Source organism: Gadus chalcogrammus, chromosome 23 (genome assembly GCF_026213295.1).
Source record: "Gadus chalcogrammus isolate NIFS_2021 chromosome 23, NIFS_Gcha_1.0, whole genome shotgun sequence".
Classification (NCBI taxonomy): domain Eukaryota; kingdom Metazoa; phylum Chordata; class Actinopteri; order Gadiformes; family Gadidae; genus Gadus; species Gadus chalcogrammus.
This window is the reverse complement of record NC_079434.1, coordinates 16,188,880-16,260,968: the sequence shown is the minus strand read 5'-3', so window position 1 is coordinate 16,260,968 and position 72,089 is coordinate 16,188,880. Positions and strand designations below refer to the sequence as shown.

Here is a 72,089-nt window from a genome sequence, read left to right as displayed (position 1 = left end):
CAGGGGGCGGGTGGGGGGGGTTGACACACCCTAACAACCCTTAGGCCTTACCTGAAGTGTGTGGTTGATCAAACTAACAATGATGAGGCTATGGGACTAGAATCCTAGTTTCTATGTTGACCTCAATTACCCTAAACACAAGGAAAATGTTTTAATTAAAAGTTAAACATGAACTTAACTAATCGCTAAACTAATAGTTAATCATATGCTAATATTTCATTTGTATAAATGTAATACATTTCTTTCATAGCTAATGTTCAAATTGATTTATGTAATCAAAATGATAAATGTACAACTCATGTCTTGTCCTCTCGGTTAAGTATCACCAAACAAAAATCTAATTACAAGCCACAATCAAAAAAAATAGAGCTTTCCATTATCTATTTTGAAATGATCCATAAAGACATTTTTATGCCTAACAAGTAATGCTACCAATGATGATAGAGGAGGCAGATGGTGGCAGCATAAAATAATACAAGGCGTATGATTGTCACACTTCTCCATATTTTAGCTCATTTCCAACATCATGCAGGCGAATCTTCGCTTCTGCAAACAGAAACTGTGTGGCCCGTTAACACCAGCATCAGACGGGAGCGTTTGGGAAGGGGCAGATTGTAAAAGCGCAAAATGTGAAGGCTTAACAGCATCTCTTAGCAGAGCTTTGCTCAGTGATCTTATCACAGAGCGTCGTGGCCCTGTTGCTCTCAGAGTGTCCCTGGAGATTGCATCGGTGCAGAGCGCTGAAACAGACATAGATCACCCTGCCAGTGGGGACATTGCTCCAGACAGGACAACAGCGCCATGCAGCAAGATAAGCTTTTCTCTGTTCTCCCTTCTCCTGAAAACGTGTTGTCCCATCAATCTGTTCAGCCAGATCCAGGGGAACACAGCAACGGGTTAACAGAGTGGTATGCTGTGGTTCCTGCTACAGCAGAGTCTATGGTACTCCGACGGAGGCTTTCACGCACATGAAGAGAAGCAGCAGCAGAAGAGAGCGAGCAGGCCCATCCCCATCACCGGCCACCCTGCTGCAGCTTGGGTCCCATGTGGGGACACTGAGCGAGGCAGAGAAGGGTTGATGGGCCTCATCTCATGCGTTGTGTCAGCCATGCGTAGTGTCGGCCTCATCTTGGGTGGCTGTACTCTGCAGACGGGGCACATCGCTGCTTGTGTGAATGAGATCAGATTAAATGGGTTCTTTATTGCTTGTGCAAATTGAAAAGTGAGAGAGCCCTTCAGTGTAGATGAATTATATTTAAATAATGCAAATGCTTGTTCATAGTGGTGACATTTTTTCGACATGTAACCATGCCTTTTTCAACCCCAGTTAGGCCAGTAATGATGGCTAACAAAAATCAACAAGGTGGACATCCCAGCAATCCCAGTTGTCTGTTTCAGTACATCACGCTGGGTCTCTGTGGGACACAAAGCCTGCTTTTGATTGGCTAAATTCCTTCCATCTCTGACAGCGCTACACATCCTTAGGGGAGCTCTGGACTTTACACAACTAATCAAGAGCAGCAATAAGGCCTCTTCCTCCTGGGAATTGTACATCTCGCCAAGGGTGGGCAGGGCAGTAATGTATAAAGCTTATTCCAACAATGTACGATTTTCTGTTCCTAAGACAGTAATTTCTTCTTGCCAAAAGTTTGGCCCAGATGGTGGGATATTTATTTGACATGTCCCAAAAGTAAAGAGCCAGATTTGGATCATTTCCTTAAATGAATGAGACCCAAGCCGATAGTATTGCTGTGAGCTACATGAGCTGAGCTGATATGCATTCATATCTGGGGAGCCCACAACATGCATGTGGGTCAAAGTCTGAGTGGACACCTCACCTCACCGTATTATTAGCAGCCATTACCAATCTCTTGTGTGACTATTTGAGGTTGACCCCATCGGGATGTGCTCTTGCTTTGATTGGGCCGATTGGTCTTGACACCATTTGATGGCCGGAACAAGCATGAAGATGGACCAATGAACTGATTCCAGACAGAGGTTAAGGGGCCTTAACCGCTCAAAGCAAGTCAGACGATAGTCACTTAATCCTGACTATAGTCACGAGCATTGTACGTACCAAAACAGGCAACATTATCGTTGTATATTAGTACTCTCTTGGCTCATCGTTCTCCAGGTGCTTCCCCTTAATCATGGCCGGTGGACATCGGGTCAGTGGGCATGCAGATGTTTTGGTTCTGCATTTAGCCTGGCATGAAAAAGAGGGTCAGACGCTTTTGTTGGAGAGACAATGAGAGACTCTTTGGCTCTACATATTGCATAGCTTTCCCATTCAGCCACTATAGCTCATTAGCCTAGTTAACCCCACAAGTAAATTGTTTAAGATCCGGGCTGATCTATTATGGAAATCAGCCATGGATCCGAGACATCCATTACTTTCAAGCATGGAGTCTGCTCTGCAATTCATTAAAAATGATTGTTCATAGAGAACAAAGAAAAGCTCATTTATTTTTGATTTACATGTCCTAACGATTCCATGCTTGCATGAGTCACGTGAGTTGATAAAAAAATCTTCAGAATTAATTACCCTCTCAGGGCCCAGAACACCGTTCCTTGTTCTTTTCATGTCCATGGCCAGGCTCGCACATCTTCCAAAATATCTTCTTTAGAGAAGGTCTACTCAAATAAAGGATTACCAATAATAGGTATTGGTATCATATCACAAATACGTTAAAACGGCCTGCTCTGTATGCTAAAGGAGAAGGAAACCAAGAAATTACTTTTTCTTTTAGGAGAACATGTTTCTCTTTGGGTCTCTAGGTGCTGGGGACGTTCCAACGTCTTTAAATGGGGAAGAGGAAGTAAACACGGGTTATGCTACTTTCAGAGAGGGAAGGGTTATCTGGCTGTGCACAAGGCTAAAGAGCATGCTCTATAGTGATCTAGGTAGTACTCTAGAATAACTGGAGTATGCTAGGCCTGCCTTTAGATCTGCTCACATAATACTACACGTGATATTATTCATGCATGAACATCGCTTCCTAATGAGGAATTTACTACTGCTTCTCTTGTGCTTCAAGTTGCAGTTATTCTGAATTGCTACTCTCATTTTCTCTAACTAACAAATGCATTAATAATATATTATTTGATAGGAGCTTTATGTTTTTTCATTAGAGATTAAGGAAAAGCTACATCAATATACTGGCTTCTCATAATGCCACAGCCAGTGTTGAAGATGTCATGTTATGATTCATAGAGTGATTAACATGGATCAGGGCTCATGTAATGATTCATAGTGATTGACGAAGGTCAGGGCTCATGTTATGATTCAAACAGTGAATACCCAACCCAGTCTCACGGAAATACGTGACACTGTCACGTCATTTAATCTATTCATTCGTGATCTGGTACACGCAATTTCAGTTTTTTCGTGCCAAAAGCAGCTTTTGGCCACCCGTTTCTACTTTCACCTTTGATTCTGAGAAATTGTGACAATTCACAGATATATTTAATGCAGGTGCGCTGCTCTGTATGCAAACCGCGACGAAAAAAAAGGTAGCTGCTTTATCTCGATATATCTTCGATATATATATCTTCTTTTTCGAATGAGCACGAAAAAAATGAAATTACGTGTCCCAGATCACGAATGTCTAGATTAAATGACGTGACGTGAAAGTGTCACATATTTCCGTGAGACTGGGTTGGAATACCATATGATCACAGCTCATGTTATGATTCACTTTTCTTAGAGTTCCCTGGGTTGCCAGATATGAAACAAATAGGCACGCAAACAGTTTGCTGCAGCCTTGGAAGCAAGCAAAGTGGATCAACTAAGATTGTTCTAAATTCTCCCCGATCTAAAATACCTCTTCCTCCTTCATAAAATGTCCTTCAGTTGGAAATGCATTTCAAAGATGGAGTCAGCTTAAAGCCCTGCAGGATTTCAAGACAGATGTTGTCAAATATGGTGGTCTATAATTTGCAATAATAAATAAATTGCAAACAGAACAACAGATGAATCTAAATTTTAAAGCATTGTCGAAATAGAATAACTGTGCTTCTCTCATCTTGCGCTTGTGTTCATTCAGTGTTCTCAACCTGGCAACCCGCCTGAGTTCAGTATCATCAACCTGGCAACCTGCCTGAGTTCAGTATCATCAACCTGGCAACCCACCTGAGTTCAGTATCATCAACCTGGCAACCCACCTGAGTTCATTCTCCACAACCTGGCAACCCGCCTGAGTTCAGTATCATCAACCTGGCAACCCACCTGAGTTCATTCTCCACAACCTGGCAACCCGCCTGAGTTCAGTATCATCAACCTGGCAACCCACCTGAGTTCAGTATCATAAACCTGGCAACCCACCTGAGTTCAATCTCCACAACCTGGCAACCCGCCTGAGTTCAGTATCATCGGGGTCACAGAATATATAGTACTTTTTTATAGTGACATGGTTCCTCAATATGATTGTTTCATTGATATGATGGTTGTTGTGGTTTGCATTGAGCTGTTGTATTGTGCTCCTCCTGATAGCTTCCAATTGCTGAGGACTTTCTGTTTGTTGATGCTCCAGGCATCGGCCCAAATGGGTTTTCTATCTATTGATCTCTGGAGTGATTTATTGTTAAATGCATACTTCGGGTGGGTGGGAGTGGAAGATTTCTTGAGGTGTGTGTGTATGCGCGCGCGTGTGCGTGTGCGTGTGTGTGTGTGTGTGTGTGTGTGTGTCCACTGACTCTTTAACAGTAGTGTAACTCAATATGGTGTGTGTATTTCTGTTTACAAACTGTAGGCTGGGGCCAGCATGTCAGAATATTCAAAGTAACAGAGGGATTGCCACAGAGGACTAGGCAGACACAGAATCTCTTTCACTCTCTACCTCACCCTACTCTCCCTCGACCTCACCCTACTCTCCCTCTACCTCACCCCACTCTCCCTCTACTCTACCTCACCCTACTCTCCCTCGACCTCACCCTACTCTCCCTCTACCTCACCCTACTCTCCCTCCTCTACCTCACCCCACTCTCCCTCCACTCTACCTCACCCTGCTGTCCCTCTACCTCACCTTACTGTCTCTCTACCTCACCGTGCTGTCACTCTACCTCACCCTGCTGTCACTCTACCTCACCCTGCTGTCACTCTACCTCACCCTGCTGTCACTCTACCTCACCCTGCTGTCACTCTACCTCACCCTGCTGTCACTCTACCTCACCCTACTGTCACTCTCACTGTGCTGTCACTCTACCTCACCCTGCTGTCCCTCTACCTCACCCTGCTGTCACTCTACCTCACCCTGCTGTCACTCCACCTCACCCTGCTGTCACTCACACCCTGCTGTCACTCTCACCCTCCTGCTACTTATTGTCACTCTCCCTCACCCTGCTGTCAATCTTCCTCACCCTACTCTTCCTCACCCTACTCTACCTCACCCTACTCTTCCTCACCCTACTCTCCCTCACCCTACACTACCTCACTCTACTCCCCCATTACCTAAGCCTGCCTGTGGATGAGAATGCTAAATAAAAGTCAGCCCCAATAACAATAACTGGTGAACACACCTATTTTTCCGCATACAGTACTACTGGAGTGCTTAACTAACTTTTCAAAAGTAGAGCAATTGAAATATTTTAGGCGGAGAGGTTGCTCACACTCATTAGGTCACCAACCAGCGGTCCGCAACATCAAGCTGGACGTCGCGTGGCTGTCACGGCTTTGGTTTGATGGACATGTAAGACCCACCCTAATGTAAGAGTCCCTCAAACAAGTTTATGTTTCATAGCCTTTGTTTTGTTGCTCACGTTCTGCATTCACCCAAGCATTGGAGATGAACATATGCACTTAACACGCATATCAACGCAGACAGAGTGGCCCACCAAACAACACATTCTTAAAAGATGAAATTATGATCATATCTTGGAATATTCGAACAGCAATAAATGGTCTGTCAGGACACAAGCCAATCTCGTCCTCAGACCTATCTCTTGGTGGTTCCCCGGATATTGCTTGCTTGCCTGTTTTTCCAGCGACCTTTTCAAAGTGATCCATACTAAATTAGATTCTTCCCTTTCGGAATTTAACATTGGCATTGACCTGTTACTTGGAATTTATTGTGACAGCACATTAAACGTAGCATTAGGGTTCTATTGAGACACTTGGTTTTGTTGTGGTTTAGTTAATTCCTCTCATATTTGGTCAGAATGTCCCAGACAGGTTGCTACGTGCCTTCAGCATAGCGCCAGTACATCAATCACGTTTCCCAATTAGAGGCTCACATTTGGCTAGGAGGTAATGGATGGAGGGGATTTACTTAATTATCTGATGCACAGTGCACCTGGCAACACCTGAAGTCAATAACCGAGCAGCTTATTAACCAGCTAATGAAATGGCTGTTAAGGTCCGTCTCTCTAGACTGCATCGGACTGCTGGACTGCTGGGAGTGGTTTGGAGTGAGAATGCAGACGATGGGATGCGGACACTACAGACAGGAACATCTCTCTCCTCTCACTTCCAAGACGGCTCAGAGACCTGCTGGGAGGGGGGGGGAGGCCTCCGTTGAGTTCTCTCCTCAACAGGGTTGCTCGGTGGTTCAGAGGGTTTGACTCCCAGAGGAGGGGTCTGAGTTCAAAGCCCAATGCGGTCCAACTAAATGGTGAGGGTAAGGCCGCCCAGTCACCTTTATATGAACACCAACGGAGGGCACTGGGACTGCAGGGCTCTCAGACGTCTGGGAGGTGAGATGCAGAGCTGGGTTTGACATTAGGATGCCAAGTGGACGCCGGCCAGTTTCACTCTTCTGAGCCTAGCTCTCTAATAAAAAATGTATTCATCCTATCTCCATTCCACCAGCCTACGTCCACCCATTAAATGTGTGCAACGAAAAGGAATTAATTTCTATACGAGTGTTACTGCTTCAATAGGCTGTTAGAACAGCTCAGATGGCTCCATGTTTTGGCTCGAAGGCCAAATACCTTGTTCGGTGGCGTGTTCTTGCTCGTGCTGTGGTTTATGCAACGTCGGCCCGGGATGTGAAGCGGACTGCTCGGTCGTGTTTCGGCTGCGTCGTTTGTTCACTGAAAACAGAGAACCCAAATGAATTAAAGAAAACCAAAAGGGCAAACAAGCGTTCAAATAGTCCACTAAAATGTGTGTGTGTGTGTGTGTGTGTGTGTGTGTGTGTGTGTGTCTCGAAAGGATTTCTGGGGTCTATTTAAAAAGGACTCGAGACATTGTCCCTCAATCAAAGGATGATGATTTATCACTCTGCAAACTCTTTATCCTTGCTTTCATGTTTTTAATGTATCCATTTCTGACCTTTTGAATAATCTAGATATTTCTTACACAGAAGAGCCATGTGTTGCGTCAAACATTACATGTGAAGGTTTCCATTATAAAGGAATGGTGCATCATCAATGTTAAACCAAGCAGAAGGTTTGTCATCATGAAAGCCTAGGCGGTGTGGTTACAGAAACAGACACCTGCGATGTGAACCCATACTCCAAACTCCAAGAAGAGGAGAAGGGGTGGGGAGGCCCAGGGTGGGGGGGGGGGGGGGTTGGGGTGGGGAGGCATATTCTGGAAGGCATTTCAGACCAGTAACCTGTTAAGAGAATTAGAACAAACCTGATCGCTTTGAAGTCTATTCTCCCAAAAATCAATAAAAGTTATCAATCACAGCTGCTTCTTTACATTAACACAATAGCAGGTCTCAACATTGAATGAAATAAAATAAAATATGTTAGTTAGTTGTTAGCTTATTAGTTGTCCCCTTAGGGAAATTATTTTATGTTTCCTTCCGCAATTTTTAATCTTTATTTTTCACTGCTATATACATGTAATAAGAGTCAGAATGTTCCAGCAATTAATAGTGATTGAAATAAATGATGGCCAAAACAAATATTCAGCAAGCAGGGGTTTATATGCTGCTGATGGCTCTTCATCACATTGTGGGCCTCCCTCTGTTCCGCTCGCCCCCTGGGGTACGACACGTGTCTTCTCGAGGAAAGTATGTTGTTTTCTGTAGATTATATATATATATATATATATATATATATATTGTGCATTCAGCATGTCTTCTTCATCTACTTGTGTTCTCTGCATTCTGCTTATTATATATATATATATATATATATATATATATATATATATATATATATATATATATATATATATATATATTCACCATATTCTGCTTATTATATATATATATATATATATATATATATATATATATACTGTATATTCTGCATTCAGCGTGTCTTTCAGTGATGTTCTCTGCATTCTGATAATTATATACAGTATATATATATATATATACACCGCATTCAATATATCTTCTGTAGGATCTTTTGAACTCTGCATTCTGCTCATATATATATATACAGTATATATATTCTTCATTCAGTGTGTCTTTTGTAGGAACTTGTGAACTCTGCATTCTGCTTATATATATATATATATTCTGCATTCAGCCTGTCTTCACTGATGTTCTCTGCATTCTGCCCAGCGCCGCTCTGCCGGCCCACGTACTGTGGTGTGTGTTTCCTTTTAATGAGTTACTCTGAGTAACTTCTTTGTTGGAGATACGATACTCTATTTGAGATGCAATATTTATTTTATCTATCCCCAGGGACATTATTGTACAGCAGTTGCAGTACAAAGTTGAACAGGAGCAAATATAGAGAGTGCAAAAATGCAAATAAACTAAACAGGTGCAAAAATAATGCATAAGCAATAAGGTGCAATGACTGAATGTATAGCAAGCAATGTAATGGCTAGCGATAGGTATCATAAATGCAATGTCAATTAATGGTTTTGAAGATCTGCCTTATCCACGCAAGACCCTGTGCAGAGTGGACAGCTGAATGATATCAATTGAGCTGTTTCTAAGGATTTTGATACTTGGACTCATTTCAACAAGCTTTGGTATGTCCACAGTTTAGTCGTGGAGCTCCAATGTTGGTATTTGGGTTAATGTTTTGGGTGTTTGGGTTTTGTTCTGTTTGGGATGTCTTGGCTGGTACTCTGGTTCTTCTTTGGAATGTTTTCTAAAGTCTGTTCATCTATTTGTATTGTCTTTGGTGTTGATGATGAGCATAGCGTTGGTTTCGCTACTGGTGATCACCAGGCCAGCTTGCTGCAAGTTGGAGTTTCTCTTTTTTTACTTTCAAGTGAGCTGGGTGGATTCTGTACTCGAGGTTCCCTGACTTGACTCCAACGCTGGCATGTGCACTTCAAGAAGAAATCTCTGGTAAACTCGCACTGGCTGAGACGATCCCTTGCGTAAAGAGAGGAGTTTGTAGGTTATAGTAGCTATTTCTCTCTCTTACATAAAGCTCACAAAAACAATCAAGCTTTCCTTGCATAAAATACTTCCAAAATGTGAGCCAACGGCAATCCTATTGTTCAATGTATAGATGAAATCCCCTTGCAAGCAGTGAAAGGAAATATGCAGCTTCTCCCTTGAGTTGTCTTCAAGCAGCCATGATGACTCAAATTTGGGGATTATGGTTTGTTGGAAACCTCAAGTGCTATAGATCCTGAGAACTGGCCCCTCTCTCATCCCTACTTGTTGGTTATATACAATTCCCCGCTACACTCGTCAAACAAATGATCGCCACACAGAGTAATTTAGATCAAAGTCCTCAAGCCAAGAAGGCCTTTTCCCAATGCCAATTAGACAAGCCAAAGTATGGATAAAATAATATTTTAAAATATACACAAAATATTGATTGCTCAAAATTAAATTCACGATCTGAGGCGACCCTGCAGGTTGGGTACGCCCACATTACTAATTTACATACGTATATATATTTATTTTATTATAATGATTTATTTTATTTTATATATATATATATATATATATATATATATATATATATATATATAGACATACATTTACATACGCATGCATGCATGCATACAAATAAATTAAGATAATTCAATAAATATAGTATATGAATACAGGCAGGCAGGCAGACAGACAGACAGACAGACAGACAGACAGACAGACAGACAGACAGACAGACAGACAGACAGACAGACAGACAGACAGACAGACAGACAGACAGACAGACAGACAGACAGACAGACAGACAGACAGACAGACAGACAGACAGACAGACAGACATTAAATGTTTTGTTATGCCAGGTGAATTCAGCATATGCCGCAACATCTGTTGTGTTAAAGTTGTTTAATATTCCGGATTGGTGCGTGCATCAACATTCAACTCATTTGCTGATACTTGAGGCAGAGAAGAGTTATGCTTTGCCTGTCTGAGTCAAAGGTTCACGAAATGGCTTAGAGTTTGGAATATGGTGTGTTAATTAAAATGGTAATTAGATGATCCTTGTGGCCAGACCGTGAGGGGGAAGGATTACTTTAACGTTCCTTCAGTTGTACCTGTCCTGAATATGCAAATGTACTTATACATTGACATTGTTTATGTTGAAAGGTTTGTCATATGTTTACACACACACACACACACACACACACACACACACACACACACACACACACACACACACACACACACACACACACACACACACACACACACACACACACACACACACACACACACACACACACACACACGTAATGACCATTTGAAAGGCTAACCGTTTCCAAGAATTTGCTGAATATCATTTTCAGGACATGGACTTTTTGTATATAAAGAATCAGTTTTCAAAATGATTTAGCCATTTGGACATAACACCCAATCAAACATGACTTCTACACATGTGCTGTGCTCCAATATCCATACTATATACTACGTAGGGCGTTCCAATTCAGATCGGGCGAAAATAAGTGTACGACATCGTGTCCGCAAAGACACGATGTCTTTGCGGACTTTGCGGCTTTTCCCACTCCATTGCTTCCACCGCCGCGGTCGTCCCCAGGGAGGATGGCCAATCTATTCGGCGAAATCATGGTCTCGCCCCCATGTCGGATGACATGCAGGGCGAGTGCTTTCGCACCCTGTCTTCCTCCCGGTGCCCCCTGTTCCCACCCGTTCAGCATTTCTTCACCGCTGCGGGTGTAGACCCTTCTACCCTGAAGGTCCCGGTGAAAGCCTTCACTGACTTCTTCAACGTGGAGGGATGGGCGAGGGGGATCCCTCGCCTGGAGCCTCCCCTGGCAGCCCTTCTCTGTCCGGACGCCGGATGGCGTCATAACGAGAAGCCGCTGCCCACCGACTGCCTCCAGAAGCAGATTATTGGCCTGACGGACAGAGTGTTCGTCTGTGCCTCAAAATCTGCGCCGGCGGTCAAAAACCTCGCCCTGCTCTCCTCTGCGCCCATAAGCTCCATTAGTTCTCGGAGGCGCTTGCTGGCGGGCTCCTCCCACCAGCAGGCCGGAAAGAAGCAGGGTCGAGCCCGGTCACAACGCTCCAAGGGGCCGCCTCCAACCTAGATGCCGCCACCGCCGCAAACGCAGCCGCAGCAGCAGCCGCAGCAGCCGCAGCAGCCGCAGCCGGGGAGAGCAGCACAGCGGAGCTAGAAGCACCACAAGCTTGCTCCCAGTTTTTTTAACTGGGAGCAGTATGTACTACCAAACGGTAGTACATACCACCTGTTTTTCAGGTAGTAAGAGCGATATTCCTTAGGCCAACTGCATCCTACGCTTGTTGTGCATTCCTCTAGGCTGCCTCTTTCCCGCCCTCAGTTTGGTGGCTGTAAGGTGGCGGTTGGACAGCTTGTTTACATAACCTCTGCTTCACCTGCTTGAAATAAGCGGCGTCACTTTGAGCTTCGTGGGTGGACTGGAGACTCATTACACGAGCCCGTAGATACGGACGCTTGTACCAGTCTCCTAGTTCCCCACATTATCCCCTCTACCTCCCTCCTACAGTCTGTGGAAGGAGAGAAGACGGGTCTGCACGCTGTGGTTACAGCTAGCGGACAACGCGGCGAAACTAGCCCGGCGGCTAGACAACTCGTTGCACGTTCAGCGGACACGAGTGCGGCGTCTAGACAGCTCACTGTTTGTACAGCGACTGACTTTGTAACGTCTACCAAGCTCGCTGAGCCCCCTCCCTTTCATGGGATTCCCCCCTTGGTTCACACACAGTGTGGAGGCGGTATTGATAGAGTGTTTGATTGGTTGGATGAGAATAGAAACATATACCATTCTGACACCCTTTTGGTTTAGACGCGATCCATGGCACCTGCGCATGACCAGAGCCCGTCTACATTCTCTGACATGACATAAATCGCGCCACATTCCAGCTACGAAATAGCAGACGTAGATGAGTGAAATGTCCCAACCAAGCACCAGTGAGGAGGTTGGTAGCCAAGAAGACTAGCCAACCTTCTACATCCCTGGCCGTACCTGGAAGAATTTTTTGAAATGGTTGGATGCAAAAACAAGGCAGTCCTTACTCATTACATCTTAAATTCCTGCAGCTAAGCTTGGATACATTTACATTTCCAATAAAGGCTTTTGATAACATGCCTCTGAAGTTTGAATTTTTTGCACCATTCCAATACTTACATTATTGGAACTAGTCATCATATCTTCCGCTCCATGAAACACATGTTAATGCTCAGTAGTACACATATATGGTTCTTTAATGTATTTTTATTGTACTAATATGCGTTCATTTACAGTGGGCATAAATATGTCTGAAACAGGTGCATCCCAATTTTTTCAACATTAATATTATAGTCATCAGATGGCCTTTAGAAAAAAAAAAATTTGGGGGAAGTGGGGCAGTGTCCTATAGAGGTGTGCTGTGTGTGTCAGTAATTCACATATGGGATAAATGCAGAGACCAAATTCCTTGTATTTGTGAGCATACTTTGCAAAAAAGCTGATTGTAATTCTATAGGCCCCTGTGGCTAGCCTAGACGGCTATGCCTACAATCATGGAACTAGAGTTATAATATCATAACTATCGTTTTTGAAAGACGGTGAAATTGGTTTTGCAAAAATTAACAGTGTGAGAATAATAATGTGTATTTCCAACAAACAGACAGTTAACCAATTTCTAGTAGTAAACCCCAAATGCTAATTTTATCCCTAAAAAAGCAAGTTATGGGATCTTTAAGTCAAACTCACCATCAGTCGTGGGTTTAATCTCCTCCCAGCTGCAGCATTGTAGCCTATGATTGTAGCTGTTGGTCCGCCGAGATCAAACCTCTGACTCCTCCCACATCTGCGCCATCTTTCAAATGTCTTCTTCGTGTCCCACGGTCTGTGTCCTCCGACCTATGCTGCACTGCCGCTACGGCCCCTGCTGGTCGAGCTGCGGTACTGCAGCGCGGCGCCCCGGTCCGTCCCCCGTTGGTCGTGTTGCGTTGCCGCAGCAATGTGCCCCAGTCCGTCTCATCCTTATACCATGTTGAGCATGTTTAAATAATAGTGACCTATTAGTGACCTATTTATTTATGAAGCATTAGATGCATAGTTATTAGTCAGCTATTCATAATCACAAATAAATCATAAATTCGATAATTAGATGATGATTCATAGGTTATTTTATAAAGCAAACAATATTTTTGCAATGTCTTAATAATGCTTTGATAACACTTAATAATGCTTGAATTCACTCTATGAATGGTGAACTATGAATTCACTATGTACTTGTTGTCCTAAACAGTAAGAGTCCATGCAGCGCATTAGGCTGAGCTCCCTTCTGTAGACCTAATAAAGATCTGTATGTCACTGTCACTTACAATTGATTGCATTTAATGAGCTTGAATAAATAATGCAGACCTTCCTGTGTGCCTATCCAGACAAGACACACAAACACACTCAGCAATGGTTTGATACCCTTCAATTGGGATGTCTTCATTCAACTATATTTTGAGTGAATGTCTTGCTAGCATTTGCATTATGAAACTTACTTCCATAGCTGAACGGACCCATAGATAGACCACGTCTAGTGCATTGAGTCCTGCATATCGAAGTGCTGCAGGCCCAGGTTTATGCTTTCAACCAGAGACAAGCACAGGATAGCTGTTGTCAATTAATGGATCTTTTTTTAAGAAACAACATTGCAGATACATAAGGTTTGTTAGGCAATTCATGTTAGAAGCATATTTGGGCATTTTTAAGGACATTCTCTTTAAATGGCAACAGCGATCAATAAATCATATGCTCTGACAAACGAAAAAATCCATTATCTGTGACTGTCGCAGCCTGCAGTAAAGCCTTCCAATCATTTAATTTGGCCTTAGTGAAATTATAGGATTGCCTTCCTGTCAGCTACCTGTCTGTCTACCAGTCTGTCTCTCTACCTACCTGTCTGTCTATCTACCTTTCTGTCTACCTACCCGCCTAATGAGGGCACTCTGCCCATGGATTCATTGCTCATAACCGGAGTCTTCCTCAAGGCTAGCAGACCTGTTGCTAAAGCTAGCGAGCTAGTACCACATGACTGGAGTCTTCCTCAAGGCTAGCAGATCTGCTGCTAAAGCTAGCAAACTAATAACACATGACTGGAGTCTTCCTCAAGGCTAGCAGACCTGTTGCTAAAGCCAGCGAGCTAGTCATATGTTTTGGGGGAGTGGCATTTGAGGTCTGGCTGGTTTCACCTACCCCAGCTTTAAGGCCGTTCACACACAGAAGCTTGAGGCTATAGAAGAAGCACAACTTTCTGATGACCTCTTCCTTATTCCATATTTAACCCCAGAGGGACTCAGCGATGAGGCTTCGGACAGTGACACTGTAACATTATCATAGGTCAGGTGAAATACACTGGGTCAATATACCAGGCTGAAGCATTAGCTTAGTGAAAGATGTACTTAAACCCAGTCATTTAATTATTCTTGTTAAGAGTTTTGCAATGTGTACTATCAAACAAATTTAACACAGAGCTTGCACATCTTTAGATAATTAGGGGTTAGTGGCCTAGCCGGTCTCTGTCTCTGTTCAGAGCTGGAATTCATCCAAATACACCAGAAACACATCTACTACTTAGTACTAACTATTTAAAGCTGCACCATCTAAGTTTTCCAACTCACAAAAGTGGCTCAGTCGGTTACACTTTTATATGTAAACTGTATTGCTACACAGGCCTACAATATCAGACATGTTAGCAAAGAACAAATTGTTGACAACTAGTGTTGTCATGTACTTGTAGTTTAAGGTGAGCGTCGGTGTGTGTTTTTTGTGTCACAGTACAGCGCAGAATGTCGTCACATCTCTCATCTCATCTCCATCTCATCGTTATCCGCTTATCCGGGGTCGGGTCGCGGGGGGAGCAGCTCAAGCAGGGGGCCCCAGACTTCTCTTTCCCGGGGCCACATTGACTTCACATCGCATTATGTTCAAACTTCATCTGTGAAAATGTTTCTTTTATTTGGATATTGCTCTGGCCGTATCACAATCTATCGAAATGTTGCAGTACAGAAGCCTCACACAGTATGTAGAAAACAATGACAAGTGTAATTGTTTGGCATATGAACAAACTGAGGACACTGACACCGATACATCTATTACTGTTTGGCAGAAGATCTAACAGCATATGAAGCAGAACAGAACAGAAGCCTTGTGACACTTCTCACTTCTTACCCTTTGAGTTGGAGCAGAAAGTCACATTGAACTCATTATAGTAAACTATAAGCACCAATTATAGCCATCCATCACGAATAAGTCTCTGTTTCTTGTATCAAATCAAAGCGGGAGAGATCGCTAAATGACTCTCCAGTGCCCACTTCCTGGCGGCCGGCGGCCATTACAGAGACATGCGAGGACTGCATACGCAGACAAGATACATTATTTAGAAATGAGGCTCAGGTTTTTAAATAACAAACTGCTTTGTTGCTTTTTACATAACACGATGAAACTCATACACATATCAAATCGTATCAGTGGCCTCTGTATTTTGAAGGTGTATTGGAAAATGTTCACATCACGCTAACATTATTTACATGCTTTACAAAAGCATTTTCTTCTCCTTTAAAAAACCAAGGCAAGAATCTTTCCTTAATTGTAATTTTTGTGATGTGCTTCAAACAAATGATTCAACCAGATTTCCAAATCCCGTTTTTGGGGATCTCAGCATAAACCTTTCTTCCCACTGAATCCAATCTGTTAGATTGGGTTGTTTCAAACCATAGCAGTCCCATTTAGTCACACAAACATTGTGCAGATGAACCAACACAAACTTAAATGACTGCAGCAACTCCGGCTTGCAGGGCCACTAGAATTAAGAACGGAGCCCATATTTAGAATCATAGCCACCTGCATCACTTTAGGATTATAACCCAGTTATTACCTTGGATTATTAAAATGAAGCCCTTTTGACTAATCGAAGCAGAATACATTACATAAACAGCTTGGTTTATTTGTCATCATTTATTGACAATGCAGGTATTATTTTTCAATTCTAGTCAATGTGATCTTAGAAACTCTTCTGCATGTCAAACTTTGCACTTTTTTGAAAACAAATTCAAATACAAATGAACAGCTTGACATGTTTGTTGTCATTATTCACGTCTTCTTTAATTCTAAAGAACATTCATTCAAGACAGCAGAGCAATCTTTTTTTAATTATCTTTATTCAGCAAAATAACATTGATTTTATAAATTTCTGCTCAAACTTACCATCATTTAACCCCTGTACACACCCCTTATCCCTGTCCCTACCATCACCTCACCCCTGTACACACCCCTTACCCCTGTCCCTACCATCACCTAACCCCTGTACACACCCCTTACCATCACCTAACCCCTGTACACACCCCTTACCATCACCTCACCCCTGTACACACCCCTTACCCCGGTCCCTACCATCACCTAACCCCTGTACACACCCCTTATCCCAGTGATTTAGATTCCTTTTCCTTTATTCACAGGGAAATTTAGATCAGCTTCTACATAACATTGGTTTCTTGAAAAGAAAACTGGTGAGAAGATTCAAGACAACAAATAGCATTCTCAAATAAAGAGAATTGATTATATATTTGATCCACACACACAATAAACTATTTGGAACAACAATGACTTTGCCATTGACTGTAAACATGCTTTTAAAACAGGTTTTGAGAAAATGTAGATGACAGAACGATGACTTACATATGCAAGAGTTGTGAAAATCCACTTGTGATCAATGTGTTATATAGGTATGTGTGTTTTAATGCGCGCGTTTATGTTTGCAAGTTTTGGCATTAAGATAAAGTAAACAAGTCATTAGCAATAAGCTAATATCCGGGGTCACCTCTCCTCATCTTAGTGTATTCCCCTTCGTCATCAGAACAAACACAAGACGAGAGGCACAGCAGCCAAAGCTATGTGTGTTGTTACCGTGGGTCAGGTGAAGACAGCGTGGTTCACTGGTAGAATTATTAGCATTTCATCTGATGGTCCCATAAACATTAGATTGGGTTTTATTGAATCAATTTGGGATAAAATGCAAATTAAAAAAACATAGGCATTTTTTTCCACATCAAACGTAATGTATTACAAATAGAATAGACAGTTACAAGAAGGTAAACATCAGAGGTATACTTGTGATGTAGCACATAAAATAGCATGGTACATTCTTTTTACAAAAGACTAAGTATGTATAGAGATCATTTAATAAAGGAGAGGTTGTGTATTTTTGTGTTGAAATTATGAATAAAGATAAATTACTCTAAATTAAACTAAATTAGGAATCTCAGCAATACTTTCTTTTCTTAAACTCACAATTCTTGGATAAAACTGTAGACCTACTGTTTGATATGTAATGACTTGGTTTAGCGAGTGTAAGCTATGGTTAACTGACAAATTGTATTGCCAGTTTTAGTTTTTTTTATGAAATACGTATTTATATATTTATATATCTATAATGTAATTACATACTACACAAATATAGACTCTTTTTTTTCTTTGTAATATCTGAATACTGGACAAATGATCTCAAACAAATTAACAAAGTGAATAAACAATGACAATGTTAGTATTTAATAAGAGGTGGTCAATGAGAGACAGTGTCCATATTTCACTTGAAAGATTGAAGTACAGATGTGCAGTAGAAATCCGTTGGATGAGGAAATCCAACCTCAGTAAAGGTGACTGATGTTGACAGTAGCTCAGAACAATGTGGGGTAGGAGGCTAGTGGCTAGTGGCTAGGAGAGGAGGGACCAACTTGGCGGAAGTAAGAGGCTTTTCTTTCACTTCAATCAGGAGAGTGCATTGGGATGCAAATTATGGTAGCCCTCGAAACGGTAATAAGGCTTCCCTCGCCAAACCACACCCCAGAAGAAGAAGAAGAAGAAGAGTGGGTCCAACGCCTGAGGAGGTTCTGGTACCTGTAGGAACAATGCACACATGGTGAAGACGCTCTCTAGTCGTCCATTCCTCCACCAAACCCTCCCGCTGTGTACAAGACAACCCAACAGCTCAATGCATGACGCTCTATTTAAGGAGTTGTGATTATCAGCGCTGGATATCAGGCATGTCCTATCCGTGATAGAGTTTGTCTCTCACTTCTACTGCACTCGCCTGACCAGTGATCTGGAAATTAAATTGACTGCAATTATATAGCGCTTTTTTGTTACCAGTGGCCATCCAAACCTTACATTCACACATTCATGCACACATTCACGCATTCACGAACCGACGGCGACGTCAGCCATGCAAAGCGACAGCCAGCTTGTTCGGGAGCAGTGAGGGTTAGGTGCCTTGCTCAGGGATACCTCGACACTCCGCTAGGAGGAGCTGGGGATCGAACTAGCAATCTTGCGGTTAGCAATCAACCCGCTCTACCTCCTGAGCTGCTGCCGCCCAAATTAGACTCGAAATGTACACTACTCGACTGAGGCAAGCTTGATTTACAGCCCGACAACAGAGAGTGGATAAAGAAAACAGTTCGGGGGCGTTTGGGGGAGGACATTGTATTGTAAAATAATAGACTGATTTACCATAAGCTGATGCTCCTTAACGCTATGCTGAGGGCTACAAAGATGTCAGGGAAACCCCTGTAAACCACCGCAATGTTCCCGCTTTACAATCTACCTCAGGAGCATTGTGTGGGTTCGGGTTTGGGTTGTCCGATACTGATGCGGTTTGAGATCTGATCTGAGGTCTGACCATCTCCTCACATGTACAGCGTACGTACAACCTTTGGGAGTATGGATCAAATGTTCATTAAAATTTCAGGACATAGCCTTTACCAAGTAGACTTGATGACCGCCCCCCCCCCCCCCCCCCCTCAGAATAACATGTGGTCATGGTACTCTGAGAATCCCTCTCAAGTTAGAGGTTCTGACTGAGCATGTCGTCATGTTACTCTGAGAATCCCTCTCCTTCTAGAGGTTCGGACTTGACTCTCAACAGATGCCGTTATTGCTTGGATAGTTTGCTGACCCACGGAGTACCTGGTTGGCTGATCAGTTGGTTGATCATCTCAACGACTGGCTGAGCAACAGATGTATAATGCATAACCCATAGTGGAAGAAAATAGTGACATCACATGTCAACAGCTAAAAACTTCAGTCCCATCGGGCCCGGTTCCTGCCCGCTCAGTGTAGCACACCACTTCCTCCACTGTCACAAACTGTAGCTCTGTACTTTGTTCATCTCCTGTACTGAGTACAGGAGATGCACTGATTACTGGACTGAGTGCAGGAGATGTCCAAAGCACAGGGCTACAGTATGTACGTGGGCTACATACAGTGCATCTAAAGAAAGCCAACAAAATGTATTGTGTAGTTCCTGCAATAGCTCCCCCCACCAAGAGAGACTTTTCCTCTAGAGACATCACTTGTAAACCAGCTGTGTGGGGAAAATCAACCAAGAAGAGCTCCCATTGACCACACAGGAGGCATCTCATCTGTTTTGTCAAATCTGCTAAAATAAGATACAATACAAGAGGAACAATGTTGAATAGGAATAATGAGATTGATACCCTGCAACAAAACGGAACATGAAGGCTTTGAACACCAGGCCATCTAATTGGATGAGAGCCGCTCACTCAATGGGGTAGTAAAATGTCAACGTGATAACAGCCAACTATAAAAATGACGACCTGCCTGATTGGTCTATAGACAGGCTCTATTGTTTATGTTGAAATGAAGTATGATGTAATATTCAGCTCCATCCACAGCTCTGCAGCTTGAACACAGAGGTACTACACTCACTAGTTTCTGGAAGAGAGTTACTACACTCACTAGTTTCTGGTATAGAGTTACTACACTCACTAGCTTCTGGTAGAGACTTACGACACTGACTAGTTTCTGGTAGAGGGTTAACTACACACACGCATTTCTTCGGGAGAAGATTGCCAACAATCACAGTTTCTAGCTTAGAAATATGTTTTCTGATAATCTATGCATCCGTCTGAACACATTCAATTTCCATTTTGAGGAAAGCCTCTGTGATTCAATGTTTTCTCAGAGTGTTTAAGATGTATTTTGAGCGTTGCCCAAAGGAGACGATGTTTAAACGAAGCCTCTCCTCCTGGATGCGTGAACAACAACGATGTCAGGAAGGATGGATGTCGAGTTGGGATTTAACAACAGCTGACACACAGTCAAGCAGTAGCAGTGCAGAGCAGCTTCCTCCCTAATGTGACGCCGTCCCCCAGCCCTCTCCCCTCACCACTCACCCTCTCCCCCCAGCTGGCGCGGGCCTTGTTGTTTACAGATGCAGCAATGCGGAAAAGGGGAAATTTGGAGCACTAGTTCAAATTCAATTTAATCACAGTGCATTTGCCTTTTATTGCCCACCTGCCTCAAACCTCCTATCCGATTGAAAGAACTCTGTTGCCCTCATTCTGTGGCTTGATTCACACTGGGCCAGACTAGTTGCACAGCTACAAGCAGGCACTTATGGTGTGAGACGCAGGAGACACAAGATCCTACAACACAGTTGTCAGCATAATCCCGGCCTAATAAAGACCCGCTCTGTAGCCCAGGGGAATATTCAACTCTTCACCTCCACTCAGCAGCCGGTAATATCTCCATGCCTCTTTGTTGTGCTTTAGGGTGAATACGACTCTCCCAGCATAATGGACTTTCTGTTTCAACTAGCTAACCAGCAGGGAAATAATTGGCAGTTAAGATGAGAAGTGCCCCAAAATGATAGCATATCAGTAGTAAAAAGGCAATGCAGTTAAAAAAATCCCATTTTGTCCCGAGGCCGGTTTGAAGAGTAGAATGATAATGTGAACCTTTAAGGCATGCTGTATTCTTTGTGTGTCGCTGCTTCCAATAAGCAGCTCCTTTGTTATGAGATGCATCTTCCCTCTAGTTTGGTTTGGGAGGGCAACAATGTGTACACAAAGGACTGTATGTTGTAATTGAATATAAAAGCTTTTTGGGGAACTGAATAGCATCTAAAAAGGGAAAAGTTGTAACCTCTTCCGCTGCGTGGATGTATAATAATTACAGTTGCTGCAATCTTCTAAATGTTAGACCGATGCACACAGAATGAGCACATTCAGTTTGACCTGAATACTGTGGAGGAATTGATAGAGGGAGTAGAAGCATGCGTGGTGCATGTCACTCCAACGCCCTGCCTCCAGATATCCTCAAGAGAGGCCGCTTTGAAGGTTAGGGGACATGTTCACCAGTCAGGTTCCATTTGAGAGACGCATCAGATGAGCATGCCAACCTACTCACTGTTAGCACGTACTGTATTTGTTGTAAGCCATAGTTTGTAAGTCGAGTCCTGTTCTCTGAAACACGTTCGGTTTGCTTGCAAGCCGTGACCACATCCTCTATCTGGCCTGTCTCCGCATGCTGTCCTCCAGGTTCACAAAGGCTCAACCCAACTGAGCAGGGAAGGAAATGCTCCGGGGTGCTGAACAAACTAAAGAACTGTGTTCCAGTTCTTAGACTAAATCTAATCGCTCCTGCTGTTCTGACCTCAAACTTATGTTTCAAGCGCAATTACTTTTACCTGAGCTATGGATGCGTTTGTTTGACTGGGATCTGTTACCTGAACTGGGGATGTGTTTGTTTGACTGGGATCTCTTACCTGAGCTGGGGATGTGCGTGCTAGACTGGGATCTGTTACCTGAGCTGGAGATTTATTTGGATCTCTTACCTGAGATGGGAATGTGTTTGGATCTGTTACCTGAGCTGGGGATGTCTTTTGAGGACTGGGATCTGTTACCTGAGTTTGGGATGTGTGTGGATCTCTTACCTGAGCTGGGGATGTGTTTGGCCGACTTGGAAGGCTCCCGGGAGCTGGACGTTGAGCCGGCCATCTGGTCGCCGCTCATGGTGTCTGGCCCCAGAGGAGAGCTGGGCTTGCGCGGCTTCTTGTCGGTGAGATGCAGGGGGGAGGACTTCTTGACGGGCAGCGTGGGCCGCTGGGGCCGCAGGGTGCTGTTGACCTTCAGCCACGCCTGGGCTTTGTGCTCCAGGAGCTCCCCGTAGTTCGCCAGAGTGACCCGGCACTCGTAGAGCCCCTCGTCGTTCTTGCTGACCCTGGAGATCTGGAGCTTGTGCGAGATGTCGTTGCCCTGGACTTTTACCGTCTTCATCACACAAAGGGTACAAAATGGTTTCATCAGTGTTTTTCATGAATATGAATATGTCATGGTACATGTGATAAAATTCATTTTCACTTGATGGAAAAAAGTGTGAACTAAACTTACACTTATTTTATTCCCATCCATGTCAGGGTCCACCTCTACTGGGGTTTCCATCTGCAAACACAAACAGAATAAACCAGGTCACTAAAATACGAGTTTATAGGGTTAGTATGTATAACGGTTGGTAGCGTTACCCTAATATGGGTGATAGTAGTAAAGCAGCCATCTTCTGAAATGTCTCAAGTATCACACTGACACAAAATAAGATCTTTGACTCAATTAATAGTTACAAACAACTGAAGAATGACGCATTTGAAAACCAGTCATCCTCTTCAACAACAGCAATATTCACCTCAATGGTCCGAACCACAATCCGACACCAGGAATATTCTCAACACTCCCCATTGCGGGCCACTGTTTAAATATCAAAGGTGGACGTTATGTCGTCTGTGTATTTGTCTGTGCTTGAAATTGATCAAATTGGAAACATGTATGTACTCTGGCAGACGGTCAGCACAGAATAAATGACTTGGTGGAGCTACTTTTGAGCGTTACAACAGAAAGAAACAGAGTAGCTGTTCCTCAATGCAATGCGAACAATCAGTCATCAATCTATCATCCTATCGTGGTAATTTGTTCAAAACGATTTTCTCTCAATGACTATTGACTGTTCAATTGGATGAGCCATTTTCAGGAGTTTCAGGAGCTCCAAGATCCATGAGGACCAACAAGGTATCAACGAGGTAACCGAAGAGGATGTGGAGATGAAGTATGAGGAGCCCAGGATCTCGCAGAGGCGCCGCAGTGTTCCGGATGACCAGGTGTTGAAGTGTTAGCCTCCTACCAGCTAACTGCTGGGAGAGCACTTCAACGTCAGGGTACACTGGCTGCACAATAATGAGGACTTGCTTTCCGAGGAAGCGTAAACCCCTCTTGAATATGCATAAGGACACTGCTAGGCTAGGCTAATGCGACTGAGACTAGAGCAGCCAGTGCATCTCCCCAGTGCTGGGGAGGTAAACCAAACAAGCTGAGCTAGAAGCAGCTGAATCGTTTAGAGATGTAATGCACCACGAGGGACAATCCCGTTCCCTAAGCTCCTCCCACCTCCTCCATGATAAACAGAGACAATTAAGTCCCCCCATCAGGCATGTCCCCCAGGTCCAACAGAGAGCACTTTGGAGCTGTATCAACCCACAGCCATAAGGCGCATGTTCAATTGGGTGTCCCAGTATTATGGCTCTTTGTTCATTGCTTATCAAATAAACCCAAAAAACATATCCTTCACGCATGCTTTCTGATCACATGAACCGATGGGAACATTTCTATCAGTACGGCTATGACATGAGGCATCTCCTCATGTGTTCTTTCAAAATTCTTACTTTGTTCCTTTCTTGACACTAAAATAAGCAAACAGACATGACAGAGGCAACTTGACGTGTGTATTTATTTATCTTGTTGAAGAGAATTCAAAATATGATTTTGTTCCACAAGATTCTGTGGAAATAAACACTTTTGATGGAGACACATATTATGAACGCTACATTTGACAGTCTAATTATTAGTTTGGCATCTTTAGATAATTGGTTTCCTGGATGCGTGTTTCAGCCTCTACCTCCCCCTGCCTCCCCACAGACACAAGATGACCTCACCTCATCAACTCTTCCAGAACACGATTGCTCCCTATTTCTACTGCACCACATATTTTAAGGTGTTTGTTTTAATAATGAATGTGTCAGAGGAAGGGCTGATGGAAAATGTGTAATTCATGCAATCATTTTGTTATTCAAATGTATTCGATAATAGGAAGGGTTCTTCAAAGCCCTGAAATGTCAACAAAGCGCGTTGCTGCTTGATGTAGAATGGCTTTACTCCTCCTAAGTGTCCCAGGTGAAGCTGCCTGCCTCTGTTATATGATCACAAGCCTTTGAATCTCAATGCAACAAATCTCTTTTAGGAAATAAGCTGTCAGACGTAGAGAAAGAGAAGATGTCCCTTCAGGCCGTGGAGCCATACGGACGCTGATGTTTGGATTCGTGCTTCAGAGGGGAATTAAATAGTCATCACAAATGTAACCACTTTGAGGGGGTGGGGGGGGGTTGGTGGTGGTGGTGGTGGGGGGGGGGGGGGGGGTGGTGGTGGTGGGGGGGTCTAAAGTGGTCCTTTAAGTCACCTCTTAAACTACATAGGCGTATCTGTATAACCCACAGACTACTCTCTCCAGGTATTTCAGAAGCAATGCTCAAAGCATTCTTTGAATTGTATTCATGTTTAGACTGGTCGATTGAAAATAAGAATATACCAACCTTTACCTCATAATGCTACGCATCCATTATGACCAGCAGGATATCCATATTTTTATTTTAACTATGTTTTTATTTTCTCTCCTAAAACATTTCTGAAAAAAATCCTCCTCTGAATTTCCACAATTTAAATAAAAACTGACTGTGAGCCAATGAAGTATCCAGAGCATTATCTACCGAGCGTCTGACCCCAGGGTCAGCCGGCTCAGTCTCATCCTGTTTACGGCTGTACAATGGTTCTGATATAATGATGAGGACAGCAAAGTCCATGTGGAAACGAGGCAACAATACATGCAAGCATGCATGCAGATTGCAGCATGCACTAAATAAGGGTAAAATGATGTCACTAAAGACACAGCAAACATAATCCCAAAAAAAGAGTGGCAATGAACGCACAAAATAATACACACTAAGAAGCGTGTGTGTGGCAAGACAGAAGAGGAACTGTTCACCGGTCACCGCCACGAAGAATTCAAACCATCAGGATATCAATGCAACCTCTATCGATAACTCATTTCCACCCATTATTCATAAACCAATAGAATATAAATATGCATGAAGTACAAAAGGAATTAAAATAGATTTAACGCCATGAAGACCTCAGGTTAAAGTGAAGCTGGCTGAATAACCAAGATTCAGCGTGATTTCCAAGGTGATGATGGGTAGAACGCACGAGCAACACGGTTAGTTAACCAACGCCAACGTCAGAACTAGAAGAACGATTAACAATTCACTGCATAGTGCTTCTCATGTGTGTGTGGGGTGTGATAACTCATCCAAGACCAGAGTGCAGCACTCACTGGCTGATGCACGGCTGGATCCCCCCTGGGTGATGCATGGCTGGCTGGACCCCCCCCCCCCCCCCCCTGTGCTGGGAAGCCCCCCCATGGTGATGCAGGGAAGCCATTATGAGCCAGAACGTCCATCACACACACTGGCCGTCAAAGGGGATTTCTATAAGTTCTAAATCTTTTCTTCAGGCCTATTGTGATGAAACACCAATCGCAATTCCACTGACCAATCAATACATTTGTGTCCTAATAGCAAATCCATGAGACACGAGGCATTTATGTCCGGGGGAAGTCATTAGGTTAACAAAAGGCGATTCAAAAGACCAAAGTGAATCAGCTCTGGGATTGTTTACTGATTTCTCATCTTTCTCTTTCTCATCAGACACAAACACATAGGAGTACATGTGGATCTTAATCCGAGCATTTATGCATATAAATGATATAGAATAAAAGAGGATGCCAAATCCATCTTCTGTGTGGCTAGGCGAACATAGCATATATCTTCTTTGATAGCATCTCGTAATTCATGTCCTGATTTACGACATGCTGTCACAACACTGGTTCTGTTGCGTCATGATGTGAAGCATAATTAGCTTTAGGGGCCACCATGATAAAACACTTGGCATTAGTGCCAAAAACCCACAACAGGAGTTTTTTCTCTGAACCTTTTAATCCAAAAGACAAACCACATGTGTAGCAGCAGTATTGGTTTACAAAGTGGACTAATAATGTGAAAGGCATTTTAGAATACATCAAATTTACGAGGATTTACAAGTAAAACAGGTAAACATTATTGCATACAAAAAATAGAAGAAACATGGAGGTTTCCATAGTCTGTGACAAACATCATCTAACAAATATATTAGGATACAAGTCATTAGTTTAGACATCCAACAAGCCACTGAAGATCACTGTACCGAAGTGATTCGGTAGGTTATCAGAAACATGTCCAACCGGCTGGTGGAATCCTCTACTGAACGGAGAAGACCCTTAACAATAGCTTAGGTACCCCTGGGTAGTCTGAACAACATTACCGAAGAACCTGAATCTGCTGGGCCCAGTCTGAACCACATTACCCAACAACCTGAATCTGCCCACCGGCTAACCCATAAAGAGAATCAGCTATGCTAGAACAGATAAATAGTGACAGAAAATGTGATAATGTTAAGCAACGAAACAGAAAAACATTCCAGTAATATTAAAGTGCAACCATAGCTAACTAAACATCAGCTTCTCAATTTCAAATGGAAAGCAACTGTTGCTTTGATTTATATCACATGACTCATAGATTAACGTCTCCCACACAATGTCTATATCTTTGAATATATCATTGAGGGAACATGAGAACAGGAGATAGAGATAAGATAAAGAACGGGCCGGCCACAAACATTTGCGAAGTACAATACATGATCTAACCTGGAAATCGAGCCTGGCTCAGTGAGTTACGAGGGCCATGGAGGCAGTAATCATTGGCTGTTGGCCTCCGTTGATAAAAGGATTATTGCCACCAACTGAACATGAGTACGTATCAGCGTCTGATCAGCGCCGCAGCCGTTTTACTGCAACAATACATTAAATGTAATATCCTCTGACTTCTCTTCTGCCTCTGCAGGCCTGAAGCAATTAAAGAAGAATCAATGTGTTCAGACGGAAACCTCTGACAGCTCCATTATCCCGGCAATACGAGGAGCTTAGGGGGCTCATACTTCTATGGCTTGGTACTCATTTTGGGCCTTAACTCTCTGTCCACTCCTTAAGCAAACTCATCTTCTCAACGTTTATCATAACCAACTAAACCCTTCAGATTGTGTCTATTTAGTTTGGGGTTATTTTTCCAAATGTGTTGCCTTCTGTTTTCATCTTTCCTCTCATTGCACATCTCTCCGATCATCCAGGCTGTGTACACCTCCCTGTTTCTGATTGGTGGAGGCGGTTGACGTGGTTCAGCGTCCCCCCGGGCGGCAGGATGATAGCTTTAACTGTGTTAAAGAACTTATTACTAATGGTTATTTTATTCATTATTTCTGATCGTTTAAAGTCGAATAATCCATTATGAAAGACTATCAAACAACATTGCACGAATACAAATACGGACATTAAAAGTAATGATTTAGTTGAAGATTCAATTTAATTGATTGCTTCAATGTGTTAAGGATATTATATTGCCGCAAAAAGTATGTTCCAACTAAATCAGACCAGATACACTTTCTTGACCAATACAAATCCAGGATGGCAGGGTTCAACATGTTTAATTTCCTGAGTGACTTATTTAAGGCAATTTGTTGCATCACTGCTTATCTGATGAGTTTGGATCAAAAGGGCATGGGGGAGAACTGGAAGAAGAAAACGCGTTTAGACTGCGGCCGAGGTGCTGGAAGAGACTCTGATGCACACGTCCTGAGGACCTTCGTCCCTGACCGTCGACACACACTGGTACACACGGCAATGCGATGCAACACACCACTGCACACTTCTGTGCAATGCAACACACCACTACACACTGCTACACACCACTACACACGGCTACACACTGCCAGACACACAGGCCGTGCTCTCACGTCCCTTAGGTCCATGTCTCCAAAGTCCAAAAGACGGAAGTAACGTAACATACATATAATTATTATAAGCAACAGTAGCACGGTTTGTATTCTGTGCATAATGCGTATGTATGCATGCAAACGTGTGTAATTGGATCTGTGTTCACAGCACCTTACACATTATTAGGTCAGAGAAGAACCATCCTAATTCCCTCTGAGACCAATAAACCGCGGTTCCCTATGCTGAAACCAAGGCAGCGACCAGGAATATACACTGTAATTTATACTGTACAGGACGCTTTCAATCATGCAATCGGAAGTTTAAAAGCCCATTGCAGGCCCTCTTGGTAAATCAGAGTCATAAAACTAAAAGGAGCCAGCAGGCACTTGTTATTGTAGCTGAAAGGTGGCCGAGAGGAGAGCTTTAATAACAGGGATGCCAAGGTAGGGGCTCCGAGTGGGCCGTGAACCCCTCCTGCTACATGGAGCTCGGTCCGACCAGACTCCCCAGCTCACGAGGTTTGGAGAGGGGGTCGTCTGCAGCGAATGACAAGAGGTGTAGTCAGTGAAGCCTACTTTGCACCTGATTGGATCAGTTTGAATCAATCAGATTCCGCAACAACCAATCTGATTCTGCGACACCCAATCAGATTGTGCAACACCCATGACGAGAATTGTCCTTCGAGGGAAAGCCCTCGAGGCCTTTCTAGTTCATCTTACGTCGGAGTACTGGCCTGGAGATCAGATTAAGCTACGTCAACAGCAGCATCGATGCTAACTCCTTCACCAGCAGCCAGTCCAAACACAGCCTTTTCTCCGATTTCTCGTTCTCCATTCCTCTATTTGTGCACTATATGGATTACGTCAACAGAAAAACGATAGATGCAATCTCTTGTGTAGGGTCTTATTATTTTCTTCTATTTGCTGCACCTTGTCCACCCCTGCCCCCCCCCCCCCCCCCCCATCCAATAAGGTCCTCAGTCACATCATCCTGGGACGTCCTGCCGTATCCATGGGGTCTATCTGCCCCTCCTGCACAGGACTGTCTGGGTCGATGCTCTCAGCTCTCCTCCAGGCTGCAATTGTGTAGTGATGTTGGCTGTAGATGGATGGAATCCACGACAGACTTCCTACAGAAGCAGCTCAATCCTCAATAATAGATTGTATTACTTAAGACCGCTGTGGGCTCAGTGTATCTTTGATGGAGAGTCCCTCAGACGGAGTGTACTCTGACAAACTGTTCTCCTATAGAATCTGTCCTTCACACTTAGAATAGTTTAACTTTGGTCAGCAGGGGAAGGTCATCTAAGGCTTCAGCTGTTGGAATTTCTCCACCTGGCATATTGTGGAATAGCAAAGCTCTTGATGGTGCCTCCAAATCCATCACCAATATCCAGCTCCTGGATGATCCCAGTTCACAGCATTCCGATCTGAACTGGAACGTTGTGGTGAAGTTCCGGTTGTTCCTTGACGTTGCCTCATGAGCCAAACCCTGACGGGGCAGTATGTTCTCCTCAATTCTAGTCGGCACATTGCTAGCCAATAGTTGAGCACCTGCACACTCATCAAACCGCAATGTTTAATTTAATACAACAACTATTGTACTCATCAAGTAGCCTTGATGAAATAAACGAAGCATGATTCTTTGTCAAAAATGCAGGTGCTTTAACCAAGGAAGACATAACTACTTGGGGACAATATTCTAGAGATTTCCATTTTTTATTGTTTTATTTGTAGAAATACTCTATATCATTTTATTATCCTTTGAGTTAAATCAGTGTTATTTAGGCGTCTCGGGGAAGAACCGCTACTTTCTAATATAGAAATAAGTAATTAGGATCAATTAGGAATCTTATTTAGTATTGACTTCTTTACTTCAACAGATCACAATATAATCTAAGTCTGATCACTCAGCAGTTTGACTAAATCATTTGCTGGGGGTCCGCATAAGCATTATAAGTACAAACAGAATCACTATGACAACCAATTATTTGATATCTCTCCTGTATGACGTCATTATGCGAAATAAGGAAACAATAATATTGCATAATAATAATATAGGTCCATCCCACCACAATCTCAGTTTAGTTCAGTAACTTTTTTCCAACGTCTCTTTGTTCGCTCCCTTTGAACACATCTTAAAACACAGGCACTTTAAAACAACCATGAAAGATGCATTTAATGAAAGGAGCACATTCACCGCTCTCTGAATCTTAATGTATTCATATATATCTGATCACCAGTGGTACTTTCCTCACCAAATCATTCCAGATAATCCTTCATGCAAGACAGGAGACGTTACGAGTCCAAGCTCCGGATCGATAGGCCGATGCAGGCAACATCTGCTCGCCTCCCCGGATCAGAAGCCAGATGAAATGCGGTGACGCAAGCGTGCCGACAACAATAGCCTAATGATCACGGCTTGTTCTAGTGACATGAACGTCTCAGAGCCCACACATGTGCGTCATATCTGTTACCGATGTACACCGTGTACCCTCGCAGTGAAGAAGGGGCAGGGCTGGATGTCTGAGCACATCAGGCACCACCACTCGAAACCCAGAGACACACGTCTCAGAGTGTTAGAGAAATATCAGAGACATCCTCAATGTTCTCAACCCTGTCAGATGTTCTTGTCTACACCGGTATGATCCACAAGACATCTATACAACTAAAGGAAAACAGGCCAAACCACATATGTACCATTGTAGACTTTGGATTTCAAATGAAGGCCTTAACCTGTGTTACTTTAAGGCTGATTGAAGTCAGGGTTTCAGGGGTCATGGAGATCTTTCCCTTATCGATGATCTATGACAAACTAACGTTAACTATTACCAACCCTATACTTACCTACCCATTGCCATTTTTCTGTTAGGCTGTAAATGTGTCGTCATTTTGTAGATGTGTTGTTTTAGACAATATGAATAACAATATAGTTAAGATTAATTTCTTTATAGTATCGTTGCTCGTACAAAAGTATGGTTTTGGAAAGCTGAGAATAGCCAAGGGAAGGTTTCAACAACAGAACGATGTAGCATGACACTGAGCCTGGAGGGAGCACTGTTTTCTGTGTTTACAGCATCATCAGGTGTCTAACACAGACCACTGCAACAGAAGGAGAATGCATTGTGACACTTGCCTTGGAAATGGAGCTTAGTAGTGAAGTAGAAGGTTTTTTTCAATATAACAATATAGCTCATATTGCTTATACAACTCACTAAAAAGAAAAAGGAAATTCCAGCAATACCTCTTCTGCATGAACGTCCTCACTGCTGTCTGAGGGAACAGGCTCTCTGAAGAACCACCACTCGATCTCCAGATACACAGACGCCGTCCCACTCTGAAAAGCACATGCCATCTCGATGTTCTGTCCTTCTAAGGCTGTGGTGTTGGAAGGAAGATCTGTGAACTGTCCTGGAGGGGGGAGGAAGAGGGAGACATGAGGGCGATGAAGGAGGTGGCCTTGGTCATCAGTGAACACACACTCCCGAATGTGGGAATGTGATTAGTATGTGAGATGGAAGTGGACCATGGAAGTTCTTTATTAATTATTTTAAGTCACTCTCTCTACGTCGGGTATTCTCTTGTTTTTGAAACCGCTGCGTCACATTTGAGTATGTTGTGTATATATTGTGTTCAGTCTTAACAACGTTTATAGCTAGGCTAATTAAAAGTAATCAAAAAAATGATTCCTTAAAAAAAAAATGTTTTGATGGAAAACGTCTCAACATGCCTTGACACAAGGCTAGTCAAATCAATGCATTAATCCAGAGATAGACGTACAAATAAACGTTCAGCCTCCACCTATTCTTTAGTCTGGAATGCAGGAGATTTGCTGCATGAAGCAGAGAGGCTGCGGAGCCTCCCCTCCCGCAGCCTCTCTGCCGTCCTCTCCATGGAACCCCTCGGTGGTCTGCTCTAACACCAACCCCACTTTCCACTCACAGTAAGAATCTTTGAAACAAATGTCTTCAGAGATTCATGTCCAGGCCATTTGCAATCACGATGGTCGAAGTCCGGCAGCCCTAATGGGCTTCATGTGTTCTGAGCCGAACCTCTCCGAGTTCATTTCTAACACCAGTTGCGTTTTGTTACCATAAATGACAAATGGGCAAAGGGTTTATCTTAACGTGTATTGAAGGTCTCCATTTGAAGGCATATCCTTCGTTATCGGCTCGGTTTCAAACGCGTAATTTTTCAGATTGTCTGCACTTGTTACATCTCGTCCGCTCTTCTGACGATCAGACATTCTGTTCACTTCTTACCTTCGAACGAGAATCCCATCTGGAAACAGAGCCCGGCTAAGACCGCAAATCCAACAGAGTCGTGCGAGTTCCACATCATTCCAACGAGCAGGTCGATGATCAGCAGAAAGGGACGAAATCAGATCCTCAACGCAGAAAAAAAAAACAGCAGCGATGTCAGATAGAGTCCGGTGTGACCGGGGACCGGAGCGCAGACGACCGGAGGACCGGGGACATGCTGCTCCACGAAGATCGGGAGCTCTTCACTACTGCTGCTCCTCGATGTGGCACCACGACGCTGTGCGGGAGACGGGCTGCTGCGAGGGTGGTGCTGTGAGGGTGGTGCTGAGGGGACGTCAGGGTACTGGCCCCCTGTGGTGCTGTAAGGGTGGTGCTGAGGAGACGTTAGGGTACTCGCCCCTTGTGGTGCTGTGAGGTGGTGCCTCTGCTGCTGCTGCTGTGAGGTTGGTGTTGGGAGAAGACGTCAGGGTACTCGCCCCCTGTGGTGCTGGAAGGGTGGTGCTCTGAGGAGACGTCAGGGTACTCGCCCCCTGTGGTGCTGGAAGGGTGGTGCTCTGAGGAGACGTCAGGGTACTCGCCCCCTGTGGGGCTGTAAGGGTGGTGCTCTGAGGAGACGTCAGGGTACTCGCCCCCTGTGGGGCTGTAAGGGTGGTGCTCTGAGGAGACGTCAGGGTACTCGCCCCCTGTGGGGCTGTAAGGGTGGTGCTCTGAGGAGACGTCAGGGTACTCGCCCCCTGTGGTGCTGCAGTGAGGGTGGTGCTGTGAGGGTGGTGCAGGGAGGGTGGTGCTCTGAGGAGACGTCAGGGTTCTCGCCCCCTGGTGCTGCTGTGAGGGTGGTGCTGTGAGGGTGGTGCTGTGAGGTAGTGTTGCTGTGAGGGTGGTGCTCTGAGGAGACGTCAGTGGGAGGGCCCCCTGTGGTGCAGGGCCCAGTGGTGACCGGACGGGATGGGGCCCCTGGCACCGGACGGACGGGAGGGGGCCCCTGGCTCCGGACGGGATGGGGCCCCTGGCTCCGGACGGGAGGGGGCCCCTGGCTCCAGACGGGAGGGGGCCCCTGGCTCCGGACGGACGGGAGGGGGCCCCTGGCTCCGGACGGGATGGGGCCCCTGGCTCCGGACGGGAGGGGGCCCCTGGCTCCGGACGGGAGGGGGCCCCTGGCTCCAGACGGGAGGGGGCCCCTGGCTCCGGACGGACGGGAGGGGGCCCCTGGCTCCGGACGGGATGGGGCCCCTGGCTCCGGACGGGAGGGGGCCCCTGGCTCCGGACGGGAGGGGGCCCCTGGCTCCAGACGGGAGGGGGCCCCTGGCTCCGGACGGACGGGGGGCCCCTGGCTCCGGACAGACGGGGGGCCCCTGGCTCCAGACGGGAGGGGGCCCCTGGCTCCAGACAGGAAGAACCTCTGGCTCCAGACGGGGTTGTGTGTGTGTGTGTGTGTGTGTGTGTGTGTGTGTGTGTGTGTGTGTGTGTGTGTGTGTGTGTGTGTGTGTGTGTGGAGGGGTGGGGGGGCGGGGGGGGCAGTTGATGAGCAGATTGGATCTGGATTGATCTATTGATTAAGAAGCTGATCAATTGATCAATACATTAAGAACGTGTATTGAATTGAGATATACCGCTGCGAACCGACCACATCAACTACATTCCCTAATGAATGCATGGACCTCAATATACAGTATGTATTAAATTACCCATAAGGACACGGGCCGAGGTAAAACTATGTCCACTGATCTCAGGGCAATGCCCTTTAGAAAAAACCTCTTCAGAAACTGACAACTGACAAACACCCTCTTTGAACAATACAGTTCCCACCTGTCAATCAATGCCTGAATCTTTCGTAGGGAGACATTAGGATAGGACATTTTGATATGGTATTGTGACATGATTTTATAATATTTTGATATTAGTTTAACGATGAATTCCTTTCCCCCTCACTAATTGCCTGCTGTGAGCCGACCTGTTAGCAGGCCTTTCAAACATGCATTGTCTGTTCTATGCTGCCCTCTTGGCCATGTCTCTCTTGAAAAAGGGATTTTAAACTCAATGAGACGTTTACCTAGTTAAATAAAAGTTAAATACAATTAAATAAACAGGCCTTTCCAGAAACAGGTCAGTGTTAGAAGTCCGGATACTGACGCCTCAGACTCTGAACAATACTAGCAGGAATGTTCTACTGGTCAAGCTGCAGCCTCTTCTAACCAGAGTCAGAGTGATGTCAGTGGGCTGGGACCTGCCTCTGTAACAGATGGGGCAGCAGGGTCTGGTGACGGATCGCCTGTCCGTGGTGCTGCTGGCCCCCCGCCCAGCAGGGCACCTTAGCAGCGCCTCCAGGACACTCTCATGGGGGGGCCACAGGGGGCCAGGAAGAATGTGAGGGACGTTTTGAGATTGATACCACACACAGTGGGAAGAGTGATGGAGGAAGAGGGAAAGTACAATATGTTGCGCCCTCGAACCCAATAGGGCTGCAGAACGGTGTCCAGACAGAGGAACACGTGTTAGTTCATTAGGGCATTTGGCAAAATCACTCACTTCTCTTTGCTGTCAGGGAAAGAAAGCACCTCACAGAATACATTTCCTCCTCTATTCCAGGGTGAACACTGTTCACTGATTATTTGGCATGCCGCTGTACCGTTTATATTTTCTTAATGTCATGTAAAAATAATTGAGTGATGTAGTAATGTGTAATGTGAGTAACCTAATAGTTCTGTTTTGAGGTGGCCAGGACTACCGATGTTACCCTCTTGGCTAACTCGCATTCGCACTGAAGTGGAGTCCCTGCAGATTACATTTGGAATACGTTTAAATCCTCTGCGGTTCCCGTGTGGATATCGGATTAAAACATCCCTGTGAGAACAGCAGGGAGAAGTCCAACTGCTTTGCATTTTATTCAATTTGATTTATTTTGAATATACATGTTTATTGGACATTCAATAACACAGAAACATTTCATAGTTTACAGCATAATACAATAAAGAACAACCCCCTCTCTGCCTATCTACTTAACGATAGCAGTGTTGTTTATGAGATGCATAAGGAGGAGTCCGGCGGGGCGAGGGGGGCCATTGGACTGGCCGGTCAATCTATGGTGGTTGCCCCTTGGAGGCGCCCCTGGACACCGTCCTTACCTCCTCCTGGCCTCCTCTAGACCTCCAGATCTCCTCTAAACCTGTAGACCTCCAGATCTCCTCTAAACCTCTAGACCTCCTCTCCTCTAAACCTCTAGACCTCCTCTCCTCTAAACCTCTAGACCTCCTCTTAACCTCTAGACGTCCTCTCCTCTAAACCTCTGGACGTCCTCTCCTCTAAACCTCTAGACCTCCTTTCCTCTAAACCTCTAGACCTCCTCGCCTCTAAACCTCTAGACCTCCTCTCCTCTAAACCTCTAGACCTCCTCTTAACCTCTAGACCTCCTTTCCTCTAAACCTCTAGACCTCCTCGCCTCTAAACCTCTAGACCTCCTCTCCTCTAAACCTCTAGACCTCCTCTCCTCTAAACCTCTAGACCTCCTCTTAACCTCTAGACCTCCTCTCCTCTAAACCTCCTGGCCTCCTCTCCTCTAAACCTCTAGACCTCCTCTCCTCTAAACCTCTAGACCTCCTCTAAACCTCTAGACCTCTAGACCTCCTCTAAACCTCTAGACCTCCTCTCCTCTAAACCTCCTGGCCTCCTTTCCTCTAAACCTCTAGACCTCCTCTCCCCTAAACCTCCTGGCCACCAGACCTCCACTTAACCTCTGGACCTCCTCTCCTCTAAACCTCCTGGCCTCCTCTCCTCTTAACCTCTAGACCTCCTCTCCTCTAAACCTCTATAACCCTAATAACACTGAGCATCATTGTGTCACTCTGAGGACTGCGGAGTCAAAGAGAGTCCCATCACACCCACAGGTCCTCTTCATCTTCTGCGGAGGTTGAAGAGGACCTTGAAGACCAAGTGTTCCGCTGTGAGGGAACCTGGCAGGAGAACAAGCCCATTGTGTACGAGGCGGTATTGTGCCGGAGCTTCTGAAGCTCTGCCAGTGTTGTGATGTTCCCCTTAGTGGACAGAGATACGCCGTGTAGGCGGAGACGCCTCGGAAGGGGAGCAGCTAGTGGGCGGGGACGCGGCCCTCAGCCCCCCAGGACGTGGCCCTCGGCCCCCTGGGAGGGGAGGGAGAGGACTACAGCTCGCTCCCCTGGATGAACCTCTGCCTCAGTGCTCGGGCTTCACCCTCCACCTCAGGGGGGGGGGGGGGGGGTCGGGTGCCCACCACCACAACATCTGAACCAAAAGCGTCTGCCTTGGAACCCGGGGGAGAGTAGGCGGTCTAGTGGTCTTCTGCTGGCGGTGATCCTCACGGGGGAGGGCAGGTAGTCACCTGCTTTGTGGCTTCGCCCCCGAGACAATCCCCTATCACACATTCTGTTTATCTCTGGAAGTCAGTCGGGCCTCATTGCTTTAAAAAAAAAAAACTTTTTCAAAATGCCAAAACCCCAGAACCAATCAGCAGGCTGAGGACGGAATGCCGCAGTCTGCAAATTAAAAAAACAATGGCAGCGCCCAAGGAGAGGGAAGCAATCAAAACTGTTTTGATCCTAGACTGAATATAAATGTTACAAACTGGCCGGAAGGCTTAACTCAGATAGCAATACGCTTTTGCTTTACTTCCAACCAGATTCAGCAAGTTCACGGGCGCCACTCTGATTGGCACTGGAGTGCCACATGGAGTTTTGGAACAACGCAAGTCTGAAGCCAATCAGTGCCCAGCCAGGGCCAGCCGGATATCAGGAGGTCTCCCAGGGTTAGCCGTTACACTCACAATACTAAGATACTAACATATCAGGCTATCATGCAGACGCTAAATACACATCACACTCTTGAATGAGGGATCTGGATGATGCGTTTCAATGAGGTCACCACGACTACCTGGTCTGTAGCCGTGGAGGCAACGGGTTCCACAGCAGGCTAGAACCCCTCCTGGGTGAGTGGACCTGATGTGGACCGTGTGGTGCTGGTGTAGACCACGTGGTCCCGATGTGGACCGTGGACCCAGGGATGGCACCCTCTCCATTTGAGAGTGGTTGAAGGACCTCTTACCGACTTGCAGCCTGAGCTTCACGTGTGAGGACCCAATGAGGCTGAGTGTGAGGCCGTCACGCCACGGGGTCCGGTGGACCGGTATGATACGCTGATGAACCGCACCCTGGCACACTCTGAAGGCCTTCGGCCTTTTAGCCCAATCTCTCCTTTAGCGAGTAGCAGCTTCTGCTTGTCTCCTCTCAACTGAGACGATGTTTCTTGAGTGGTTAACTCCATTCCTCTTACATTGGAGCACTTTGAGAGGCGGTGAGGCCGAAGGAGCAGTCGAGATTAGACTTCACTGTGAGCACTTTAACCTACCGCCTGTTAGCCGCTGTATGCTAATCAGAACCAAGTTCTCTAGAGCTGATATCATTAGTAACTTAAGAAATAATCAGCTCCATTTCAAAATGATCAGGCTCCACACAGCCAGTCGATTAGACTACAAATGTCAGGCAACGCTGGATTTGAACAGCTTTAGGTGTCGTTTCAACACTGTGGATCTGTTCAATCTCAAAAAATAAAAAGACTGTTTGAACTCAACGTTCAGTTGAGTGAAATGAGGTGAGTATATTACAATTGGCAAAATATCTAACAGCCTTAACCCAATTAAAATATAATAAACACTACATCACATGATTAGATGGCTCTGAATGTTCTTCAAAAGTAGAACTTGGAAGGCTGTGAAATCCGGAACTGAAACGACTCATCCCTTGAGGGACTGTTAAATGTGAACATTAACCTAATTATTATTAGTCAATGTTTGGATTGATCTTATCTCTATAATTTGCTTTAATTTGTTATATTTTATATACATTTTATTGTTTCAGGTCTCTCTTGCAAGAGAGATTTTGATTTCAATGAGACTTTCCTAATAAATTACCAAAAAACCGAAAAGAGCATGGCCATAGTCTTTTTGATGAGCATGAGCATTCGAGAATGCAATGATTGTTTGAACCATGACGTTTAAAATTATGTTACATGTGAGTGCTGTTTAACTTTCCTCACAATTTGTGAAAAAAGAAAATGACTGGAAAAACCTCTCGGCTTTCTTTCTCTTACTCAAGAAGTCATTTTGATCTGGCGTTTGCTTCTGTAATACACACTTATTATTTAAAATATTACTAATTTATTATCAGTAACATTATCTACAGTTTTTAGTGATAGATCTATTCTGAGGTGAGTGATGGGTAAAGCCTGTTTAAATATAAAATAAACAAGTAATAAATATAGAAATCGATCTGCAATAGCTAACCTTGAGTGGGTTCTTACCATGAATAAATATATATATCTTGACCGCCTTTTTGTTGTCAGATAAGTAATCAATCTCAATCAGCTTTAATAGGCATGCTAACATTATGTCTATCAATCTGGCTATTAGGTTTCTAAATGTCTGGGAGTTATAATCTTTTTTTATTCTGATAATGTACGCCCAGACACTACGTCATCTGCAGATATACTCTTATTTTTTGCAAAGTTATAAATAATAAATAGGAGGCTGGCCAAGTATTTTGTGAATTCCATACTAATTTACAACATCGCCACCCAGTGGTGGTATTCTGTACTGACCTGACCAAGGCCATTAGCCTCAGCCTCACATCCAACACACCTCGAGGCAGGGTGGTGCTCTGCTGCCTCCCAGGAGAAGGTCCTGGGCTCCAGCCGAGCTCAAGTGTGGAGCTGGCATGTTCTCACCGCTCTCCCTGGGGTGTCTCCAATGTTCCTCCTTCACAGAGGGACCTTCATGCTAGGTTGATACTCCTGTTGGCCACCAGCAGTGAACCTGGAGATGTTCCCCAGGCACTGGACTGGGGGGGGAGGCGATGTTAGAACCAGTCAACCTCCTTATCATAAACAATATTAATATCAAGCAGTGTTTATCCTTCCGTTTAACAGGTTAGTATAAAGCAGAACTTACAAACGCGGTCAGACCCTTAAGCAAAGAGCATTGAAATTATTGACTTGAAATAAACCTGCATTTAGAGCCTGATTTAGATCCCCGATTTGGGCATATTTATTTATTCTTTATTTATGTTGAGTCATCTTATATTTTTCCCGATAGGTGATTATTTCTGAGGTTTTGTCCGAGCACTGAATGTTCTGCACAGGTTCTGGTCCAACAGACAAGGGTTAGGGTTAGGGTTAGTGCAAGTGCAAGAGCAAGTGTGGCTGCCTGTTGTCATACAATACCTTGCTGAGTCTGATTGGACTCTGGGGCTGCACACCTGTTGCACATTGAGTCATCAGTGTGCACCAGCCATCATCACCACACAAAAAAAATCTCCTAGCATGGAACACGGAGCACAAGGCCATGTATCGTTAACTAGAAACTTCTAGAGTAAACCGGCTTGTGACCTCGGCACCCTGCGTCCTCGTCTGGAGGAGCCTGTGAAAGGCCCCTGGGTGGACGAGGGTGGTTGGCTTTGCCGCAACATTATCGATCCGATGGGGCTGCTCGGGGTAAACTGAAGGACCAATGAGGATGGAAATGTTTTTTTGCAAAAGAAAATCTTGCTTCAGAATCAGAAGCCACAGGGAGGCTGGAGACGATCAGAACACACACTGTAGTAAAGGTCAAGGCAAACTGACCCATCCTTAGTTATTCCATGTGTCAGTTATTAAAGCAAACTGACCCATCTTTAGTTATTATATATGTCAGTTATTAAAGCAAAACGACACATCCTTAGTTATTGAAGGCCTTTAAAAAAATTACCAGGAGACCAATTGAGGACACCACAGGGAACCTCTACAAAATCTGTCTCCCTCGAAGCAATGAAAACACTGCATGGGCTCAAGAAGAGCTGAGGCCTATTTTCATGATTGATCCATTAATGGTTCAGCACATGACACATCTGATTATAGTGTGTTGGCCTTTACGCAAGGGGATGGTTAGTCAAATCAGAGCCAATTAAACCAGTATCAATCCAACTTACCCAGCAGATGCAAATTTGGGTGAGAGAAAAAAAAAAAAGAATTCAGTGCAAGGTGGTTCTCTGTGGATTTCCATTTAGCGTGCAAATTTAGTTCTTCTGCACAAATCAACATAGAAGCACACTGGCCTCCAGCAGCATGTTAATCCGAGTACAAGGGCGGGCACCACATAGAACGGCCAGACAAACGAAAGGTTGACAGACGTACGGAACAAAGATGCAACGGGACTCCCCTGAGAGGGTGAGAGCCTGCTGGGTGAAAACACTTAGAGATCTTTGTCTAATGAGACAGGCGGGCCGCCCCTCTCTCTCCTTCCTCAGCTCCTCAGCCGCCCAGCTGCGATGGCCAGAGGTGATAACGGCAATAAAAGCACACCCAGGTGAGCAGGGGAATCTTTCAGTCCCAGAAAGAGACATGGTGCATACTAACCAGCATCCAGTCGTGGCCATGAGGAGGTTTGACAAAGCTGTTGATGCATTGATGGGAGATGGTCCTTTAGGCCGCACAGACCGTTGGTGGGGGGCGGGGAGGGGGGGGGGGGTCATCCAATGCTTTACAGAGTGGCATACCAGTCAAATGGAGGGCCCTGATATGCATTAACTGGCATGAATAAAGCATGCACCATTATTTGGGGTGGACTTTGATAAGAAAGAGTGTCCTTTGATCGATGAAAACCTAAAGTGCCAGCTGCTGGACTCAAACACAGACCCTGCTCTGTGCATCAATTATTCTTACAGTTCAAATGCACTGCGTGAACCTTTACAACTCCTGCAAGAACTTGCTGCCAGTAATATATATATATATATATATATATATGAGGTATAACCACCCGATGCAAATAGGGTATGGTTCTGCGCTCTGAGTCCTCATACAGCTATAATGAGGCTCAAAACACTGTCAGGCATCTCTTAACACCGTGAAGGAGAAATAATACTGGTGATGTATCACAGCACTGGCTTATGGAAGTGAAATTGCCATGAAGTGCGCCATAAGGATTGCTTGGTCAACTCCAACACTATAACTTCATTAACATTACGGTCGCACATGTGGAAAGAGCTCCTTAATACTCTTTTTAAGGTGGACTGATTATCAGGGCTGAATATCAGTCACGCTATTTTCTACATAATAGACTTAAAGTCCAATTCAAAATTAAAAAGTCTGACTCGTTTCAACTGCAGTCGCCTGACGAGTTTAATCTCCAGCCCTGTTAATATCAAAGCTCCAACTACAAAAATGCCTAATTTGTGAAATTGACCGTCGGTTGTCCAGCTGATTAAGGGCAGCCACGGGCCGTGTGACGACTCATTTCACCACGGCTTATCTGCTGGTGAGATGCCAGCGTTGGCAGAGAGCAGAGACAGTGTCAGCGGAAAGGGATAAACCATTCTGGTCCTGCTGGAGCCTCCATCGCTTAAAGAGCGCGTGATCTGACTGGCGCAACAGCTGCTCCAGGTGAACCTGTAAAAGCCACCTAGGTGGAGCGTGGTGATTGTGGCTTTGCTACGACATTATCCATCCAATAGTGCTCCTCGGGTAATCTAAAGAAACCAATGAGGATGGGAATGTTCTTTTGAAGAAAGCCACAGGGAATCTGGAGCCGATCAGAACCAACACTGTAGTGAAGGTCAGCGCAAACTGACCCATCCGTAGTTATTACACTGGTCAGTTATTAAAGCAAACGGAACCATCCATAGTTATTACACTGGTCAGTTATTAAAGCAAACTGACCCATCCGTAGTTATTACACTGGTCAGTTAAAGCAAACTGACCCATCATCCGTAGTTATGATGACACTGGTCAGTTATTAAAGCAAACTGACCCACCCTTAGTTATTACATGTGTCAGTTAACTCAGCTGGTCCAGGTAAACCACAGGGACCCTCTCAGCGCGATACGGGGGTCGAATCGTCAGGAGGCCGCACAGCATCACGGCAACCAAACGCCTCCATAAACAGGCTGTCACCGCATCAGGGCCCACCAAACGTCGTTGGAACCACAGGTTTAGCGACCTCCACAGGAAAGGTTTATGCATCCAGAAAGGAGAGTTCCAGCTTCCATCTGAGACCTAGACCTTGTTAAGCTCTGATCTCTGATGTTAGTAGGGTTCTCGATCCTTCATAAAGCCGTACCCAGTGCGCAGGCCACGGGCTGAACAGGTTGAAGCCCCTTCCAAAGACCTGTCCCCCTTCCTCATCCGTAAGCAAAACAAATAACGTACAAATATCAGATTCCAACACATTTCTAATGTCCTTCAGGATGGACACGGGGAGAACATTCTGACAATGTATGTGAAATATGGAACTCTTTACCTCATACAATCATATAAATTAAGGTTAGAATACACTTTAAAAAACAGCTCAAAATACATTTTAATAATTTGCAATAGTTAATTTAGACTTGTCAATATATGTCATTGGGTACAGATTATGTTATGTTATTGGAGAGGTGCTATGAAACATCATACTTGCTACTTTACAATTGTACGTATGATGTCTTTCTTTTCCCTCTCTATGATTTCATAATTGTAAATTGTTTTTGTTTTTTCTTTTGTTTTTTGTTGTTATCTGTTCTCTTTTCTTCTTTATCCTGTTTTCATGTATTGTTGATTTATTGTATGTTTTTCTTGTTAAATGTGGACCCCAGGAAGAGTAGCTGTTGCCTGGTGTAATGGCTAATGGGGATCCTTTAGGGGATCCTAATAAACTAAACTAAACTAAACACTGTGCAGAACAGCACACGGATGCGCCTTGATCACGCTACGGTGCATATAAAGACTAATTGGAAAGTGGCTTTTCAATGACTTTTACATCCTGTCTGTTTTTCGGTTTTACTTATTCAATCCACTGGAACAACCCTTTGCCTCCATGTTACTGGGGTTGCGCTCCAGCTCCAAGGCTCCTTGCACTTGTAGCTCACCCACAGCAGAGCTCATTCTCCGGCCGTTTGAACGCGCCAGAAGGCCTCAGTCAGTGTTTCCCCCAGCACTGTCTGGTTAAGACGGCCAACTTAACGACAATAGGGCCCCGCCTTGAGTACCAATGTATTGAAAAAATGGGAAATTTTATCCATCATTTTTTTTATATATATATATATATATATATATATATCGTCAATTATTATGCATTGAGAAAGTAAAAAACTCTCACAGGGAATGAAAACAAACTTCCATCAGGTAAAAAAAAAAGAAAGATTAATAATGCATTCGTAATACTGTTCACAACAATAGTCGTGCCATAAATCTTTTTGAATGGAATTGAAACGGCGGCAACTGGTGGTTGTACATATTAAGAAGAAGGTACACCCCCCACAGGGTAGTCATGGCTACATGATGGTGTTCCTTGTCCCAAACAACCTGAACACCGCCATGATGAGGAAGCTATAAACGTCCTTAAGTTAAACGCCGCAATGGATTGAAAACAAACATGCATAATATACAACATTAACCTGTTTATAATGAATCTGTCTAGTGAGAACAACATCTTTCTGGTCCAATCCACTCGATTTCTTGCATCCTAGTAGATGAAAAATGGTCCTAGAACATACCATCCACTCAGTGAACGATAAAACTGAAGGTCACTTGGTATTCTGCGAGAGATTGGGGCCTGGGTTCATCAGGCTTGCCTCTTAAAACTTTATTACAGTTTAATCTATCCGTATCTCATATACGCTAACATAGTCTGGGCCGGTACATACCAATCCAATCTACTTAATTTTTTCATCATCCAAAATACATTTGTAGGGCCGGCCACCTCCCTTAATCACCTGGCCCATCTGGCCCCTGCTTAAAAGAACATATCATCCTCTATCCTCTAACATCCACATCACTCATTCATATATTCACCTATTCTGCTACCCACTCCTTTCATTTGTTTCCTTGAAGCCAATTCCCAATCCATACATATAATATTACATGCCATCCAATACCTTCAGTGATCTGAAACTCATCGCAGCCCTATTTCACTAATATATGACAGGCAGACAGATATACAGACAGACATACCGACTGACAGATGGATAGAATGGATAGAGAAAATATATAAACAACGGCAAGTACATCACCGCCATCTGCTGTGCGTTAGGAGTATATATATATAATATATATATATATATGTATATCAACTCCTCCCACCCAGTAGGTGGCGGTGAGGTTCTTTCCGTTTTGTGCACCACCTTTTATTTAAAAAAAATAAGATATCACATGGGTGCGTTCCATTATTCTCCCTTTGGTTTCCTCGTTCCCTATTCGCTAGTGAACGCTTTATAGGCTACAAGAAGACAAATTGGAACCCAGCCCGCTTAGCCGTGACCGCGCAAGATACTCTGGGTAATAGCCATGGTCGTGTGATGACATTGGGATAGAAACTCTGAGACGGCGAACTGACAGGTTGGTGAACGTCTCCTACCGTTCCGTTTGAGCTTCTTACCTGGCCACATGTTAACATGTTGTCTTTGTGTTGGGTCCACGAGGTCTGGGCTACGGCGGGAAACAGATAATAAGTGAATAAACCTGCAGCTATAGGACGACCTGATGATGTAACGTAACGTTAGTGAACTAGTACTAGTGAGTTACTAAACCTGGAGTTACCTTGGACGACCTGAGCTTATGTAACGTTAGTGAACTAGTACTAGTAATTTACTTAACCCGGAGTTACCTTGGACGACCTGATGATGTAACGTAACGCTAGTGAACTAGTGAGTTACTAAACCTGGAGTTACCTTGGACGACCTGATGATGTAACGTAACGCTAGTGAACTAGTGAGTTACTAAACCTGGAGTTAACTTGGACGACCTGATGCTGTTACGTTAGTGAACTAGTTAGTTACTAAACCTGGAGTTACCTTGGACGACCAGAGGATGTAACGTTACGTCCGCACTGGTGAACTAGTTGGTTACTAAACCTGGGGTTAACGATTACTAGTCACTTGTCAACTAACATTAGTTGCTAGATAACCAGTGAAAGGTCGTGGGCCTTGTGAGCCAAGGAGGAGCCAGGGGTCACATGGGGCAGCAGGATGGGGGCTAAGAGGGCAGGATGAAGGCTAAGGGGTCACATTGGGGAGGATGGCGGCTAGGGGGGCAAGATGGAGGCTAAGGGGTCACATGGGGCAGCAGGGGGGAGGCTGAGGGGTCACATGGGGCATGATGGAGGCTGAGGGGAAATGTCTTTGTTGTACATTTTGTTACCACACTAATAGCATGTTGTCGCCTGCTGCCTCAGACTTGGAGAACGATGGGAGTCACAGGGTCTGCGATGGGCGTCCCAACCGTCTGGGCCGAGGCCGCGGTGGCCACGCCCCCCCAGGGCTGTCCCATGCATCGGGAAGACCCCGCCCCAAAAGGTGAGACAGGAGGGGTGTGATGAGGGGAAAAGGGATGGAGGGAGATTGAGACTTTGAAGAGTTGAACTCGGTCTATTGATCGATGAATTCTGATGATTGATAAATCCTCACTGTCCTCAATGGCCATTGTCTATTAATCTTCACTTTTCAAGTAAAATAATTTATTGATTAATGAATGTGATTGAATTGATATGGATCAGTGTGAATGTAGTTGAACTATTCAGTGGTTAATCAGAGTGGTCTTGTCTCTCTCCTCTTTCAGCTGCCCCCCCTCCAGGATGCCCCATGCACCAAAGCTCTGCTGGTAAGTACCAGGAAAAGCTACACTCATCAAAACCACACAGCCTAAAGAATTATTGTTGTTGCCAGTAAACTCAGCTGTGGTGCATCAATAGGCCCCCATACGTCACTTTAGCCTATGAGCTCATTACAAAGTCATACCAGCCGTCTGCCTACCATCATTTGGTCTGCAACAGCCAATCAACAAGCTCAACTGCTCCTCCCCTCCCCGCTGAGCATCCACTGGGCGTGGCCAGAGATGTTTCCTTCAGCCCCGCAACCAATAACATAGACGGGAGATCCTTGATCTAAGAATGGACGAGCTTTAGGACCTTCTGAGGAATGGAGCTTCTCCCCTTGCAGTACAGCCTCTAAACAAGCTGTAGCACTGAACAAAACCCACACGGGTTCCCTCAAAGAGAGGATGGCTGGGTAATACAGATTATTATAATATGTAAAAAAAAAAAGCTGCAGAGGAGGAACTAGAGCAATTAGTAGAATTGCTCCATGTTGTTGCCATGTATAGAGGTCTTCAGTGTGATGTAGTGAGCCTGTATCTGAAGTGCCCCTGGACTATGGGCTCTGGCCCGCCCCAGCTGTCGCCTCACTGGGAAGCTCTGACCAGCTGGAGGTAACAGGTGGGGTTCCATGTTCAGATGAAGTCAGACCCGTTAGCCCGCGCTTCTTCTAAACATCTGACCCGGTTAGGACCGTTTAGGAGTGTTCTAGAACGTGTTGCTCATGACCACACAGAGCCCTCATGTTTTACCTCCACCCACCTCCAGGTGGCGCCGTGCCTCCGGCCCCTGAGGCTCCAGCGGCCCCTGTGGCCCCCGCGGGTCCGGCCCACCAGGACCGAGCCTATGAGTTTGTGGGGTGCCCCATGAAGGCTGCAGTGTCGGGCGGACAGAACGACATCGACCCCACGAACATGGTACTGTCCTCTGACGCCTGGGAGGAGAATGACACCAGGGATGTTCTGTTCCTCAGGGAGAGAGGAAGTGACATTCAGATCATGTTTCAACTCATATTTCTCGCACAACAAATTGCCCCAATGGGGCAATTTGTTGTGCAGTAGATAGTATACAAATCCAAATCACACACACGCACACAATAAAAAACACTATACAATAAATAGTATTCAATAAAAATGTAAAATAATAATACACATAATATATATATAAATGTATATATATAGAAAGGCAGAGGCTCAGCATATCCAAAAGTGTGAGATTGGGGGGGGGGGGGGGAGGTGTTATCTACGGTTCTTATTATTTGTACACTGGTGGCTACTTTAAGAGGCCTTTGCTGAACCAGTTGAGATCCGTTGTAATTCCACAGTAGATTCACACCCTTCTCTGTCTGCTGAAGGCCTACGATGGGAGCGGCGTTGTGGTCAACTGGTTCTCCTCTCTAGCGCATCACGCTTACTGGTTGCAAGTTGTTTATATGAAAAAAAAAAAAACGTAATTGCTGATGCTATGGTGATGAGGCTATCTGGTCTATCTGCTTTGGCCGGTACCTGAAGTGTGAATGCTATGGTGATGAGGCTATCTGGTCTATCTGCTTTGGCCGGTACCTGAAGTGTGAAGGAGGAGGTCTTGGTGAGGACTGATCCGTCATGGTCTCTTCGGGGTGTGAGGTCCTCATGTGGGCTCTTTCCCTCCAGATGCCTCCTCCGAACCAGAGCCCCGCCCCCGACCAGCCCTTCCCACTGCCGCTCAACAGGAAGGAGTCCAACATCCCCCGACACGGCAGCGAACAGAAGTGGGTGTACCCCTCAGAGCAGATGTTCTGGAACGCCATGCTGCGCAAAGGGTACGGAACGCCTGCTTCACCTGTTGATCACATGACTAGGGATCATGAACACTAGACTGATGGATCCTCTTACATGTAGCAGGCTCCATTCCAACAATTAAGGCTGTTCATCAGCTAGAGGGCTCCATTCCAACAATAAGGGTGTTCGTCAGCTAGAGGGCTCCATTCCAACAATAATGGTGTTCGTCAGCTAGAGGGCTCCATTCAAACAATAAGGGTGTTCGTCAGCTAGAGGGATCCATTCCAACAATAAGGCTGCTAGTCAGCTGTACTCGGAAGAAAAAGTAAATCTTTCTATTGATAATAGTATCCTCCTTAGTGTTTCTGTATTGACTCTCTGAACCGTTCCCTCTCCTGTCCTCCCCTGCTGTAGGTGGCGCTGGCGCGAGGAGTCCCTGGATCCTCAGGACATGAGCAACATCATCAAGATCCACAACGAGAACAACGAGCAGGCCTGGCAGGAGATCCTCAAGTGGGAGGCACTGCACGCCGGGTGAGTCCATCTCTCCTCCGTGGCTCCTCCCCTAAGAGGGATGCTGATGATGATACTGATGATGATGTCACCCTTCCTCTTCCAGAGAATGCCCTTGTGGCCCCTCCCTCAAACGATTTGGAGGGAAAGCCAAAGAATATTCTCCAAGGGCGCGGATTCGATCCTGGATGGGGTCAGTATTTTATTAATCACTGGTAGCATTATCCCGCTAAGTGACTGGTAACTGGTAACATTATCCCACTAGGTGACTGGTAACATTGTCCCAGTAGGTGACTAAACATTATCCCACTAAGTGACTTAGCATTATCCCACCACCTGACCGGTCTCCTCCCACTAGCTGACTCGTAACCCGTCTCCTTCCACTAGCTGACTGGTAACCTGTCTCCCCCCACTAGCTGACTGGTAACCCGTCTCCCCCTCCAGGTACGAGCTCCCGTTCGACCGCCATGACTGGATCGTGGACCGCTGTGGGCGGGAGGTGCGCTACGTCATCGACTACTACGACGGCGAGATCAACAAGGAGAACTACCAGTTCTCCAACCTGGACGTGCGCCCCGCCATCGACTCGCTGGACGCCGTCTGGGACCGCGTGAAGGTGGCCTGGTGGCGCTGGACCTCCTAGGGCCTCCCAAGACCTCCAGACGTCCACCCTGCTCACATGGGACAGGGGCGGGGGCGCGCCTTCATCTGGACCCTGAGGTCTGTGCACCCTGAAGCAAGGAGCACAGATCAAGATTCTTGACTTTCATCTCTATCAGCAGAAGTTGTGCCGCAACATCCATCTCATTTGGGGATGGATGTGATGCTCTTCTGAATTCCATGTTTAGACCACTTCAGTCACTTCAGAGGACTCCATCGCCATGAACCTTTCTGAGTAAAACCACACGGCTGGCCTCCTAAATCATGTTGAAGGGATTCACAGGATCCCAGGGGTACCTACACTCCAACCCTGCTCCTCAGAGCTTTGACGAGGCTTCTCTCCTCGACCTGAAGCAGATCAAATCCTGAAGTGAAGCTGTAGGCCCGGAGAAGATCCGTGAGATCAGGCAGAGGCCCCACCTGGCTCCTTCAGACCGTTTTGAATATTCTGTATTTCTTTGTTTAACTATGCTATTCTAGCAGACTGAATGAGGACCAACACACTGACAGCTTCCACTGTGATGCTGCTGCCTCGGTCAATTAGAACCAAGGAACGCTTATTCAGACCATGCTCATGACCATGGGCAATGGGGGGTAACGAATGTGTGGAGGGTAACGTATGTGTGAAGGGTAACGTATGTGTGGAGGGTAACGTGTGTGTGGAGGGTAACGTGTGTGTGGAGGGTAACGTGTGTGTGGAGGGTAACGTATGTGTGGAGGGTAACGTATGTGTGGAGGGTAACGTATGTGTGGAGGGTAACGTATGTGTGGAGGGTAACGTATGTGTGGAGGGTAACGTATGTGTGGAGGGTAACGTATGTGTGGAGGGTAACGTATGTGTGGAGGGTAACGTATGTGTGGAGGGTAACGTATGTGTGGAGGGTAACGTGTGTGTGGAGGGTAACGTATGTGTGGAGGGTAACGTATGTGTGGAGGGTAACGTGTGTGTGTGGAGGGTAACGTGTGTGTGGAGGGTAACGTATGTGTGGAGGGTAACGTATGTGTGTGGAGGGTAACGTGTGTGTGTGGAGGGTAACGTATGTGTGGAGGGTAACGTGTGTGTGGAGGGTCATGTATGTGTGTCGAGGGGGGGTAATGTGTGTCGAGGGTGATGTGTGCGTGTGTGTGTGTGGGGGGTAATGCATGTGGACTGTAATGTATGTGTGTGTGTGGGGGTGGGGGTAATGTATGTGTAGAGTGTAATGTATGTGTGAGGTAGTGTGTGTGTGTGTGTGTGGGGGGGGGGGGGGGTGTAAGTGAGGGGTTCCGTGGTTTAACTTTGAAGTGCAGCTGAATGTTTGGTTCTCAAAGCCTCGATTGACTTGAGGTGTAAAACTATCGAAGTTCATCCCTCATGAAATCAAAACTTGTTTCAATGTGTTGATCTAGATTTAGCAGCCTTGATATACTGTAATTATAGCTTGGATATTTATTCATTTGGTCATAAAGCGATTCAAACAGACACGTATTTCCTGACCCAATGTGTGCTGGTACACGTTCAGTGTAGTCTCCTTTGGTTGCGTGAACTTCATGATGTATAGAGGTCTTCAGCTGTGAGGCCATCTCAAATCAACTAGTCCACCGTTGAAGTGCTTATCAATAAAAGTGTACCATTGACTGTACAATTGCATTGCTAGTGTTTGTTAAATCACTGGATTTTTAAATAGAGGCTGTAAACATTAGAGCATGAATATGGTTGAGGAGTATAACATGAAACAAGTGCAGCTCCATAACACACTATTAACTAATCACTATTGAAGTGATTAAGTAATGATGTCAATACAATGCACTTCAGCTACATATATACTAATATATTAGTATTAGTGTGTATATAATTTAGGATTGGATACATCGTTAAAAATTGTCTTAGTTTCTGTCTAGCTATTATTTAGCTGAATTTAAATAGTCGTATTTATGCCCCACCTTGCCTTTGTATTTTAAATTAATGGTAAGTAAAAAGTCTGAGCCGCAGTATTCAGACTGAACAATAGATGGCGCCATGATAGAGCGAATGGGTCACCGAGCTGAGCCCCAATACAAATGCCATACCAAAATAACACCAATACCATGGCCTTAATGGCACGACCAAAACCAGCAGACTAAATTATTAAATCCTTTGAGGATTAACCCTGTGAACACGGTAGATTTACTATGATGAATCATAAAGACTTGAATATAACACAATCCCATAACAATGAGTCGAGCCATGAGCCATTCATGTGTGTTGCAACAACTGAGGACAACTCAGTGCTTATTTGCTCAATTTCACTTCTGTAAATGATGTGCTCAACATGATCTGCAATCAACCAGTCAACAAGTGCAGTGCTAAAAAGAAAAGGGAAGTTAATCGTCTGATACGCTGAGCGTCAGGCTGTGAGAGCAAGGCTGGAATAGAATCCGCAAACAGCTTCATAACCTCCATCCATTATGTTAGAGCCTAATAACATAATCTTGAGGCCCAGCATGTCTCTGGTAACGTATAAATCATACGTTGATTGCTAGGCAACCCCGGTAATGTGGAGACACTATAATGTGAACGATAAAAACTTACGACGTTCAACATGCTCATAAGGTTATTTTTCATATGATTGTTTAAACCATGGATAACAGCACTGGGCTACTGGCCACATAACATTATCTACATCTGGAAACTAGGCCTAAACCACGTAACATTATCTACAGCCGTAAACTACCGTTTTGTTTGAGAGACCCCTAGTTTAATGTTTTATGTATCTTTTAATTGTTTAGTTTACTCTTGTATTTGATGTATTTTTATATGAATATGATATATAATAAATTACATCACAAGTGTCTTCACACTATAGTCAGAAAAGCACTCTATGCATGCAAAGTGTTATCATAAAGACCTGCTCTGCACATCCTTCCTTGCAGGGAGCCACGCCCGCCTCACAGTGTGGTGACGGGCCGATGAAGAGGTGGGCCGTTGAAGAGTGGGTCCCAGTCCGCCGCTCTCTTAATGAGCGGGGCGATAAACAACCTGGTCGAGGACAGAGGACAGAGGACGGCGTTTTAATTACTTTTCCAATGATCACCTTTCCCCTGCACCCTGATCAATACTACAGGCTGCGCTCTGGAAGACGTGCACACCTGCCCGCCCGACCTCACCTGATGCACTCCTTTAGGGACAGCACAGGGGTTGATAAAGAGTTAGAGGGACAAATTGCACAAGAAGGATTTCTAGAATGTAGAATGGGTTTTAACCCAACAAAAAAGTTGAGGGATGGAAGTCAATTTTTATGTACGGGCTATAAACCGTACTATATGTACGGGCATCCCACAGACCTACAAAATAACATTCTTCTTCATTCTATTCTTCAATCAAAGTTTCATTCAAAGTCAACTGTGGCTTTGTTTTACTTTCCGAATTTATATGGAAGAAGATTAACGAAACCTATCCACTTTGGGTTATTGACCATTATCGGCTTCATGTGTTGAACCCTTAATCTTAGGGAAATTAAATGATTGATTTCTTCATCATTCATAATCATTTTTCTTGAACATGACCTATCAACCAACATTTTGTGTTCTAAGCATACCGTGATATTATGTTTGCATAACAGTTTATCGACCATCAATTCTTTCCTGCATCTGATGTTTTCTGTCTTTGAGCACTCCTTGATGACCACAACGGGGGAACGGTGGTCAAACAAAATTTTCGACCAATGAGATCGGTTGAAATAAAATGAAATTTCTGTCCAATGAGATCGCTCAAAATAAATTGAACGTTTTCAACCAATGACATGGCTCGAAATAAATTGTAATTTTCGACTAATGAGTTCGCTCGAAATAAATTTAAGTTTTGGATGTGGCTTAGAGTTGAACTGCATTGACATTGTTTCCAAATGCAGTTCTATCCAAAGGATGTCCTCATGGGTTAATAGACATACTGAAAGGCCTGCTGACAATAGACCCTAGTCTTAGATTGACCCCCAGAGACATTCTGCAGCATCCCTCGTGTCTCTACTGCCAGAGTATTATGGCCACAGTTTGTAAGGGTTTGTGTTTAAGTCTGTCTATCTGAAAGTGGAGGAGATGAAAACAAATAGCAACAGGAATTTCAAGTGTTGTGATCAATTACATTTTCTTATTACAGCGTGTCAGAGCATGGCCAACACTATTCAGAAGGCAGCTCCACCAGCTAAGCCAACCAACTCAAACTGAGAGCCCTAACATCCATACCGATTATTGGTCTAATCGTGTTTCACCACCAGACTGCGTTCCCTACCAGTTCCCAGCATCAGGACCAGCACTACCGCTACCAATAGTCTGAACAAGACAGGGGAGGAGGTGGAGCAATGTGTGGAGGAGGGAGAGGAGGACAGGGGTGAGGTGAATGCCCCAGACTCCTGGGCAGAGGAGCAGGGCGGGCTGGCTGGCACCTCCTCATTCCTCCCTTACAGAGTGTGGGCTGATGACCGAGCCTATTCAGAAGACGGAGACCCAGACAACCTATAAAATATATCTTTCCAAAGTTTTTGGAAAAAAAATGAAAGGATACATCGCTGATCGTCTTTTTCTCTTGCTTGCATGTTCAAGATCAAGTTCTGAAACTAATCCTAAAGAAATCCCTTTTTCAACGCTGAGTGTTTCCATAAGAACAGCCGTGTTGCAAACGTGTTTCCCGCCGTGCACTAACAGGCATGAGCACATGAGTTAACGACGTCCGACTCATTTTCCTTTTTGCTCTAATTATTTGTTTTCGTCGTGACCCCTATTCTCCGCTCGTGCATGCAAGATGAGCACACATTCAAGAGACGTCCATTTATCTCAGCGTTAGCCGTTGTCCCCGTTCAACCGGAAAGCCCTCATCTGGCAAGCGCTAATTATAGCCTTGATTAGCGTTGTGGAGGGGAGCAAGAGGCCCTGGTTAGAGATGCTGGCTCACCCTGGACTCCATCAGGCAGATGCTTCTTGTCAAGCGTGTTCGTACCTGTGTGTGAGTGTGAGGGCCGGGGCCAGAGGTCTGGAGACTTAAGAACGGTTGGATATGTTACTAAAATAAAATAATAAAATAATGTATTGCAAGGATTTAAAACTGCTTGCTAAATTCGTGTGTAAAATCGGCATAAAGCAAAGACCCGATTAAGTGTAATGACTATCAGCATTCCTGTATGGAATACTATCCATTATGTATATTGTGGAACAGATTAATATTTATGGGTTATTGTATTTGTGCTCATTTAAATATGGTTATTTATAAAAATGTATATTGGGGCCATATTACAAATAGCATAATAGTAAACATTACAGAAGTGTTCCGGCACGCAGGGGTTATCTGCGGATAGAAGAGCAGCATTCTGATCCAGATAGGATGCTACTGAGGAGATGGACAGATATAGAGCTGTAAAGATGTCGAGGTGTGGATGTAGAGATGTAGAGCTGCAGAGGTGTAGAAGTGTAGAAGTAGAGACGTAGAAATGTAGAGGTAGAGATGTAGAAATGTAGAGGTGTAGATAGAGATGAAGAGGTGTAGACGTATAGATGTAGAGATGTAACCTCGACACAGCTGCACAGACCAAACCCCCACACAGGGGATAGTCTACCCATACAGAGTGTGAGTGAGCGCAGACAGAAAGCAATATCCTCACAAAAGGCCGACCTTGAAGGCATTAAAAGGAATTGCCTTGCATGATTGTGTCTCTCTCTTTATTTGCTTGAAACACTAAACTCTAAATCGAATTCTGCCTCACCTGATGCAGAGTATTCAAAGCCCTCTCACGTATTGTTCCACTAATACAACGGGAGGGCCGGATATCACGGGACACCACACTGTCTTCCCTCTTTGTTGCTTATTTACTGCAGAATTCATTAAAATCCAATTGAGCAAAAATAACAATAAAATCTGCCCATTTACGTGATGGATTGGCATGGCGGCCAAATAACTATGGGAAAGAAAAGTCAAATAGTCACGTAGTCCAAAAAAAGAACTCCGCGGTAAGAAAGCGCTGCATGAAAAACATTGTATCCGAGGCAATAAGTAACATCTTAACAAAATACACAGAAATATATTTGCATACCTGATGTTTTAACGACCAAAAGAAATGAAGAACTCTGTAGCCCTCTTCCCCCCCCCCACCCCACCCCCAATCCCTCCACAGAGGAGTCATTGCCAGCAGACACCTGTTTCCATTAGCCCTTCCCCAATTACAGAGAGCACACAGGCCTAATTGCACCAACGGTGGGACTGCATTAGCTCATTAGCATGCTGCACCATGCATTCTGACGAGGCGCATGAGGTACACAAAGCTCCTGTGATCGCGCCAGAGCTGGGGTTTTTGTAACAAACAAGCGAAGCCTTTCAGTGAACTCAGAGTGGCTGGTTTACAGGGAAGCTGTGAAGCAAGGCACTGTGAGCGCCGTGGACATCCAGACCCTGGGATGGGAAGGGGTCTTCTTCTGCCCTAATCATCACGGCTCATCATGTAGTTCGGAGGGTTGTTTCATCAACGTCTCCAGCTGGGCGGCCGACTAGAAAACAGCTCACCTTAAACCACACAACGTCACAGTGTTGATAATGCAATTCATAAAGCAGAACTCTTCTGAAACGGTAGGAGATAGCTCAGGGTGTACCTGCCAAACTTAAGATCAACCATCTACAATTGTATTTGACCATCTGAGGACATGGGAACTAGAACGAGAACTATCACACATGCAGAGAGTAGCCTTTTAGATTGAACGCAATATAGAAGGAAGGCCCTGTAGATTGTAGACGCTATAGATTGAAGCCGCTAAAGATTGTAGACTCTATAGATTAAAGGCACTATAGATTGAAGACGCTATAGATTGTAGACTCTATAGATTAAAGGCACTATACATTGAAGACGCTACAGATTGAAGCCTCTATAGATTGACGCCACTATAAGGACCCACAGAGGGTTTTAAACTACGTTGGTGACATTGGCAGTTAACTTTATTTAGAACTGATGCCCTGGAGAGTATAAATGTGTCAGAAATGTCCTTCTGGTTTTAGATGTTGGTCCATCACTGCTGGCCATATGAAGGCACTAGGCTTGTGTGGCAGCGTGGTCTCACAGAAGAGCCCTTTGATACTTTGACACTTTGATAGAGCTTCAGTTCTAATGTGTTGTGGGTACAGTGTTTCAGTGACCGCCTGCGGCCTCTAGAGGCTGCTGTTGCACTGCGGGGAGCCCCGCAGCTCTGCGGTGGGAGGTAACCAGCTCCCGCAATCTCTCTCCGCCGTTCTCTAGCAACAAGTTCATCAAACTGGAGAGATGGATTATATTGAGCATAACATTTAATTGGACTTCTTTAAATAGCACTCGAGTAGGTGTGTGTTTGTTTGGAAGAGAGAGAGAAAGAGCACGTGCAAGTGTTACTCTCATGAGTCGTGCCAGCGTTTGCTTTGCGTGTGTGCGCGTGCGTGTGTACATATAGACAGAAGATTGTGAATATTCTGTAAACTTTGTAGCCGTATGTTGATGGTTTCTGCGTTGACACTTGTGTATGTCGTGGTCAGATGGGCACCAGGCCTGTTTCTCTGGAATCATCAACATTCTCCGGACTACAACGTCCTCAACGGGGCTGACTAGCGGACTTAACACCATGACCGTCGTGTGGTGGTTGGCCTTTCATACTCCTGCCATTGGGTGTCTTCCCTGTTCCCAGTGGGCCGTTTTGGGCAGACTGTGAGTAAGGGCAGAATGTAAGGGCAGACTGTAGGGCAGAATGTAAGGGCAGACCGTTAGGTAAGACTGTAAAGGCAGACTGTTTTTAAGGGCAGACGATATGTAGGTCCTAAGGGTGTACTACTGTATTTAAGGGCAAACACATAAGGGCAGACTGTATTTAAGGGCAGACTGTATGTAAGGTCAGACTGTATTTAAGGGCAGACTATTGTGAGTGGATGGTTTTTGGCCTAATAGATCTATATTATTATAATATATAAATATATAATATCAACATTTGAACATTCTATCAACAATAATAATATATATTATTACATGTATATAATGATATATTTCATTATAAGGGTTAGTTTTATTCTAAAACTGAAGTTATCACGCCGAGTGTGGGGGAAACACTGCAAGGATTCAACTGAAAGAACGCTCACTTGGCAAAACAGATCTTCAATCGCCAGTTCCAGGAGAAATTTCGGTTCATTCAAGTGACAAAGGTTGACAAAAAAGAACCTTCAAAACGCAAAGAGATTATCGCCTCGAAAAGGAAGATGGAGGTCAAAGTTCAAAACAAATCCACATTGAGTTGTGTTAAGAGTTCAACAAAATTAAAATCTGCGTAGGAAAAGGAAAAAAAACAAATAATCCAAAGAGACGGAAGATGGGCTGAGCTGGACCATCAGAGTGCTGAGGAGGTGAAGCCATAACGTTCACTCTGGACCTTCATCAGGTCCTTCGTTGATACCTTCATACAGCCCACACAATTCATGATCACCTCGAGGTGAATGTGAAACAGACAGACCTCATCCAGCTTCAGACCCCATGAAAGCGCATTGTTGTGTAATATCCTCATCTTTGTCGACCTATATTTGAACATATTCATCCACCCTTGTTGGATGAGACTTCTTTAGTGTCTTTGGGCCAGAGCAGTGACTTCCCTTAGGCCTACCCTCCATTCTGACACTGAGCAGGACAGGAGGGAGAGAGGATTACGTTATGTTGGGCGAGTCTGCCAACCAGTGAGGGGCGTGATGGCGTCGGGTCAGGTGCCTTACACACCCATTAAGGCAGCAACGCGCCAGGGACTTACTGGTGCTCCACGCTGGATTTAACATGCACCTGATTTACTGGAGTCTCCTTCGTACTCCCGCTCTGTGTACCGTGACATCGGAGGCGACGGAAGACTTCTAACGGGCCAACCTGTCGATGGGTCGAATCCCCACGCGTGTTTAATCAAAACCGTTTACAGTGACAGAGACCACCGACTCTGAGACAACAGACAGTCCTATTCGATGAGATAGGAACGTCATGTTCTTCCAAAATGGTAAAAGCCAACTCTGCTTATCGCGTCGAGCCAGAAATAAAGAGCCAAGTCGATGGGGGAGTCTTTCTGGAAAGAAAACACACCGTGAGAAGGTTTCTGTTCCGGAGAAAAGCAGCCTTGATTGACCATTTAATCTAAACCCCATCTCTCCCCTCATCCGTCCTCCCGGCCGCTGTTCCCTCTCAGGAAGATGAGCGAGTCCACCTCTGAAGGCACACCTCTGCTCCTCACATTAAGACAGAGCGCCTCCGAGCGGCCCCCGCGCCTCTCTCTCTCTCCCAGCCATCGATCAGCTCCTTTATTAGCGGCAGGCTCACCTATAGGGACCGCCGGCCACCCGCGTTTCATTAAGGGAGGCTGCAGATAGACGGCAGCCAAGTGGTAAAGGGCAGCGAGCCAAGAGCCCCGTAATCAAACGTGACGGCCCTCGGCTTCCCGGGGCCACTGCTCTCCACTCTGCTCCTCCGCGTTGACCAACCGAGGGAATAATGCTGAATATCGCTACGTTAGCGTCTGTAGGGTCATTTGTGAGGTGTGTTGTGGGTTCGTCTCCAAAAAATTTGAATTATTTGTCTAGTTGTTGCATGGGCTGAGAAACATCACTTACGGTTGTTCATTGATTAGTCATTGGCAGTCGGCATAAAATCCATATCTAAGGTAGGTTAATTCAGTTTTAGATTGCGAAAATGACTATTGGATATTTTGTCCTAAATCTGACAAAATAAGGTGTCCTAAATCGTGATAAGCTTCTATATTCCATGTATGGGATGCATGACTTTTGTCGAAAAATATGCATTCTATTAAAAATAAATATACTCACTGCTAATCCCAAAATCAAAAACTCCACTTTCTAGCGAGAGCTCGCTCTCGCGCGCGCTCTCTCTCTCTCTCTCTCTCTCTAGATATAGATATAGATATGTATTGATAATAACAGCTCTCGACTCGACAGACAAACTCCACCATCCTAACTTGGAGAAGATTAGGGCCAGCAGATAATTAGCAGATACGATTTCTCATTATTGTGCACCGGCAGGTGAGGAGACTTCACACCTCGCCTTCGACACGCGTCTCCACACTCTAGATGACTGGTGGAGAAGAGGACTCCATTTCACCATGAAGGCGGGGCGGGCGGTGGGTGGGGTGACAGAACCCTGGTTCCCTCAGGCGTAGAACGTCTCCCACTTGTTGATTCTTGTCCATTTCCTTCCTTTTCTCTTCTTTACTATCTCCTCTGCTTATCATTTCATCTGTCCATGAGGTGGCCTACCAATCTGCTCTGTCTCTGCTGCGAGCCCCAGCCACCCCCCAATGCCGCCCAGAGGGACAGCAGACCAGTGGTACATTCATCTCTTACTGGGAGCTATTGGGAGGTTTTAGGAAAAGAAACCAAACATATCTTGAAATCTGCTCTTCTGGTAGGGGGGTCAGGGTAACACCATAAACTCATTCCCCTCACTGCCTGAATTGTGGGGCTCAGTGACCGTAGGATCTTTGGAAACAATGACGGCTCAATGCATTATTTTTTAGCACCCGGGGTGTTAGCAACTCATTCCTTTGAGTTGTAATGGATTCCACAAGGTTTGCCCTACTTACTAACCGTTATGGCCCCAAGGTGAATCAGGTCTATCGGCAACACCCTGGCCTCCTAGACACTGTTGGAACGATTAGGGTTAGGGTTAGGGCGTACCCTGACCCTGACCCTGACCCGGATGTAAAAATACAGGAAGGTCTGAACACCAGGCTTACGAGCCCTGATAGGAACACTATGAACGACACACACACACACACACACACACACACACACACACACACACACACACACACACACACACACACACACACACACACACACACACACACACACACACACACACACACACACACACACACACACACACACACGGCCTTTGCTTGATTGAGTTTGGAACAGTACTTGGTCTGATTAATATGACAGAGTGAGGATACAAGACCACAAGAAGGGACATGTTATCGTATTCAGACAGAGCCTTTAGCACATTCACAAAACCCGACTGACAAAACAGCGTCGCCCCGACATTAATGCAGCCGAGTAGAAACGTCTGAACTTCCCACAACAAACTTCTGCCTTGCTGATGGCTGTGGAAGGATGTAGAAACATCTTTTAATTGTTATGTGAACCGAGTTGCTTAATTCCTGGATACAATCATTACGGTATCAGAAGGTAAAACACGTAGTGCTAGTCACATTAACTCGGCACGGAGGTATCAATTGTTGCATTGATATCTGAAATGCAAAGTGAGCTTGCTGCAGTAATATTGAATATATTCAATAACACAATTACTACAAGAGTGAAAGAACTACGTAATGCGTGTGTTTCATGCTTTGTCCCGTTTTGTTTACTTGCTGTAACAAGAATACCACTGAAGGATAATGAAGATCTTCTGAATTTGAACATTTCCATTTTTAAAGTGCCTTGGTGAAGCATATATATATATATATATATATCGGTTTTACCAAGGCACTTTATACAGTATATATATAAATATGAATACACAAGTGACTGATTCTGTTTCTAAATAACAGCTTCTCCTAATAAGTAATTCCATTCCCTCAACACAGAGCCTCTCCACCCCTCCTCTAATAATTTCTCATACCTCAGCTCTCCCCCATTATCCAACAGAACAGTGTGTGTACACAGTGTGCTAATCCATGTCCTAGCTCACAAAATGCTTGTTGTGTATTGTTTTTTCCTCCAAAGAAAAGTAATCTTCATATTCAAAGCTTTCATGCGCCTCATTGAGTTGTTTTTTTCTTTCGTATCAATGTTTTCATTTTTCCACATCCATCTTCTAGCAGACTAATTCAATGTGGAGCCCAGGCTGGTGGGGCTGCTCTCCTGCATAGATTCTACAGCTCTGAGCCCATTGATTTCAGACCGTGGCCTCGGGCTCATCTGCAATCAACACGGTGGTCCTCCTGATCTCTAGCGGTGGTCCTCCTGATCTCTAGCGGTGGTCCTCCTGATCTCTAGCGGTGGTCCTCCTGATCTCTAGAGGTGGTCCTCCTGATCTCTAGAGGTGGTCCTCCTGATCTCTAGCGGTGGTCCTCCTGATCTCTAGCGGTGGTCCTCCTGATCTCTAGCGGTGGTCCTCCTGATCTCTAGCGGTGGTCCTCCTGATCTCTAGAGGTGGTGGTCCTGAACTCTAGAGGTGGTGGTCCTGACCTCTGGAGGTGGTCCTGACCTCTGGAGGTGGTCCTGATCTCTAGGGGTGGTCCTGATCTCTAGAGGTGGTCTTCCTGATCTCTGGAGGTGGTCCTGATCTCTGGAAGTGGTCTTCCTGATCTCTGGAAGTGGTCTTCCTGATCTCTAGAGGTGGTCCTCCTGATCTCTAGAGGTGGTCCTCCTGATCTCTAGAGGTGGTCCTCCTGATCTCTAGAGGTGGTCCTCCTGATCTCTAGAGGTGGTCCTCCTGATCTCTAGAGGTGGTCCTCCTGATCTCTTCAGGTGGTCCTCCTGATCTCTAGAGGTGGTCCTGATCTCTAGAGGTGGTCCTGATCTCTAGGGGTGGTCCTGATCTCTAGGGGTGGTCCTGATCTCTAGAGGTGGTCTTCCTGATCTCTGGAGGTTGTCCTGATCTCTAGAGGTGGTCCTGATCTCTAGAGGTGGTCCTGATCTCTAGAGGTGGTCCTGATCTCTAGGGGTGGTCCTGATCTCTAGAGGTGGTCTTCCTGATCTCTGGAGGTGGTCCTGATCTCTAGAGGTGGTCCTGATCTCTGGAGGTGGTCCTGATCTCTAGCGGTTGTCCTCCTGGTCTCTGGAGGTGGTCCTGATCTCTAGAGGTGGTCTGCCTGATCTCTGGAGGTGGTCCTGACCTCTAGCGGTTGTCCTCCTGGTCTCTGGAGGTGGTCCTGATCCCTAAGTCCTCCTGGTCCATAGCTGCCGGCGGCGGGCCGGTGAGAGGGGGGCCTGATGGCTCTATGTGTTCCTAGTCCTGTGTCTTCAGCCTATCACACGACGCCAGGAGAGATATTGCCAGACTATCTGAGCTTGGCTCCTGGATCCACCGTCACCTGATGCCGACGGCATCTGCTGCCCAAAACCTGAAATGAGTTCTGAAAACAAACGAGGAGGCGGTTGTACAACAAGCACAGGGAACGGGGACAGGTGTCGTGAGGTAGAGTAACCACTTGAATGCTGATTGGTCTGGACGATTTGGTCCGAGTCGGCGTGGTGACATAAGGTGTAAGGCAAGCACTAGGGACAGAATAGAGTGGATAGAATAATACCTCGATGTGATGATCAATTCAACTAGTCCTTTTTTGATCAATGAATTAACAAACGCTGACATAAGTTGTATTCTGTAATCGATCAATACCAAGTTTGGGACTAGGTGTTGCTCACCCCATCTCCTCTACTCACCTGTCTCTTGTTCTTCTACTCATCTGTCTCTTGTTCTTCTACTCACCTGTCTCTTGTTCTTCAACTCACCTGTCTCTTGTTCTTCTACTCATCTGTCTCTTATTCTTCTCTGAGGTCCAGAGCGGAGATTGTCATTGGCTGCCCACCCATCTGAACGCGTCCCCTTCATCACCTGAATAGAAAGCATTAACTATTAAAACAATAGCTGCAATTTAAGCCTATCCTTCCCCATATGTTGGCCCTGTTCTGTTAGTAGTCAGTCTTGTTCCTAAAAACCAGAATCGTCCTGAATATTCAGATTTCCTCCTTGTATCCTTGAAAACAGTTCTCCGGTGCGGGCCAAAGTAAGACTTAATACAACTTCATACTCGCCCACTCTCTGTCTGTATCCGTTACATACTAAACAGTGTGGGAGCTAAATTGCGGTAATTAATTTGTGCGACTTAATGTGCCTTCCAGTTTTTGTTAGGGCCGGCTCTGGGCTCCAGCGGAGTGTGAAATCAATTGGGGCCGGCGCTAATCGTTTCAGGTTGGTCGCCGTGGGCTGGAGGCTGACGGGGCGGGACGAGAGATTAAAGCTAATTTAATTTCACATTTTCAGTGTTTTCCAGCAGAACAATGATCAACACTCAATAAGTAACATAGGAATTACCAATGTCACCGACATTGACTAAGTAACATTCAAATGCGTTTTGACAAGAAATATAAAGGCACTTCATTTGCAGTTGCACCCTCCGAGTTCCACACGCCTGTCTTACCTGTCTGAGGGGCTGAGGTCCCTATGTCTCAGGGCCCCAGGTCCCTAAGTCTTAGGGCCCAGATTAGTATGTATGGTAACAGCACACGGCATAAGGTCTGTTAGACAAGGAACACCTAGAGTGCAGAACTGGGTCCATTCTGTGTGAACTTCTCCATCAGATGAGGTGGTGCACGCTGCAGATCCCAGTCCACCAGAGGTGGAGGTCCCAGCCCACCAGGTACGTCAGCATTTGGAAGCCTAACACCATATCATTGAGCAAAAACGATGCAAAAACATCCATGCCTCCATCCCCCATTTGGATCCGATTCCCAAAAGTAGGAATTCAAGTATGAAGCCTCTTCCAAAGCTCCGGGGTGTTTGACTTCTGGGATTTCTCTCCAATCTAAAACGTGGAGAAAGTCAAAAAGAAGGGTCACAGATAATGCCTGTGAAGCACTCAGAATCTTGCTCCTGCCTAATCCCCCCACAGTTTCAAAATTGAGTTTACAAAACACCAGAGATCTGCTTTCTTATCACAACAGACAGAAATATCACTTAGACCACAATTCTGAAGAGGCAGCTCCTCCACATTCTGCTCAATATCTTAAATACATTTCTGACCGTTCAGATTCCTTAAGATTGACCTGCTGTCAGTGTGTGTGGGTTTGTGTGTTTCTGTGGCTGTGGGTGTGTGGTTAACAGTCAGTTGAAGAATGTTCAACTTTTAACAAACACTTTTAAGAAATACTGCAGCGGTGGATTTATTTTTGTGTGTGTGTTTGCCTGTGTGTGTGTGTGTGTGTGTGTGTGTGTGTGTGTGTGTGTGTGTGTGTGTGTGTGTGTGTGTGTAGCTGCATGTCCAGCTTGTGTTATTGACAGCTTCTGAAACGATTGATGATCCCAAAAAAATGGCTTAAACATGTGGCAGTTTTCGAGTGCCATATCTATTTTGATCTCTATTTTGTGTAAAACTCTTTGAAGAATGCACCCTTTGTGATCTAAAGACCTTCCTCCATATCCCCTGGGACCCCAAAGAGAGACAGGTGGCTCCTTATCAAGTCTCAATCCATAGTTTGAGAGACTTTCGACTATCGATCAAATGCTGTCGGAAAGTTGTAACGACAGTCCTCCTATGCCCGTGCCAGTATATTATGTATTTATAATCACTGGCGTATTATAATAATTATATTATCTCACATCTCCCTTTGGGGTCGCTTTGTTGACATGACCGTTCTGGTTATGTGCAGCTTACCTTCTAGGGCTTTAAATCATGAAAGAACACACACACACACACACACACACACACACACACACACACACACACACACACACACACACACACACACACACACACACACACACACACACACACACACACACACACACACACACACACACACAGCAGGTGGGTTCTCCCCGGAGCAGGCGTGCGGAGCACGGGTTCCACGGTGGGTCGCGTCACCGCAGGCCTTGGGAGCTCCGCGGCGTGCCTAATTGCCATTCTTTTTATCCGACTAATCATCAACACAGATTTACTTGTTTGAGCTCATTAGCATGTTATGTTTGTATCGAGCGTCTCTGAACAGAAAGGTTAAAAGTCAACTCAGTGCTCAAAACAACTGGCTTTTTTAATTGCTATTAAAAGTAAGAATCGCAGTTTACTATTTTCCCGAGGTGGATTTTTTTTTTTTTTCATTGCATAAATAATAATGTTTCTTTCGGTGAGGACATCAGTGACTGGAGCAACACCAACCTTAGAGCTGTCTGATATGTGACCTCGCGATGACCTTGAAGAGGGATGATGGTGTCCGCTTGACGCACACCACGGCGGGCATCCGTGGCCCCGCTGTTGCCTTGGCAACACGCCACAGCACCTCCCCGTTGCCATGTCTTTAATACAGAGCCGAGGATGCATCTGTTCGGTCTTAATATCTACCGCAGTCGTATGCGTAATGCGCGTGTTGCGTCGATCGATACACAAAGAAACGGCAGCGGGGGAAGCCTCTGATGAGATGGTAGACAACACATGCAAACACACAAACATACAAACATACACAGAATACATGCATACAAACATACATACAATACATACATACACACAAACATGCAAACACACATACATACAAACCTACTCACAGCGTTAACGCGACCACGCCCATAGCTCCTGTCTGTTCAGCACGCTGGGAGCATCATATAAACCCGGTAACAAGTGGAGGGTTTCCATTATATCGAGATATGTTCTTGTTACAATGAGATCTTTTCTGGTTGTAATGAGAAAAGGGAAAAGTGTCCGTTTGACTTCACGGTGAACCTACAGAGAGAATAGCTTCACTGTGAACCTCCAGTCCTACCGTCTGTTTGAAACAGAGAGACCAGCTTCATGGTGAACCTCCAGTCCTACCGTCTGTTTGAAACAGAGAGACCAGCTTCATGGTGAACCTCCAGTCCTACCGTCTGTTTGAAACAGAGAGACCAGCTTCATGGTGAACCACCAGTCCTACCGTCTCTTTGAAACAGAGAGAACAGCTTCATGGTGAACCTCCAGTCCTACCGTCTGTTTGAAACAGAGACCAGCTTCGGACCTCCAGTCCTATTGTCTGTTTGGCTGAAACAGAGAGACTAGCTTCAGTCCTACCGTCTGGTTGAAACAGAGAGACTAGCTTTAGTCCTACTGTCTGGCTGACGAAGCGTCTGACACCAGCACTGGACCAGGATGATTTGTATTCGCCAGTCGTCTCTCAGTTGACGCTGACAATTAGCATTAACATATTTAATCATTCAACTACAAGCCCACAATGAAGCAATAACGGAGCCGTCTGCTGATGCTCAAATGAACCCTCTAATGTAGAATGATCTGTATAAACAAGAACAATATCTCCATATAATGACAAAAGACGTCTATTTGTTTTATTCCAGTGTGGCATCGGTGCACTGGACTGCCTCTGCAGCTTCTCTCGGAAGGTACCAGTTTGTTGTACGTAGGGAACAAGGAGATAAACTAGGGGCTGATGCCGAGGAGAAGGGAACAAGGAGATAAACTAGGGACTGATTCAGTGGAGAAGGGTACAAGGAGATAAACTTGGGGCAGATGCAATGCAGAGGGAACAAGGAGGTCAACTAGGGGCCGATAGACTAGGGGCTGATGCGGGGCAGAAGACGGGCGCTGATGGGAAAGGGCCTCCTGGGATAATGGAGAGACGCTCAAGAGGCCTGCCAAACATCAGCACCTCGGTGACGAACAAGAGGGAGGGAGAGATGCTGATATGGGGGGGGGCGAGTTGGGGAGGGGGGGGGGGGGGGGGGGGGGGGGGGGGGGGGCTGCACAGAGAGGAGATGAGCTCTAGGTTTGAAAAAGAGACAGACTGTCTGGAACTGGCTTCCTTGCCTTGACATTTCAGTGTCTGACCTGCAATTAAAACAGAAAGGCTAGGATAATGGCCTCTTTATTGGTTTCCCTCATGCCTTATAGAGCTGGCCACACCCCACCTCCCACTGGCTGGCCCTGGCTGGCCCTGACGTTCCTCTCCCCAGAACACACCTTCACCAGGATCCAACGCTGCAATACATGTCACACAAAGTGCATCACATACACAACGGATGCATTTCACATTTATCTGTAAGAACGTACAGATATTACTTTTGAATTACTTTTTGTAATCCAAAAGTACAACGCCACACAAAGTCAATGTTTTACATCCAGTGTCTCAAAGTGTTTTAACCCCCCCCCCCCACACTGGGAGTAGGGTCACTGCGTTAGGGTCTGTGTTATGACCCCCCCAATGGCAGTAGAGTCCCTGCATTGTGGTCCGTGTTATGACCATGCAGGCGCTTCAAACCACCGGGAGGGGTCGCTAACACAGCGACCACCATACAACCCATCATATGCCTGACTCATCTAATCTAATGAACACAGATACTCTGGAACCGTTATTAAGAATATAAACCCTGCTGTATTAATAGACAGTAGCAGTCTAACAGTCTGACAACAGGACTGTGATACACTGAGTAAGCACCGAGCCAACAGAGGCCCAGTGGCAGTGTGGCAAGACGACAGCGTGTGAGGAGCGGGCTGGGCGGTCGGACCGCCTCGGACGTTTTCTATTTGTAGACCTTATTTTTCTAAATCTGTGGCTGAGAACCCCTGCTATAGACAACAGAACCCTTTCTGTTCCGACAGAACCGTTCTGTTCCGACAGAACCGTTCTATTCCATAGAGACAAAAAAAGGAAATAACTGCGCACATGGAGGAACGTGATGGGCGGGTCAAAGAAATGCTTGAAGAAAACATTGAACGAGTGTGTGTGTCTGTGTATGTGCTTGTGTGTGTTTGTGTGTGTGTGAGTGCATCTGTGTGTGTGTGTGTGTGTGTGCGTGTGTATGTGTGTGTGTGTGCGTGTGTCTGACTGTGTGTGTGTGTGTGTGTGTGTGTGTGTGTGTGTGTGTGTGTGTGTGTGTGTGTGTGTGTGTGTGTGTGTGTGTGTGTGTGTGTGTGTGTGTGTGTGTGTGTGTGTGTGTGTGTGTGTGTGTGTGTGTGTGTGTGTGTGTGTGTGTGTGTGTGTGTGTGTGTGTGCGTCTGTGAGCGTGTGTGTGTATATGTGTGTGTGCGTCTGTGAGGGTGTGTCTGTGGGTGTTTGGGTGTGTTTGTGTGGTACTGGTTGTGGGGTGTGAACCACGAGTCACATGGGTCCCGTCATGGTAATCTCTGAACATGCGGCCGAGTCAGAAGGGCCATTAGGTCTCTACATGTGCTAACACACACATTAGGCTCTGAGCGGGCTGCTAAAGGTCTTTTGTCCTTTAGTGCAATAGGCTTCGCACCAGAGGGTGATTATGGGCAAATGGTCGTGTAATGACGTGTTGGCTTAGCTAATGTCCGACCAAATGTTCACTGCTTCAGCAGAGCAATTCGCCAGAAAGATGGAGAAAAGGAACATGTAGACATGGCCGGTCGAGCGAACACTAAATTACCTAAGGTATTCAGAAAACGGCCAGAGGCCCCACTATATGAATTCATTAATGTTTAATACCAGCAAGCATTAGTTTTTGAAACACTTTGCTATTTTTTCTCCAATCTAACGTGAAACATAAAAATGCAATATTTCTGGTGTGTCTTTACACCTCCTGTATATGACATTACAAATTGATCATTAAAATTATTTAATGTGAAATGTAAAACAAATGTAAACTATTAGAACCACAGTTACTTAGTTGACCACCTTAAATGTTCTTTGCGTCCCTCATGCCCCTTTTCCACCGGCGGGTATGCTTCGGACCCAGCCTGCCTCAGCCCAGTAGTGAGGTTGCGGTATAGGGGGATTATTGGTTTATCAACACGGCGGATGCGTGCGCAGAATGATGGCAAAAGAAACATTTGTTTGACCGGTTGCCAGGGTTATCTCTGTGTGGTTGATTTGCAGTTGCAGCGTTAATTTGCGATTTTGTCAGCGTACTGTAACATTAAACTGTAATCAGAAAACGCGGTTATATGCTATAGACCCAATAGTATCTGTGGTACAAAGGCTGCGACGAATTTCAAATTATTGTGTTCGTTATTTTCCCCCTGTCGCACGGAACTGTGATTCTATTGACCAATCAACGGACGACGTGTGTAGCTCGAACTTTCTGGCACCCTTTCAGGTGTCTCAGTGCCCCAACGGAGGAGTACTGCGAGACGAGTACGGCTCAATACGGCTCAGTCCGGATCACGGCCACTTTTGGCGGTGGAAACGCGACCCGTGCCGCACCTTTGCAGACTGAACCGACCCGCACCCTCCGGTGGAAATGCTTAATTAGTCTGCCTATCAAGGGGTCCATCAGGGGTAAATCTGTTAGTAGGTCCATCAGGGGTATATCTGCAAAGACTGTTCTCACCCCAACCACAGACTGTTCACCCTCCCCCCCTCCGGGAGGCGCTACAGGTCTCTGGACCCGGACTAGCAGGTTCAGGGGTTCCCCCCCCCCCCCCCCCCGCGGCCATCCATTGCACTAATCCATACTAGTTGACTGAACAATTATCCCTCTACTTGAATGTACATAACCCCTGTATCAACACCCATAGTACTCTATTTATTTTATTATATTATATCTATATTTACTGCACTTATTGTACCTCTGTGCTGCTCTGATACTGTATAATTCATGTACAAACTGCACTTCACTGCTCTTCTGCACTTCTGGTTGGTCACAAAACCAAATTTCGTGCTCTGCACAATGACAATAAAGTGAATCCAATCCAATCCAATCCAATCTGTAAGTGTTGTCCACCAGGGGTATATCTGTTACTCTGTCCATCAGGGGGTATATCTGTTGTCTCATCTCCGCCTTAGGTTCTAACCATTCATGACGCAGCTGGTTACATTATTTCAACATCGAATCAAGTTTCTGTGAAACACTGAGCTCATCCACTTCAACCTTTGCATTAATAATATATTCCCGATGAACCTATATTATGGTATTAGATGTGATATTTAAATTGAGACAGGACCACTAACATTATTGGGAGCCCCATTACTTTTATAGACACAGTTCATGTTGCTTTTAGTAAGATCGCCTACTTTCATGAACACTAATTCTTGTATTGTGACCATAATAAACCATGCTCTGCTGCTCTGCCAAAATGAAAGTGCCATTAAAGAAATGCCTTTTAAAACCTTGTCAAACATACGACAAAAGCGTAAACACTCTGGCAAGGCTAACCTTGCATTGATTCCCAGAAATCCATTCTTGTTTCCTCCAGGCTTTCATAATCATAGCCTTCATCTTTCCCTCTTCCACCCTCCCCTCGCTCTCTCTTTGTACTGCGAGCAAATCCACCTTCAGTTGTGAATGTCTTCGAGATCTGCTCCAGCCTGTTCCTCATCTGCATTCTCACGTGGAATCTGGAACACGTTTCACACCGTGCCATCTCTTCATGCCCTTCACTCCCTAGTTTACCCATCAATGTCTTCAACCAAGTACCATCCCACCTTTTGTTACGTTACTAATAAAACTAAAAGGTCAAATGGATTTCCACTGTAATAATATTGTTGGTTGGTGGAACCCGATTCCCTGTTTGGGTGGAGCCTGATTCCCAGGTGGGTGGAGCCATGGACTGATTCTTTAACGTCATACGTTGCTGGTGTAGGAGCTTAAGCTAAAGCTAGGGAAGCGCTGTGATTGGCCACTAGCCCCTAGCCTCATGGTTCCCTTCCAACGGGTCACAGCCACCCTCACGTGTTCCTCTGAGCATGTTGTGGGTCCCTGAAGATCATCCTTCTGGAGTTCTGGTTTGAGAAGGTAGGTTGATTGTATGTGTAATTAATTAAGTACTTAACATAATTTCTACGGAATACTTGACATTATCAGGGATTCAATTAAACGTGGTGCTAATCTCTGATATGAGACATGCACTTTAATCCTTTAATCCCGCAGATAAAGACCCATAAGAAGTGATCAAAGTAATGAAGAAGCGGTGGGATGGAGTAAGGCACAACGTGTTAACGTCTCACCACACAGATGGGACATCGCTCAGTTCTAAGGATCCCCACACAACCTCCCGCCCCCCTCGTTGCCGCGGTTACCTCTCCGAGCACGCCTCTGAACGGCCCCATGCTAGTTGACATGGTAACTGAGCTCATCCTACCACCTGGGGGGGGATGGGGGGGGGGGGGGGGGCCTGAGGGGGTGAACCTGGGGCAGTAGAACGGGTCTCATACACCGGATCCCGTGGACCTGGGGCAGTAGGCCGGGTCCCCTGGACCAGGTCCTGTGGCGGGCCACCAGCTGGGCCCGGGACCTCTCTCTGGGGGTTCTGTACGGATGCAGCAGGTGTGTGGTGGAGGTCAACGCTTAATCACGCACCATAGAAGAACAAACAGCATGCATACACGACGCCCGCTGTCACCCCAATTATACGCACCCTTACTCTATCTCCCTCTTGCACACACAGACACACACGCCTTCATGGGGGGCCTCACATGTTGTTGTGAGGAGTGTTTGATCTTACGGTATTGTGTGATCAGTCTTCGAGGCAAGATGGATACGAGAAACAGCCGGTGGTCTCGCTTTGTGTGTGTGTATGTTTGACTGTACCACCATTTGGTAAATCACAATACATGTGTATATTGTAGAAATGATCAGAAGATTGAGTTGGCGAGAGAGAGAGAGAGAGAGAGAGAGAGAGAGAGAGAGAGAGAGAGAGAGAGAGAGAGAGGAGAGAGAGAGAGAGAGAGAGAGAGAGAGAGAGAGAGAGAGAGAGAGAGAGAGAGAGAGAGAGAGAGAGAGAGAGAGAGAGAGAGAGAGAGAGAGAGAGAGAGAGGAGAGAGAGAGAGAGAGAGAGAGAGAGAGAGAGAGAGAGAGAGAGACTACACCCTCCCTTAGTCTACTGACTCTATTGAAGGGAGAACAGCTGTTTTTTTCGATCTGTTGCGTCCACAGTGATTATTCATCAGGGCTGCAGTCTCGGTGGAAAGTCCTTTGCCCCGGGGAAATAAAGAAAGGACTCTGATTTTTGTAATCGATTTCTGAAAATGTGATTATCTAAAGCTCCGTACGACCGTATTACTCATCTCAGCCTCTCAGAGAGTCAAAGAGAGAGTAGCTCTGTGATGTCATGCTAAGAGCTGATCCAAGATGGGTGACTTTGCATCCCTGTATCGGCCACATGCCCCTACATCTCAGATCCTCTGGAGCCGTGCGGTCAGGACGTTTGATACCTGATGATCCACAACTTTGTGATATGATCTGTTTGACCACGGCACAAAACCTGTTTGTCCATCACATCTACTAAGGACTTGACCTGTGCCTCAGGCGGTGAATAACATGTAACGTGATGGTCACAGGATTAACCTCTGGCCATGAGGTCACCTTATTGCAGGTGATACGCTAGACCGACACCAACGTTAGAACTAAATCTGTTTAAAGAGCACTTTATGGTTATGTTTTGGTTTTAAGGGTGAAAGCGTTCATTCGCTGTCCGTAATGCACATGAAATTGGAGGTTGGGGCGACAAATAGCTTTTATAAGATGGGAGCGGTGGCCTCTGTCGATGGGGCAGAGCTCGCCTTGAGGTAGAACCCGTCGGAGACCAGAGCGAGCTTTAATCACCGCGCTAGG

The 72,089-nt window shown here is 45.4% G+C and overlaps 3 protein-coding genes and 1 long non-coding RNA gene across 5 annotated transcripts; 1 reads left to right on the top strand and 3 right to left on the bottom strand.

The window, feature by feature from the left end:
- Positions 1-314: 314 nt before the first annotated feature.
- LOC130377488 (uncharacterized) lies at positions 315-13,103 on the bottom strand. 2 transcript variants are annotated; one of them, XR_008894200.1, is made up of 4 exons: positions 13,020-13,103; positions 6,928-7,029; positions 2,078-2,206; positions 315-1,144 (listed from the first exon to the last, which is right to left on the bottom strand). It is a non-coding gene; the product is annotated as an uncharacterized LOC130377488 (long non-coding RNA). The 2 variants fall into 2 exon arrangements; XR_008894201.1 differs by lacking the exon at positions 2,078-2,206.
- Positions 13,104-16,704: 3,601 nt separating this feature from the next.
- On the bottom strand, positions 16,705-32,683 carry vstm2a (V-set and transmembrane domain containing 2A). The gene is made up of 5 exons (XM_056584309.1): positions 32,326-32,683; positions 31,308-31,474; positions 22,496-22,546; positions 22,039-22,375; positions 16,705-18,200 (listed from the first exon to the last, which is right to left on the bottom strand). The coding sequence occupies exons 1-5, from the start codon at positions 32,402-32,404 to the stop codon at positions 18,097-18,099; spliced, it is 738 nt and encodes a 245-aa protein (XP_056440284.1). The 5' UTR covers positions 32,405-32,683; the 3' UTR covers positions 16,705-18,096.
- Positions 32,684-32,709: 26 nt separating this feature from the next.
- Positions 32,710-44,741, bottom strand: LOC130377694 (proline-rich protein 2-like). Its single transcript, XM_056584850.1, has 2 exons — positions 44,732-44,741; positions 32,710-33,701 (listed from the first exon to the last, which is right to left on the bottom strand). The coding sequence occupies exons 1-2, from the start codon at positions 44,739-44,741 to the stop codon at positions 32,710-32,712; spliced, it is 1,002 nt and encodes a 333-aa protein (XP_056440825.1).
- Positions 44,522-49,602, top strand: LOC130377221 (holocytochrome c-type synthase-like). The gene is made up of 8 exons (XM_056584249.1): positions 44,522-44,691; positions 45,527-45,647; positions 45,910-45,951; positions 46,712-46,860; positions 47,596-47,744; positions 48,118-48,237; positions 48,323-48,409; positions 48,661-49,602. Exons 2-8 carry the CDS (start codon positions 45,539-45,541, stop codon positions 48,857-48,859), a joined length of 855 nt encoding a protein of 284 aa, XP_056440224.1. The 5' UTR covers positions 44,522-44,691; positions 45,527-45,538; the 3' UTR covers positions 48,860-49,602.
- The last annotated feature ends 22,487 nt before the right edge of the window (positions 49,603-72,089 follow it).

What these genes read in the sequence shown, in the direction of transcription:
- LOC130377221 (XM_056584249.1), top strand. Translation starts at nt 45,539, where the DNA reads ATGGGAGTCACAGGGTCTGCGATGGGCGTCCCAACCGTCTGGGCCGAG. An exon ending in GGAAGACCCCGCCCCAAAAG is followed by an intron (nt 45,648 to 45,909) that starts GTGAGACAGGAG and finishes CTCCTCTTTCAG; the next exon opens with CTGCCCCCCCTCCAGGATGC. An exon ending in CGGATTCGATCCTGGATGGG is followed by an intron (nt 48,410 to 48,660) that starts GTCAGTATTTTA and finishes CTCCCCCTCCAG; the next exon opens with GTACGAGCTCCCGTTCGACC.
- vstm2a (XM_056584309.1), bottom strand. Translation starts at nt 32,404, where the DNA reads ATGATGTGGAACTCGCACGACTCTGTTGGATTTGCGGTCTTAGCCGGG. An exon ending in AGGACGTTCATGCAGAAGAG is followed by an intron (nt 22,547 to 31,307) that starts GTATTGCTGGAA and finishes TTGTGTTTGCAG; the next exon opens with ATGGAAACCCCAGTAGAGGT. An exon ending in CAAACACATCCCCAGCTCAG is followed by an intron (nt 18,201 to 22,038) that starts GTAAGAGATCCA and finishes TTGTTCCTACAG; the next exon opens with GTACCAGAACCTCCTCAGGC.